The following is a 70865-nucleotide window of genomic DNA, read 5'->3' as shown; positions in this document are numbered from 1 at the left end:
GTACGCGTACCCCTAGGGGTACTTTCGACCCATGAAAAAGAAAATCTGTCATCAAATGTCGTCGGTTTCAGGAGGAATATATTTGAATGGGATTCAGCTCTACATGCTCCGAGCCTCCCCTGGCGTTTGGGTTCTTTTGAGGTGAGGAATTAGCCAGCAGTAGCATGAAGAACAGGCCCAGTATTTGCACCCTTTTAATGTCTACACTGTGAAATAGAACGCAGACATAATTTATGTTTATTAAAAAAGAAATCTCCCAAACATGTTTTGTGCCGGTAATGGGGTACTCAGCTGAAAAAATATCTTAAGAGGGGGTACACTAATAGAAAGAGTTTGAGAACCATTGCTCTAGAGGTGGCCGTTGGAGAAGCCCCATAGCGGTGGTTTGGGTTGAGCGGCTGCAGGTGGAGTTTCTGACCTGGCTGCTGGGCGGGTAGCTGAACAGCTCTCCTTTAGGGTTCTTCATGGTGCAGGAGATGGAGCGGTTCATGAGCCGGGTCACTCTGAGCTCTGGGACGCTCAGTTTGCCCTTCAGCACCGTGTCCTGGATCAGGGGGAAGCTGGGCGACCTGCAGGGAGACGCAGCATAGGGCGATGAGGGTGGGGCAGGTGGTGTTAGGGAAATGGGAGGACAGCTTGGTCAGGGTGGGGCGGGTGGTGTTAGGGAGACGGAGCACAGGGTGAGGGTGGTGTTAAGAAGACGGAGCACAGGGTGAGGGTGGTGTTAGGGAGATGGGGGCACAGCGCGGCCGGGATTGTGCATATGGTGTTATGACGACAGCTTGCCCGGTGCCCTGTCTGCTCCAGAACTATTATCAAAATAACAGAAGTAAACCCTAAATATTTTTTTGGGGAAGAAAAAAGTTTGATTTGGGTCTGACTAAGTCATGGAAGACATTTCTTTGTTACTTTTTGCTAAAATGTTCAGTTATACAGGGAGATTATATCCTTAACACAAGCGTCATGATAGTTCGGACTAAAAACACTTTCCAGAGTGTTTTCTAGTTTGCTTTTGCCTGCCTTGCTCGAATGAGCGTGATGTGTGTTCTAACAACATTTGACAACATCCCGCGAACCAAATCTATTTCTGTTTTAACGAAGGATGTTGCTTTGACGGGTAATCGTGAACAGACTATTTCAATCTGCGCTCGTTAAACTGACCCGTCACTTTAGCGGAGAACTATTTGAGATGATGCATTATACTAAATCTATCTGGAACTCCAAATGGCCGGGCTGCTTCCTCTGAACTTCCTCTGTACTCATTAGGGCGGCACCGTTTGTGACCCCACTCTGTGAGACGTCCCATCACGGACATCTACCGAGCAAATTGGATTTGGAGCCAGAGTCCCCGGATCGCTTTAGCCACAGTCGGACAGGTTTTATTCTTCAAACATTCAGGGTTTCAAATAAGTCCGAACCAAAGTGATGTTTCCGCAGTGAAAATGCCCTCAAACCTTAGAATAAAGATTTACTCACTTTCATCTTATATCTTATTTAATTAGTATTGAAGTACATCTGATCTCGTATAGTATAACCTTAAGGGCATGTCCTTCACCCAGAAATAGAAAGAGATAGAAGAGAGAACAGAAGGAGTGGGCCGAGAGTGAGAGAGAGGGCAAGAGAGAGGGCAAGAGAGAGAGGGGGAGAGCGAGAGAGAGAGGGAGAGAGAGAGGGCGAGAGAGAGAGGAGGAGAGAGCGGGCCGAGAGGAAGAGGGAGAGAGAGAGAGAGAGAGAGAGAGAGAGCGAAAGGGAGTCCTACTTGGGGATGGGGGAGAAGATGCTGAGGCCCGCTCTGAACTTCTTGATGGTTCCTCCAGCTTTGAACCAGCTGTGTCTCTTCTCCTGCTGGGCTTTCAGGAACTCGTTGCTGAGGTGTTTCCACTGCTGGGAGGTGAAGGTGCTCAGGATCCTGGAGAGCAACCCCACCACAAAGTCATCCACAACGAAGAAGACATTCTTCCAAAAATGTACAGAAAAATTAAATATTTTCTGTACCACATACTGATGGCATTGTAAGCATGACATGTGACGACATGTTTCTCCTCACTTAGGGGATAGAATATATGCAACTTAGGGAGAAGCCGTTAAACAATCTTAGTCTTGTATGGTTGAACTGTGAACCTAACAGGTTCGGACAGGAGGAGGAGATGAGCACCCACTTCTTCAGCTGAAGGCCAAGACTGAAGCCCTCTTTGTTTGAGGGCTGGAACACCTCCACAGACGGCTCTGAGAACAAACGTACAAAGTTCATTTGTAATATTCACACACTATTCAGAAGAGCACACGGCAGGTACCTAGAGACGGCTTGTATTTATCTATTTTGCTTCGTATCTATTTATCTTCCTACTCTCGGACAGTATTACACTATCTTTTTACTGTTATCACGACTCATATTATTATCATTATTTACTAGTATTTAGTCATGTAGCTTTTGTTCAGAGCAACTGATGTGACGAGTCAGTATGGAGCAGGTCATCTTGGTCAACGATGCCTACAGGCAGACAGGAAGTCAAATAGCTAAACGAGAGCCTCCTTCCTCCTATCTTTCTCTTGCTGAGGGTTCTGTTCCAGAAGATTGACAGGGTGGTCGACTCACCTGGTCCATCGAGGTACTGAGACAGAGAGAAACGCAGTCTCAGAATAATGGGCTCTGTCCTGATCACCTTCCAGGCTGTAGCTACCTCTTCCTGAGTTTGATGGACACACCCACGCACACACAAACACACACACACACATACACACACACACACACACACAAACACACACAATCAGACAGACAGACGCACAAGCGCACATACACATACAGACGCACACACAAACATACACATAAACACACACACACAAACACAGATGCACACGCGCATGAAAACTCCTTACTTCATTTTTTAAATACATCGTTTGTGTTCCATGTTCGAAACTCTAAAATATATTTACAGGTTTGAGAACTAAAACATAGACATTTGAAGGGATCCAATTTGGTAAATTATGGGTTATTTAACGTTCTAATTATAGACTAAGCATCAAACAGGCACCTGCCACTGAATACTGCAACACAGAGGCAAACGAAAAATCCAAAATATCCACTCACGTCTAAGAAACTGATGTTGATTTGGAGATCAATGTCCACGTCATCGATGGTGCCATACTCCCTGTTAGGACGGTGGAAACACATTCACCATAGATAACAAGACCGCTCAGAAGGCACCGCACCCTGCTGCTTGTGAATCCATCGATCGCCATTCAAGAGGGAGAGATAAATACCCTACTGTTCTCTCTCTCAGGATGGGGGTCTGATTTGGTTTAGATCTGGAAACTATTGTATTAAATGTAACATTTAATCAAAATTTGCTTTCCTCAAAGTGTGCAGCGTGTGTGTTTTGCTGTATGTGTAATACCACTCTGAGAGCAACTTTTGAATCTAACATGGAACCATGTTTTCTTTATTGCATGTGTGCATGTGTGCATGTCTATGTGCGTGCTTGCATGTGTGTATGTGCATGTGTGCACGTATGTGCATGCGTGTGTGCGTTCGTGCGTGCGTGTGTGCATGTGTGTGCTTCTGTGTGTGCATGAATGCGTATGTGTTGTTCCTACCTCACGGAGACAGCACTGTCGGTGTAGATATCTTTCACGGCCTCGATATCGGCATCGAGCTGAGGGTGGCGGTACAGGTCAGCAGCACAGCTCCCCTGGAGACAAAGTCACTGATCACCCAGGGGCCAACATGGGACATCAAGGGGACCTCCAGGAGCCAACACAGTGGCCAAGACAAGGGACATCCAGGGGCCAAACAGGGGACAGACACGCACACACCCAGGGGCCAACAAAGGGGACATCCAGGCATGTGCAGCCTCCCATTTCAACCAGTTAGCGGAACCGAAAAACTGTCTTTATGTCTGTCTTTCTCTATTTCTGTCTTTCTGTCTTTCTGTCTATCTTTCTGTCAGTCTGTCTGTCTGTCTGTCTGTCTGTCTTTTCTGTCTGTCTGTCTGTCTGTCTGTCTGTCTGTCTGTCTGTGTTGTGCTGAACACATACAGAGTCCTATTTCCGCCCTGGCTTTAGATGTGTGTTGTAGGGAGCACATCTAACAAACAGTCTAGTTGTAACTGAAGCTCTTAAGAATGCTGCAGCATTAGCCTCAGCTTGGAGTCTGTTCCTCTGTCACAGTCTCTGATAAGGTGGTCTCATGGGGTGCTATGTGCATGGAGATGAGCTTTAGGGGCAAAACAGGATTTACATCCCCGCCGCAAGATTGGGAAGAGGAGTGTTCGAAACAAGATGAGCGAAAGATTAGCATCTTGTATGGCATCTTGTAGCGCACTGGGGCTGAGGATTTAACCTGATAAGACACGGTGGTTTGAGTGCTGCTTCACTGAGCTACTGTTGCCCGCAGTGATGGAACTGAGAAAGTTCCACCACAAAAGATTACAGCGGAATATGTATGCGACACAGGATAAGGACGATTTTCCATGATATTCCTTCACCTCAGCTCGCATGAAAGCCCCACTAGGGTTTTTAAGTGCAATTAAAAGAAAAAGGGTTAAAAGAATTCAATAGTAATATTAATTTGAATACGTCATAACCAAGACACTCCAATTGTTAAAGTGTATTATTTTATTCGAAGTGTTGAAGCTGTTCTTTTCATTTATTAAATCCATGATACACAGTGGCTAGGTTTAGACAGTGGAGTGTGTGTGTGGTTTAAGGCTGGTTGAAGCGAGCTAGGGGAGGCTGAACACATTTCAAAACACAATAACCCGATGGGAAGTCAAAACAGGAAGTAGAGGAGGAGGTTAAAGGTCACCTGGATTCCGTACAGGAACTGCTCAGACTCGTTCTCCCCGTCAGACTCCTCGTCTGTCCAGCACTGGCCTTTGATATCCTGCCAGGCCATACAAACACACACACACACACACGTACACGCACGTACACACACACAAAAAAATATACGCACACAGACACACACAAACACACATACACACACACAAACCCACAAAAACGTCCACATACACACACGTCCACGCAAACACAAAACACACACACACGAACAGACACACATTCACGTGCACACAAAAACACACACAAAAACAGACACACACACACACACACACAAACACACACAGTGGTCACCCTCATTATGCTGAGATCAGGAGGATACAGGACCCTGTTTTAGTCTCTCTCTTCATCCCGGCCCCTTTCTTTCCTCCATCTGTCCATTTGGCCTCCCATTTCATGGCTTCAGAACTACGCTTTTTATAGCATCAAAAGCACCTGATAGGACCGGGGAGGATAAATACCTGGAGCATTTCCAAATGGACGGCGCGCTATTAAAATTCTATCATGAAGTGGTTTTAAAAAAAATCAATAAACTGGTTGTTGGCTTAAAAAAAAAAAAAGATCAATCATCAATTTCTGAAATTAAAACCGCCATTCAGCCGGTGTATTTTTAGCAAGGCTTCAGGGCTTTAGCAGAATACTATTATATTCAGACAGATCCAGACATCATACAGCCCTGCAAAGCTTGTAGATTATTAGATGGGTAATAATCAGGACAATTTAATCCCATCTTTTGGATGTAGTTAGCTACATTTATTATTGTAATATTAACAGTTTGTATTATTTATTATTAAGTCCATATAACCACAGTTGATGCTGATGATAGCCTGTGGCTAGTGTTGTAGATTCATGGTTAAGCCATCAGCGTGCTCCATCAGACTTGCTGCTGTCTTTGACAAGACGGCCCTAAGCTCCTCTGGCTGCTGAGGACCTGTAGCAAAATCGCGGTATTGATCTGAATAAAACCGGCAATAGACCACTGATTGGGCCACACGAGTAATTACAGATGGGTGAGGAGTAAGAGCACAGAATTTTCCAGTTGTTCCTACCATTTGGTCTGCGGTTCATAGGGCTATCTCAGAACAGGTTCAGCCTCTCCCCACTGTGGTCCATCGTAGCCGAGTGAGTCGAGGGAAGCGAAGAGCAGACAGAAACACACGGCTCTCTCAGGCACTCGTCATCATGCTCCACCAGCCCCCGGGTGAACCTGAATCAAACGTTTTTTTCAAATGTGAACAAAGAAAAGACGATGTGAAGATCATTTCAATAAATATGGGAAAACATTCTCCCTCAGTGCCGTCGTGTGTGTGTTTTTGTCTCTGTGTGTGTGTTTTTTCTTTCGTCTTTTAATCGCCTGCACTCCACCTTGCCATGTATCCTAGCAACAGCCTCCCTGCCTTCTGTCAGAGTGGCATTAATCACTGAGGAGAGAAAGTGTGTGGGAGAGAGGCTTTATGTGCAAGAACACTGGGTAAGCAGCAGCCCTGGTTGAACGGTGGACATTTCAGCACGTATCCGCTCATCTCTGCCTGATCAACTGGTGCTGAGAGGTTAGAGGCGTCTGTGTAGCGCCTTGCTACTGCTAGAGCGTTTCGGACCAGCCTTTCTCCCTAGGTCTGAGCAGGTGTCATTGAACCGCCTCATAATACAGTCCCAGGCTGTCGGCCTTGTGTTGGAATTGAACGTTTTAACGCAATATAACACGTAAAAGGGATGGATATGAATGCCTCAACGGAATCTTAAATATGTGTAGTTTTGTGAAGGGATACTATAGAACATAAGGTATAAATGATGACTTTAGTGTGTTTACTGCAAAATCAAGATCTATAAAGGAAACAGCTGTGAACATTAATAGGGCCTTTATCAGATACCAGCTAATCAACAAATCACATCCCATCCATCCTCAGACTGATTATTATACTCCCAGCAACGTATATATAAATCAAAGCTCTTTTTCATGAATGCAAACAAAGTAGCAGGCATGACCTGATTGTACATTGATATTACAAAGACATTTAATCTTATGTAATGCTTCATGGCTATAAGTGAGGAAGCATCAACCAATGTCCTCAAATCCAATGCAATCCATGCAGTCAGAATTTTAACATTAGTCTTCTATGTATGCCCCAGGTGACAACACGGAGAAAACAATAAACAACCGAAGATCCATCCAGTGTGTGTGCCCCATATAGGTCAACTAAATAATAGTTTATCCACCAAATCTATTATTCATTCCCCCCCTCTGCGACACGGAGACTGCCAAGTTAGTTTCTGCCTAAATGCGAGCCGTTTTCCTGGACCGTATCGGAACCGCGCGTCTCCCACTGCTTCAGCCTGGCTCTCCTGGTGAGGGATGGACATCACACAGGTCCGTACACCGCATTACAACTCAGCACAGCAAGGATCAGATCCCCACCACGACCTGTTCGGCTCTCCCTTGTTCTCCCGCTGTGGTTTGCTAGCACGACCCACCGGAGAACTCCCCCCCCCCCCCCCCCCCCCCCCCACCGTCACCGACACCGACACACACACACGCATCATCCTTCCCCATCCCTCCCCCTCCTCCCGTCTCCATACCCCGCTCGCCTCACATACCATTACAGGGGGGGGGGGGGGGGTACCCTCCATATATTAACAGCCTCGCAGAGATGCGAGCTAGATCAAGACCCCCCCCCCCAAACACACACCCGACCATGCCCCCGTCAGACCTACCGTCATCCGTGATGGAGAGGATGCTGTCCTTGCCTTCCTCCTTATCCTCCTCCTGCGGCTCTACCGACGGCCGCTCTCACACTGAATAACACAATAGAACCAAAACGCTCCCTTTGAAATGCTCATCAAAAAAACAGTATCCACATTCCCCCCTTGATATCTGAGTTTGGTTTAGCCTGTGTTCTGCCGGCCGGTGTGTGTGTGTCCGTGTGTTTATCTATTGCAGATCTCTGCTCCGACCGCTGTCTTATATTCTCCCTGACAACACAGAGGGGAGTGAGCATGCTCAGTGCGAGCAGCCAGCCAGTCATGTGACCCTGCAGCTGACTGCTGCTGCTGCTGCTGCTGACAGGGATGAGAGAAAAACATGGAGGACAATAAATGTGTGTTTATGCCTGTGTATGGGCATGTATGTGTGTGGTGTGCTTGTTTGTGTGTGGGTTGATTTTGTGTGCAGTTGTACTGATGTCTATTGACATTTATGCTTCAAAGGAAAATCAACCTCAAGCAGAATGTGTGTACTTTAGACAAACCTATTTCATATTATATGATAATAACATAATGTATATAGAATGCCTATAAAGTATTGACGTATGGGTTGGGGAGCCTTACAGTCCTAAAGTATTTTTAACTAAAAATGTAATAAAATATATATTTTTATTGCTAATCTCCCTTAATGAGGATTGTTTGATTTTAACAGAATTACAGTGTTAAGACCATTTGACTGATCTTTCTCTATAATTACCTGCACCTTTCAAAGAAGATAACTTTACAATTTCATCTACAAAGTCGTTTGTCTCAGAAGACAATAAACACCTGCAATCTCAAACCAAAATGTAAGATCTCTAGAACTGTATAATTGCCATCACTTATATTCTGTCACTTGACTTGACACCCAACCATGATGTGTAATCAGTGTGCGATGATAAGCTAGGTTAACTGGTGCATAGCCCCCTTCCCACCACCACCTGCTGGGCCAATCAGAGACAAGCTATCTGAGGCCTCCAGGATTGTGTCCTGTTTGTTTTGTTCAGTACCATAACACAACTGGTCCATTTTTAGAAAGAAAAGGTATAAAAGGTTGAAAGTAGAGACAACACTGTACTTGAGATGTGTGGTTTCATCAAAACGACTTCTCAAAGACAAACAATGAAAAAGGGTGTCTTGTCCATGAACTTGCCTGCACTACAATATCTGTTGTGTGTGCTACTGCTTGGCTATTTTTAGATCGAATAGATGTGATGTTATAACACATAAAAACACACACACGCATGCACACGCACCCACCAACACAAACTCACACACACACACACCCACACATCCTCACACTCACTCACTCTAACACATTACTGTCTCATAACATCATTACAGGTGAATGTCTTCCACTGAGGGCTGTACAGTAGGATTAATCTGACGCTTTGCCCAGAGGTCATAATAATCTTAAAGCTGATGGACACCCAAGACGACTGCTTAGCGATGGAGAAGGATTGGCCTGTGGCCGTGTCCTTCACATGGGGCGGGTGTGTGAGTCGGGCTAGGGGAAGCGTAGAGGAACTCAGAGAGAGTGGATCCAGACAGACAGAGGCCGTCAACATCTAGTTGAAGAGCAGCATGGGCAGCGCTAACAGCACCTCATTAAGGTGAGCGCTGGCAGGGGACGTAGGTGAGGGATGGGAGGGCTAGCAGCGAGCTAAGGACACCACCCCTGTTGTTATAAGGTGAGCCGGGGCTGATGGGGGAGATCGCACTGGAGCTAACACCAACACCACTGGTGCATTAAGGTGAGCGCGGGGAGGGGACGGAGGGGGGAGATAGCAGCGAGCTAAAGACACCACCACTGTTGTGGGCAGGGGACTTAGGAGAGAGGTACAGCTAAGGACACCAACCCTGTTGTAATAAGGTGACCGCGGGCACGGGGCTTAGGGGAGGAATAGCAGCGAAGCTCAAGACACCACCACTGTGGTTATGAGGTGGGCAGGGGACGTGGGGGGGGGAAGCAGCAGAGCTTACACCACCACTTGTGCATTAAGGTGAGCGCTTGAGGGGACTGGGGGGGAGATAGCAGTGGAGCTAAGCCAACACTGTTGTAATAAGGTGAGGGCAGGGAGGGTACTCAGGGGGGGACATGCAGGGCACCGAGGGGAGGAGCTCATGCAACCAGTGAACGAAGGCAATGTGGAGACAAAGGAAGGCATGTAGGCACAGGGGGATAAGAGAATGAGAAGTGACAGTTAGGATTATGCCTCTCTTTTGTCCGGCCAGCCTCGGGTCCAGACCTCATTGAGTCACGCAGAGACTGATTTCTCTCTCCACGTTAGTTTTGTGCTGTTTAATCATTTTGAAATTTGCTAATATTTACGTTTGATTGGGCTTTGTCAGAAGTAGGTCTTTGTCAATCTGTGTGAAGGGCTCTTTGTCAGGGACAGAGCTGCTAATAAGATATGTAATCCTCCAGCAGGATTTACAGCAGCGTGTTTCCGTGCACTGCTTCTACTCTCCGACTGTAGCGGACACGTGTTGGGATACATGTGTTCACACATTTTAAAGAAGCAGTCTGCTCCGCAATGTTACTGCATAGTGTAGGGAAATAATAATGAGAAGAGAGGACATGTTTACATGTTGTGTAGTATGACAATCAAGCTAACAGGGTTCAGCATGAAAAAAAATACATTTGGTGTCAATATAGTGAACTGAACTTACCTATTCCTATATATATGCTATAGTAGGGACAGAGAAGTTAATTTCATGTTTAAATATATATATATCGGTTAGTTTAGTTCATTATATGAATATAGTTCAAAATCTCCATGCATTTAGCTTGTTAGAAAGCCAGCTCAGAATAATGACATTATTTAACCGCTAGGGGGCAGTGTTGTTTCGCGAAACATTTTAACTGCGCGTTAACGTTGCAGATCGGGAGGACTACTTCTTAAAACCATGTGCATCGTGGATAACGCGTGGCTGAGAATAACGATATGCTACAGACGTGCCTTGATGTCTATATCAATTAAATGGTGGAATTAACACACTTAATGAATGAACTCATTCAGCACAAATAACTTGTTATTTCATATTAATGTAATGTAGATGTAGCTAATCGAAATTAAGGTAATACAAGGAAGATAAAAGAGGCCATGCGTCAGTAACCATCAGTTAACCTACCAGATACAGCGCAAGTAAAACGATATGAACCCCCGTCATCGACGGTCACGGGTCTGCCCAGAAGATGCGATACCGTCCTGCCTCCCGATTGGTCCCTCATCCACCGACGCATCACCACACCACTCTTGAACGCTTCCGCGTTTACTTACACAATTCACGTTAAAACGCTTCAATACAAATCGGTCGACAATAATCACAACGGATAAGGTTATAAAAAAATAATAATAATAACATCAAAAATCGTCGAGATTTCCCTGGTGCTACGTCACCGCGGAGAGATATCAGCACGCATCTCGGAGAAGTAGTCCCGGGAAGTGAGAGGGATCACCTTGAGCCGCGGAGCTGCAGAGCTTCAGTCTGGCGATCACTCGGCGAGACAAGGTGAGTGTCTTCAGCATCGATACCCCGCAGGGCCGCCGAGTTTCTCTACACTACTCTTTTAGCCTTTCGGTACTTTAACCTCGGTACCGGGAACATGTTTTATTGCTGTTCATGTTGACACTCGAAGATGGCGACATGAACTCCACTTGAGGTCTGAAGGGATTTTGTTTCCGGAGAATTTCGCTCCTTGTGTGGTATTGTATTTGATGTCCAGATGATGATGAGGATGAGGATGATGATGATGGTTGGGTTACATGAACCGGGTTATCACGTTGGTCTGTGACGCACTAACCAACCGTGTGTGTTGGACGACATGTGTACATTAATGGGATGCTTAACGTAAATCCCTTGGATTTCCCCTTTTCAAGCACGTAAACTGGCTCTTCTAACCTAAATCAAATAACCTAAAGCATCTGTAATTAAGCAAATTAAGAGATTAAAGGCGAACTGGCAGCTGGCGCACCGTTGGTACATCGCTTCCTGCTGTCTCCTCGTGTGGGCGTGGTCCAGCCCGGCCTGGCCTCCTATTGGTCAGCCTCATCCTGGCAGGGGAATATGACGCAGGGAACACCACGTGACCTCTGTCGCATCAGTGTCGGTGCGCCTTTCCATTACTTATGAGTATCCTCTTATTTAGATGATGTACTCTTAACTCAAGTGTTAAGCTTTATGTTGTGCTTAGTGAGACATGCTCTCTCGTCGGCTGAGTTCTTTAATGTAAATGTGTGTGTTCAAATAATCACACTCTAGGTGATCAAATATTAATATTGCGCTATCAAAAGCGAATCATAAGAGCATAGTCTACGTGGTGGTGATGGCTATGTTCTTCTTGTTCCTAAAAATGTAGCATGGGTTTGGCCTAGTCTAACTTTTCTGTAAAAGTGAATCTATAGACATTTAATCATCAATCACACTATATATATTTTTTTAAGTTAAAACTAAATAGGTAGAAATACAAGTCCTTGAATGCTGCACAACATTAGGAAAAACACTAAACCGTTAGCAAGTCCTCTAACGTCGAAACGGAAGTCATGAGACTGCTGCAACATTTATGTAACAGCCCGTACATCATCCCTGTGTCAGGGCCCATGAGCAAAATGGAAGCACTTATCTCAGAGGACTTGCCGGTTTGAGGCCAGAGAATCAGTTATCTGTGTGCCTAGATTAAGGATTTACGTTTTCATTGGTCTGGGAAGAAACTAAACACTCATTCTATGGCCTTTCTCTGTGCCATTTTCTGTATTTCCTCATCAGTCGTGCTCTTCAATCAAATATCGCTTTATTATTGCATAGTTCCATAGACCCATGCAAATTCATAAATTCTCTTTCCTCACCATTGGCTGTTCTGTATAATTGTAGCTATGGTTGTTAAATGCGTAGACTGGTTTGGCCTTGGTTTACCAAACAGGCCATGTTGTGAGACCATGATTCAGCAGGGGACACAGAGGCCCACCAGCCTAGAGGACAGTGACTTGGTGTCATATCTACTCCAGCCCTACCTTTTGGAGGGGGCTCACCTTGCAGCTGTTCTAGGTATGGGAGCACTTGGCTCTGCCCCCATGCGGTGCCTCTGCACCATAGCTGCACCGTAACGTGCTGACTAATGCTGGCAGGGTCTGGACCAACAGAGGCAGTGAAGATATTCCTGTGAGAGCAGAGGCCTAGGGCTGACATTTTTTTCCCTAATGCGTATTGTGTCAATACCTGTTTCCATATCGTCTGTCAAAATATCTGCTGTTCTCATGGTGTTTTGGTTTGGACTGTATGGCAATTCAACTATAAGGGTCTTTACGACGCCTTGACCAATGCTGTACTAAGGCTGTGACGTAGTTTTTAGCAAACGGCACACTAGTTGTGTTTACTATACATTGCACGTGTGCTCTTCCTACCAACGTCGTGAGGGTTATTAATAGCCATGGCTCTATATGAGCCTGGGGGCTGTGGTGCCTGAGCCAAGCTGCTGTGCGGTGGTGTGACATGGCTGCGTGGCGATGTACGCCACATCTCTAGTCCTTCGTGACCTTGTGCGTGTCCGCAGCGTTGGGGGGGCACGGCCGTTAGACGGACACCACGGGGGCTCCTGGTCCCTGCTCTTGTCCTCGGGGACAAGACGACCGAATCCGGAGCCCTGCGTTTGCACGCTCGCCGCGTCCTGCTCTTCTGTGGGTGTGAGCGTCGCTGCTAGAGGGGGGGTTGGTCCGCGTAGCGCACTGAGGTTCCTGTGGAGGTCTTTGATTGCGTCAAGCCTCTTTGTTCCCAGGAGGAACCGGAAGATCTACGGGGGGTAAGTGTGGTCGTGTCTGTGTGTGGAACGGTTTCTGTTTTAATTGGGTTGGGATTAGCCGTCATGCTATCCTGCTAGGAGGACGCACTGTCCTCCAAATCGACCTCTAACCAGAAATGAAACGCCGGGAGAGACATAATTTACCGTCGTACTGTTCGGTTAAACAAAGCATGCTTGATCGTGGAGGCTGTCTTCCTCAGGAGAGGCAGGAAGGCTCGGAGGATGTGGCTCGAGAGTGTGTGTTGCATAGGTAAAGGGATTTGGGGGGATTACTAGCAGCAGGTACTAAAGTTAGCATCCCTACTACGTCACTCAGGGCGGATGCTGATCTGGGTTCAGCGCTGTATGTATGCTGAAGATACAAATTCACCCTTTTTGATTGGAAGAATGTATTTGAAATACTCACGCATGCAGCAGCTAAACCGGTTGGTTATAGCTCGTTATCTATCTTAGTGTAGGACTATGCTCATTGGCTCATACTACTTTTTCTCATTTAATACTGCCAGCCAGCTGTGCACGGTGAGACTTTGCTTCGATGATAGTTGGTGTTAGAAGAACCAGCCGTGTGTGTGAGAGATTGTACAAGAGTGGCTTTCAAGGGTTAGTAATTGTCTTCCCAGGCCTCTGCCAGTAGCGGCTATATGTTTACAAAGTCCTATCTCCCGATAGGCTCAGAGAGATAAGCGGTCTGGTTGTGTCAAAGACCAGAGGCATCACTGGATACGGTTCCATAACTCGTATAATGAGGGACTCACAAGGCGTCTTAAATGATGATTTAACCCGGGAAGGACATACTTGGCAGGATGTTTGACTTATGATAAAGGGGAGATGAAGTTGATAAAGCATTGCATCGAAGGGCTTGTTAGTTCAGCTAAACACTAATTTATACTGCAGTGTTTCAGGCATAACCTTTTCAAATGAACAGTCTGAATGTCCAATGTTTGCCTATTATTGTAGTAAAGCATTACCTATAATCATAGATATTTTTGCTGGATCTTAGTTTGGGATTCATCATTTGAAGCATATATGCCAGAATGACTCAAAATTGGGCTTAGGGAAAGGAATGTAGGTCTCGCTTTTAAAATTATGGATAGTGATGGATAGATGATAGTCAACTGTATAAAATGTTTCACCTATTTGAGATTTTCATTGAAGATCTTGTGTGCTGTGAAGTCATATGAGGGGAGCCCCCTCATTGGCTCATATGAGCCAATGAGAGGGCTGCCCCATGTGGGTGGGTGTTGGTGGTGTGTGCTGGTGACTCAGCCAGCCTCAACAGACTGGGATGTGACTGAGCTCACGTACTGTGGATTCAAGAAGCTTTATTTATCCCGAGGAGGAAATTACTGTGCAACAGTTTCAATACAAAGGTGGTAAAGTAAAGTACTACAGAGTTAGAGTAAAATAAGATAACATAACATAAACAAAATAAAATAAAATGAAGTTAACATTAAATAAATCAAACAATTAACTAAATGCAACAAAAGTAAGCACTTACAGGTAACATCGTAGAAAATAAGAAACAAGTAACTAAAAGTAGTCCTAGGGCTCTCTGCCTCCATGTTGCTACGGCGATGGTCTGATGGTGGCCCTGAGGAGGCTGTGGTCTGAGGGGCCTGAGACGCTGGACGGGTTTCTCTGCACGTACGCCTTCTGGGCCCAGGATGTCATGAGCAATACTGAGCAACTGTTATACTGCCACTGAGTTTCGTAACTTTATTCTGTGGTTGTGTCCTTCTGCTGAGGTGGGTGATTGTTCCATGTTCGGAGCATGATTGTGTAGATTCTTGCCTGGAAGTCATGATTATCTGGAAAAATACTAATAAATACTAATACTAAATATCTGAAAAGGCTGCCACTACATCAACTACTTGCACATGATTTCACTGTTGCTGTTTCAGCAATTCAGTGGTGTCCAATTAGATTATTCAGTCCTGTGAAAGTTCAGACTGACAGAAGTAATCATAGTTTTCTTACCACTTCCGTAATGATAATTAATTCAAAATGAGGACATCCAATCTCTCAAGGTTATTTGTCCAGCAGTATGATTCTTCCCCAGTTTTGGCTGTTGCATGTCTTTTATATTTAATTTAGATTGAAACTGCAACATTATCCATGTTGTATTTTGCATCAGGTTTACTTTCTCCTTGCCTAATTGCCCGAAACCACCAGTGAGTCCAGGCCCAGTTTGGAGCGAGAACATGGCCTCGCGTCTCTGTTCTTCTCCCTTGGTGTCTGGCCAGGTCATGTGATGCGGTTGTGTAACCGGAGCCCATCCAATCAGAATGGGCTGAACTTCCTCATTGTAGATTCCTCAGTAGCCATCACAAAAGACCCGGCCTCATGGTTTATTTTTGTAGCCTTTGGTGGGGTGGGGGGGCTGCACACAGGGTAAGATTGGCTCAGGAGGTAAAGCAGGTTGACTTGTGTGAGTGTCGTGTTGTCCTTGAGCAAGACATCTCACCCCCACTGCTCCCGGCTGGCTGTCGCCTTGCATGGTTGACTCTGCATCAGTGTGTAAATGTGTTTAGGAATGGTTGTGAGCCTCTAGTAAATGTAAACGGTGTGGGTGATGGCAGGAGGGGAACATTATGTTCTGACTGTGCTGAAGGCCACACAAGAAAAGGCCATGCTCACTCTGAGTATGTAGGAGAGGAAACAGTATTTCTGATGTGGGCACTACATCATTAAACAATATACTAACATGCTTAAGCAATTTAAACACTGGTTTGCTGTTATGTCCATACATGATTAATTACATTTATTTCTTAAAAGATCTTGCAAAGATATCCTATTTCCAAATAGGGCCCTAATGTTTGACACACCTGTTGGTGAGTGGATAGCTCAATGTGCCATCTCATAAAGTCCTTTTAGAATACCTAAACCTCCCAAATCTTTTGTGTTTTGCTGTTGAGGGCACATACTTATGCCCGTCTATTGTTCAGGGAACCACAGCATGTTTGTTGTCTAAATAATGATTTTATTCAAATGCCTTGTAGTGGAGTTGTAGTCTAAGCACCAAGCTTTAGAATTTCCCTTTCCAGTCCGGCCAGGAAATGCTTGAGCGTTTATTTGTTCAGTAAATCTGTTGTCATGAATGTGGTGGTCTGCTGCAAACAAAGACAGGCCTGTAGTAGTTTGTTACCTACACCACCAAATGAGGTGGTGCTGATTCATTCTAAATGACAGATTCCTATCTTGACAACTTGTGTCACCATTTGCAATCAAAATGTAGGCACTGGTTGCGGCCTACATTTGCAGTCTGTTGACCTCGGCCTTAATCTAATGAAGCACCTTGTTACTAGGATCAGCTGAGCAGAGTGCTACTGGTCTTGTGCTGACAGCAGCAGCTAACCCGATCCCCTCTGCCCTCCGTGTCTCCTGCAGTACCCACCCAGCATCAGGATCCACCATGCCTCAGCAGAAGACCATGGACATGGGCTCGGCCTTCATCCAGACCCAGCAGCTCGGAGCCGCCATGGCGGACACCTTCCTGGAGCACCTGTGTCTGCTGGACATCGACTCGGAGCCCACCACCGCCCGCAACACCGGCATCATCTGCACCATCGGTGGGTCGCCGTGACGATGCCACGTGGCGCACAGTGTAGGGCCCTATGATTTCCCGAGATGCGGATGGAATCGTGGAATCTGGCACTAGAGATGGAATCAACTCTCTAAAGTGGAATATTGCAGAATTTGCAAAAAAAATCGTAATTTCGCTGAAATTGATCAAGAAATATCAAAAGGAGGCCTGATGATTGAAGTCACCTTGCTTTTCTTATTAAATTGTTGAAGTTTTATTAATTAACAAAAGTAGACACTATTTCTGATGATAAAATTAGCACAAATCATAAAAATCAGAATTCTGGAAAAAACTGAATTAGGGAAAGAAATCTAATGGAATTTGGAAAGAAATAGGGCTCATAGGGTTCTATAATGCATCACCTCTATGAGTCAGTGTGAGGCACACCCTCACTGACTCACAGGGTGTCCCAGTTTATTTTTACAGCTCCGGCAATTGGAGGAAAGCCATAAAACCTCAACGTAGCTCACCGGTTTAAGTGCCCTAGCTGCTCAAAAGCGGCACATGCGATGGTGCTTTACTGAAACAACTCAGCCATGGCTTGAGTTTATAATGTCTTCTGTATCAGTGAATCACGCTGGTGTGGAACTCATAAACCAGCCCTAATACTGTTGTCTTTGTTCCTTCTGTAGGGCCAGCCTCCCGCTCTGTGGACATGCTGAAGGAGATGATCAAATCTGGGATGAACGTCGCACGCTTGAACTTCTCCCACGGCAACCACGAGGTAAACAAAGACATGCCCATGCTTCACAGATATGCTTGTGGACTGTGTAAATGCACACTTTACAGTCAGCCCATTGTTCCAAACACGGTTGAGGTTCAGGTTAAAGGTTTCACTTTAGCATGCCTGAGATTTGCTTCATAGACTTAATCTGGTTGTGACAGCTTTTTATGATATTTCTGGTTTGCTGGAAGTATGCTTGCTTTACTCTGTCTCAGTCCTGTGTGTGTGTGTGTGTGTGTGTGTGTGTGTGTGTGTGTGTGTGTGTGTGTGTGTGTGTGATTGGAGCCTTATTCTAAAGTGTGTTCAGAGGATGGTTCCCCTCACTGAAGGAATGTAGTGGGCAAATATATTGCATCAAATCCCTTTTTGTGTTTATTTTTATTTGTTAAATCCTAGGATTGATATGTAAATCCTAAGGTTTGGAAACCAAAGGAATTTCACCCAAAGGTTCTTCTTGTAGTGCGTAGACTTTAATTTCCACTCTAGGACAGCCTGTTTCACAGCTGGTCTTCTCTTGGTTTGCGTTTCTCCAAACATGCGAGCGGGATCAGGGTTGGAGGAGAGCTGTGAGATGAGCACGGACACCTAATCTCTGCTGGCTCGTTGCTATAAATACTTTATCGGTCTGCAGCCAAGCCTTTCTCCTCTCTGCCCCCGTGTAGTGTTGGTGAAAGGCTGCAATGACCTCAACTATATATCTTTATTAAACAATCTTAATCCAAACATTCTGAAGGCTCTGCCATTGGTTCACTTGACCTCTGCTGTACTTTGCAAACATCTAGTGTGTGTCTGGCAATAATGTGCAATTACCTCTTGCAGCAGCTGTAACGTTGTCTAAACCAACTCAATACCACGTTGTCCAAACTAAGTGGCTTATTCATATGATACATTCATATACAAATATATATTATCATTATAATTTGTACTTCAGATATCCGTCTCGCTCCAGGTAAACTACTTGTATATAATTGCATTGTGGAAGCATCAGTTCAATACAGCTTTCGGCAGAGTTCATTTGAATGAAGTTTGAATCCCCAGGTAATGCCCTGCCAGGCGGCTTGGTGATCATGGCACAGTGCCCACGGTACTTGGCCCTGCAGCCAATATCATTGCCGGCCATGTGATTACTGGAACCTTGTATCCAAAGTCCTGATCACAGGTGGCATTAACACGCTTCTAGACTGATCCGATCACAGATGGATTGATCTTAGTACAGCTTTTACTGCACCACGTATTGAGGACTTGGTGTGATCCGAACCGAAAAAGTTAAGAAAAAAAACCTACAGATAATCAAAGCCATCCACTATTTACTACTTCAATGGTTGGTCTACATTCCCAGCAAACGGCAGCAGTATGGATGCCCTAGTATGCAAAGGGTTGGTTGGTTTTCCCCGCTGGCCAAACAAACCAGGTAGAAATGGCCAAAACTTGCCTACCTTGGCACCATCCTCACGGACGGGAATTTGGGTAGAATGCCAAGGAGACTCCTTTTCCTGCCTTTGTCTTTGAACTTCTTTAACACAGCCATCCAGTGCAAGTTGCTTTGCGTTGCATCATGCCATGACAGGTACATGCTTGTCCCCCTCCATTTTGAATCTTTCCATGTTGATCGTATAGATCTGCAAAGCCAGGCTTAGATTCCTGATGAATACAGAATCCTGTTTGGCAGAAACAAAATGAAAGTCGGCAGCTCCTACCAAGACATCGCAGTCAAGAGCGTTTCTGATCAATTAGTTGACTTGGGTCAATAACTTAACGTCCAGCGTGAATCTTACTAATGCTGTCAGGATAATGTGTATTCTGTATATGGCGGGCATTATGTAATACATGGTAACTTTCTTTTAACGTTCGCTTGCTCATTGGCGCCCCCTTGTCATCACAATCCGTAGAGCTGTATAGCTCTTCTCAGAATATACATCTTTTTTTACTAATATGCCTCCCAATACAATGTAGAGGTAGCCAGATTTCTTAAGATGTCTTCTATGTGTTTTTCAGTACCACTCACAGACCATCAAGAATATTCGCGAGGCCTGTGAGAGCTTTGAGCCCGGCAGCATCCACTACCGGCCAGTGGGCATCGCCCTGGACACCAAGGGGCCCGAGATCAGGACCGGACTGATCAAAGGAGTGAGTCCCCCATTCACACCATGAGAGACCACCTCAGGACTCTGAAGACCCCCACCAGGGGAGGACTTCAGGAATGATATAACTGTTTGATGTTTGAATTGTGATTTTTAAAGATTGTCAGAACTCTTTAAAACCACAATTAAAATATTTGATAGTTTAGACTTTTCATCAGATATTTGAATTGTGGTATTAGATATTGTCAGCACCCTTTTTAAAACCACAATTCAAATATTCTATAGGGCTTATTCTATAAGTTTCTAAACCTATTTCCACTGTAGTTGTGCCACTTAGAGACGCCTGTAATAACGTGCAGCCTGCCCTCTGACTTGCAAACGGGCTAATATCCGCCTGGTCATGTTTGGTTCAGGGCTGTGGTGTTTGAGGTCTAGATATGGGGGTCCAACCCTGCAGGACTCGTGCGGTGTCAACAAACTCACTGCATGGTCTGCTTACAGACACAAAGTTTAGTCCACATACATTTGTGACTTAAGTTCTCTTAAGTTCTCCAGGCATTCAGCCCATGTTGATTTGACTGGAGTAAACATGAATCTTGTTCAAACCAAAGGCTAAAACATTGCTCCCCCTCGTGTTTCTGACAGAGCGGGGAGGCGGAGGTGGAGCTGAAGAAGGGCAACGTGATCAAGCTGACCCTGGACGACAGCTTCATGGACAACTGTGATGACACGGTCCTGTGGCTGGACTACAAGAACATCACCAACGTGGTGGAGATCGGCAGCAAGATCTACATCGACGACGGACTCATGTCCCTGCAGGTCAAGGAGATCGGTGGGTACCAATACTTAAGGTTTGTCGTTGAATTGTTTTTTGTCGTTGAAAAGACCCAACTATTCTCTACTGCACCCTGTTGCCCCCCTTCCAGCCCTGTGTGTTAGGGTTGTCTGTCTTACAGACAACCCTTATTGTAACGCCTCTTGGCGTTACATTGGTCTTAGAAAAGTCGTTTTTATCATTAGTATATTACAGTTCCCTAGGCTGTCAAACACTGGCTTAACATGGCCCCGCCTCAGTGAGCGTCGGCCTGATCTCTCTCTCTCCTCCTCCCCCTCATGTCTCCCTCCTCCCCCTCAGGCTCGGACTACCTGATGTGTGAGATCGAAAACGGCGGCACGCTGGGCAGCAAGAAGGGCGTGAACCTGCCGGGCGCGGCCGTGGACCTGCCCGCTGTCTCGGAGAAGGACATCAAGGACCTGCAGTTCGGCCTGGATCAGGGCGTGGACATGGTGTTCGCCTCCTTCATCCGCAAGGCGGCGGACGTGAAGGCGGTGCGCGCTGTCCTGGGGGAGAAGGGAAAGGACATCAAGATCATCAGCAAGCTGGAGAACCACGAGGGTGTCCGCAGGTGGGCCGCACGCTCGACCACCACACACTTAACGCAGACGGCACCGTCTCCATTTGGGGTGGGAATCGAACGGTACCCTAAGATATGAGATTCATGGCCCACTGTACCGATAATATCGCGATTCTGCGAGGATAACTATATTGGACAAAAATCCGGTTACGATACAGCATCATATATGTCTAACTATTAATACAAAATGGCCGTTGAAAGGTAAAGTGCTGGATTTCGGTCTTTATTCATGATCCAAACTGAGTTTTTCAGTTACTCGTCTTTGATAAAATAGGTACAATATTTGGTGCCCCTAGTATCTTCCTCTTCGTCTGACGCGTTGGTTCCTTCTGACGCAGGTTTGACGAGATCATGGACGCCAGCGACGGCATCATGGTTGCCCGCGGCGACCTGGGTATCGAGATCCCCACGGAGAAGGTCTTCCTGGCCCAGAAGATGATGATTGGTCGCTGCAACAGAGCCGGCAAGCCAATCACCTGCGCTACACAGGTTGGTAATCAGGCCTCGACATTAACGGTTGTCCGCTTGCCCGGGGCAACTAAAAGTAATATTTGGGCGAGTTGCGATTGATTTCTGATTGCCCGAACGGGCAAGTGGATTTTGGGTGGATGTTTATATAAAGGCTATTTATTCAAGTGTTTTTAGAAACTGCAGAACAACCTTTTGTTCCGCAAAATCACACAAAATATAAGTATTTGCAATTGATCAGCGCGCTTCTCTTCTTCTCTTCTCTCGGACAGCGTATTAACAGACACGCATCGCTTCAGCGCGAATATAGCCCTGCCTTCTGTCACTCACTCGCAGTGCGGTCTCTGGCAGTGATTCAAAGGTGTTAGCTAAAGGTTAGCCAACACAGCTAGCATCTCAAGTGCAGCGCCTCCGCGAACGGATTAGGTAGAAGGAAAATGGAGTAGTGATGGAGGAGTGCGGTTTGGAAGTACTTTGGATTGAGGCAAATTACCAAGGAAAGTCATATGCAAGAACACTGTTTTGGGTTTCATAACTGCACATGCACAGCAATAGCGATCTTTTTCACGAAATTGGACCCTCACAAACTATAGATTATATGAAAGCTGAGCCTCCACTTATTCCAACAGTCCAAACCATATCATTCTGTGACTAAAACTCGCAAATATCAACTTAAGAAGAAACGTCCCCTTTTCTTTTAACAACCAAAAATGAAGTTTTACCTTTGTGACTTTTTGTACACAAAGTTGATTCTGATCGCATAAAACCACCATGAACAGATAATCCAGTGTCTGGGCCAAATTTTGCAACTTAACATGGTGTTTACAATCAATGATTAAGAGAAGGTTTCTTAAGAAAAAGGTAAATTGCCTTCAATCAGAAAACATGTTCTTCAGCGCAATCTAGTGGCCATATGTGTATTTGCGAGTGTTTGGCTTGGTGCATTCGATTATATTTGCCCTGAACTTTAAATAGAGGTGTCAAGTATCAAAATTGTAAGATATCTACTTTTATTTGTGTCTCATAATAAGACAGCGCTTCTAACTGATAACGACCAACTGATAATTATTTCAGGTGGAAATGTTATCTTCCACTTATGCTGTGTTCCATGGCTTAATTTACTTTAACCAAGTATTATCCCCATTGAATATTTCACTTGCACAACAATCTTTCTTTTGGCACAAAGATGACATTATCGCCCTTGCAGTTGTGGAGATATACTCTAATTACTTTGGGTACGTTCTTTCCTGAAAAAAACTTTTCCCCTGATATCGAAAATGGTATAGAATATCGATATTTTTCCAGTTATAGTATCGAAGTTAGAAAATCCAGTATCGTGACTGACAACACTACTAGAAATGCGATTGTGGTTATTCAGTTAGAGCTTCAAGAAACGTGAAAGTTAAAAAAGACATATCTTTGCTACTACCTCTGACATTTAGTTATGTAAATTTGCATAAAATCATGCAGGTCTACATATAACTGGGCGATAGCTTTAATAGGTTGCAACGGTGGACTGAAATCACTTCATGGCACGATGTGACCATTCGATAAATAAGTAAACAAAGAGAAGTTTGTTGTTTTTTTAACGCAACATGTGTGGAAGCTAACATTCAGCCTCAGTCTGAGCTAGGATGAGTTTTCTGAGCCCCCCAAAACCAGGTCGGGTGCCTGGCAAAAAGAGGCCCGTTCACGATTCTGATTATAGTTTGGGCAAGTGAAAATCACATTCGGGCAAGTTGAACATGACCTGTACTTGTGTGTCAACCCCTGGTAATGTTGAATAGTTTTAAACTAGCTTTGGGAGAATACCCTAACAAAACACAGTGTTGCGTGTACAATGGCCGTTATTAAATGCATTTGTATATATTTGTAAATGTCTTTTCTACACTAATATAACAATTGGTTTGTAAAGACATTTACAAATCAGTGTCGACGTTTGTCTCTTGTTGCAAGTCTGCGGTCTCATGCTGCATATTGCAGGCCTACTCGATGTCCTGACCCTTGACCCGTGACCCCTGACCCTGTGCAGATGTTGGAGAGCATGATCAAGAAGCCCCGCCCAACGCGCGCCGAGGGCAGCGACGTGGCCAACGCCGTGCTGGACGGCGCCGACTGCATCATGCTGAGCGGGGAGACGGCCAAGGGCGACTACCCCCTGGAGGCCGTCCGCACACAGCACATGGTGAGCAGCCCCGCCCACAACAGGGACCAGTACAGCGCACCTTCACCTTACTGGTCCCAGTGAGGAGCTCAGAACAGGAACCTGTACAGCTTACATTCACCTTACTGGTCCCAGTGAGGAGCTCAGAACAGGAACCTGTACAGCTTACGTTCACCTTACTGGTCCAAGTGAGGAGTTCAGAACAGGAACCTGTACAGCTTTCGTTCACCTTACTGGTCCCATTGAGGAGTTCAGAACAGGAACCTGTACAGCCTACGTTCACCTTACTGGTCCCAGTGAGGAGTTCAGAACAGGAACCTGTACAGCTTACGTTCACCTTACTGGTCCCAGTGGAAGTTCAGAATAGGAACCTGTACAGCCTACGTTCACCTTATTGGTCCCATTAAGGAGTTCAGAACAAGAACCACTACATCTTAGTTTTGGCCTCACTGAGAGATCGGTGTTTGCATTTGTTTTTCTGATTTTATATTCGCTACTGGGGTTATTTTCATCCTGAAACCCTGTGCTTAAACCCACTTGACCAGATCTACTGGGAAGGTTTCCCAGTTCAAACCCGGGATCTGGTCAACTGGCCGTTTATCATTCCTATTCATTTACTCTCTTCCATTTCTTTGCTGTTTTCATTTATGAATGGCATCCTCAATGTCAGCCTTATCTTATGTGTGGTGGAGAGTCAACCCTAAGTACCTCAACTCTCCAAACGGGTCATTTATATACCTGGGCTACGAGTCAGAAGGTACCGGATTGGATTCCCCAATGCATGCCCGCCCTGGACCCTACCAGTAGACCACCTTGCCTCACTCCTCCTTCATGCATCTAAGAAAGCCCTTCGAGAAGCAAAGCAGTACGAAATGACTTAATGGAGCGCATCCCTTTGTTCGGCCGTGGTAGGGTGTATAAATAGGATGAGAACGTAGCATTAAAAGGAGTAGCCTGGCGGCTACATGATGGACCACACCCCTGCCTGGCCCCTCCTCCAGATGACCCGGCCCGGTCTCGCTGGCCCTCTGATCCTCGCTCATCACTGCACACTCGGCAGTCCTCCAACACCTGCTTCTTGGTCTGACTGCATGCTGGCCAACTGAACCTAACCCGCCCCCTGCCCAGTAACCCCAGTAACCCAGTCCTTAAACCGATCTAAACGGCACATCAGTAGCATGAATGTTTTACAGTGCATTCATGCTCACTAACCGTGGCTCTATCAAGCTTCATCTTTATCTTTTTCATGCATCTAACTGTTTCCCCTTCCTTCTGACTGAGCCTTCTGTGCACCTGTCCAGTAACTGTCACTTTGTTTTGTACTCGTCCAGCTGGGAACGAATGTGTCAATCAATCCACTCTAACCGAATCAAAGACGAGTGTAGCCTGTGATCTGATTGAGTGTAGCATGACACTGTGTATCCACCCCCTGGGGGATATGATTGCTGTGCATGTTGGGTATGTTTTTACGTGTGTGTTTTAACTTGTGTGGTGTTGTCGTGGGTCTCACTGCACTCACAACCGTCTCCCTCTTGTCCCCTTGTTGTTTCCTCCTTTCCTTCACTCCTCCGCACCCCCTTGTCTCCTTACTCCCCCGCCCCCACTATCCTCCTCATGCATCCTGCCTGGCGTGGCTTTGCCCTTTGACCTTTGCCCCTCCCCCCTTGCACGCGGCCGGCGGCAGATCGCCCGCGAGGCGGAGGCGGCCATGTTCCACCGGCAGGTGTTCGAGGACCTGCGGCGCAGCACCCCGCCCTCCACCGACCCCGCCGAGGCCATCGCCATCGGCTCCGTCGAGGCCTCCTTTAAGATCCTAGCCGCCGCCTTCATTGTGCTCACAAACTCTGGAAGGTAGGCGGGACCCCCGGCCCGGCCCCCATCGCTTCTGGTGGGGACCCCCGGCCCCTCTCGCTCCTGGGGGGTCCCGGTCCGGGGGTCCAGGTCTGGGGGGGGGGGGGGGGGTCAGACGCCGGAGAGGCTGGTTAGGGAGAGCAGTGCAGGGCAAGGCAGGGACCCAGGGACTTGAGAAGCACGGCAGAACGGCCTGGACTCTGGAGCGCTGGCTGGGAGGAGGGTCGTCTGGGCTCAGACCAGTAATGTGGTCGATGGTCAAGCTAGGCTCTCTACTGGCTCTCTGTGCGCCCACATGACCAGAGTTAACAGTTCATCCGACCTAAAATTATACAATCAATATTTAAACAGTAATTTGACCTCAAAAACTAGAATCTCTGCAATGCCCTGCAAGTAGCGGGTATCCCATCGCTATGACGACCCTTCAGACCTCCAGGCAGCAGCTCGGCGGTCGCCAGTGCTTCTCGGGTATCCCTCGTAGCGTGGTGTGTGTGTGTGAATGACCCGAGTGTAACCCCTCCCCCCTGCTGGGTTTGGCGCGCGGGTCAGATTGCGCGGGAGGCAGAGGCGGCCACCTTCCACCGCCAGCTGTTCGAGGAGCTGCGTCGGCATAGCGACCTGACCCGCGACCCCTCGGAGGCGGTCGCCGTGGGCGCCGTGGAGTCCTCCTTCAAGTGCTGCGCCAGCGCCATCATCGTGCTCACCAAGACGGGACGGTAGGTGGGGGGAGGGGGGGGGGGGGAGCGCTGCTGCTGAAGGTAAGGTGCTGGCCGGACGTAGGTCAGAGAGGGAGACGGCGCAAATATGAACAAATAAAACACATGTTTTTTTAAGGACTCAATTTACTAAGTATTTGTCGATTAACCACCACCCACCAAAATAGTATGTTCCCTGTACGGTGCGTGAGGACGATAATAGGGCTGAACAATTAATCGAATTCAAATCGAAATCGCGATGTAATAGAACGTGGTATGCAAATCGCAAAGGCTGCGATTTTAAAAATAAATAAATAAATAAATTGTTACTGTTACTGATTTCCAGTCAGTAACGGTAAAGAGTAATCTTCATTTTTTTAATTTTTATTTTACAATTCAATAGTTAAATAAAGAAGTTTATAATATAAATTAATCTCAACACATCGGCCTGGCCTAAAGGAAAGAGCAGTTTTTATGTTGACTGCTTCCAATGTTGTGTTGGTCATACTAAAGAATGATTTATTTCTTTTTTTAGTGAATAATACACAACATAAGGAACTTAATAAATGATAAAAAATCGCACATTAAATCGCAATCGCAATATTGGTAAAAATAATCGCAATTTGATTATTTCCCCAAATCGTTCAGCCCTAGACGATAAGGTAGTAGTACTTCCCAGTCATTGTACTTCCGAAGTATGGTCTCCGTACTTCCGAAGTTCGGTCTCAGTCACCGTGCTTCTGAAGTTCTGTGGCTTTACACCCCGAACACGATCCACTGATGTCCGACCTAAGAAAGGGAAACTTATCGGAACATACAGAGTGTACCACTAGTCATGTACAGAGGGGGGGACGTTTGAATGGAAAAATAAATAAAGTCACACCAGAACAATAATTTGCACTCGCACAAACGCTCCTAGGTGTATTTGGCCTAGATTAGATGAAGGGAGCAAGAGACAAACGGTTGCTATGTTGATGTTTGTGACCTATTCAGGTAGCATCAGATAACATCATGGTACTAGCAGCTGGTCCTGCTGATACTCTGACAAAGGCCTCCAGTGTTCACTCACACGGGTAGACTGGCTGTTATTGTATTATCACCGTCTGCAATGAACACAATAATTACTGTTGCAGTCATTAATTATTATTGTGCAACACGTTATTTAAGTATAATGGGGTAATACTGGAATGACATGTTGTACAATTATGTCCGCCTGTTGAGGTCAGGTGCTGTTAACTGAATCACCCAGCTCTAACCCCGCCCCTATTCCCCCGAACCCTAGTTTGGCACTCCTTATAGCGGGAGCATGGTCTCGGCTTCTTGAGTGTGTTTGTGAGATGTGCTGGATCGAGTACAACAGACTGTGTGCTGGTTGTTGTGCCTTATCTCATCAGAAAGGGCTACTTGAGCTAGCATGTTGTGCCAGTGAGTCATTTGTTCTGGGGGGTCATTCAGAGTCTGTGTGGAATACGTGCTGCTATGGAAACTGGTAGCGTTGTGTGGATCTCCCAGCTGGTAATTAGTTTGTTTGGATTCCGGTGAAATAAAAATGTATTTTGTTGTCCTGGCTGGCAGTGGCTCAGGTTGCTGGTTCGATCCCTGTGTATGAATGTGTGTATGAATAGGGGAATGTGAGGTTACACAAATGCATATATAATCGTATACTAAGCTTAGCATGAATAATTATGAAATGTTGTGTAGGTTAAAAAAACATTTGGATTTGAAAAAGGAGTGTTGATAGTTGTATTGGTGTAAACTTGCCTTGTAATTCTACTATAGATCAATCAATATTGATGATTAGTGATGTGTAGCTCACCGCAACATGACTGCCCTCCCCAACATGGCGTCCTTCCGTTCTTGTGTCTGTAGGTCCGCCCACCTGATCTCCAGGTACCGCCCCCGCGCCCCCATCATCGCGGTGACGCGTAGCGGGCAGACGGCCCGCCAGGCCCACCTGTACCGCGGCATCTTCCCCGTGCTCTACAACCGGCCCGCCCACAACGTCTGGGCCGAGGACGTCGACCTGCGTGTCAACTTCGCCATGGAGATGGGTGAGGCGTCGCGCCACAGGGGGGGGCGGGGACAAGGGTCCAGGTCCACAGTTTCAGTCTACTGACTATGAGTCGGGGGGGGGCACCATATTCCAGGCCCTAGGGTCCATGGTCTGAGGCGATGGCGTCAAACCATGGACCCTTGGTCCTGGACTATGGTGCTAACACTGACTCCGTCACCTCTAGTCACTTATAGTTATGCCTAGAGCGGGCTGAGTCAGTCTGGACATAGTCCAAGGGTCCATGGTTTGATTCTACATATAGGGTACTATGAGTCAGAGGGGGGGGGCACCATAGTCCAGGCCCAAGGGTCCATGGTTTGAGTCTTCCTAGACGTGCCATCCATGAGAAAGATGCCTAGATCCCAACATTTCCATGGCAATGTGTGAGATCTGATATGACAAGTCAGTGCTGGCGGGGCACCATTGTCCTACTGGTTAGAGGTGCCATCCTTCAAGATGCCTAGCCCCCTACCTGCTCATAATGACCTGTAACTGCAAGTCGCTTTGGATTAAATCCTAAATCATCATTGAGTCAATGCCACTGGCCAGGTTCTATGCTGCATTAGATCTGCAACTTAAGTGGATTGTATGCAAATAAGTTAAGTCTAAATAGTTGAGGGGAAACTGACCTCTCTGAGTTGCTGTTGAAGGGAGCTAGTATTGAATGCCCGTTCCCGTCTCTGCACGTTGTCCCCTGATGACTTAAACCACTTGTGTCTGTGTCTGTCCAGGCAAGGCCAGAGGCTTCTTCAAGGACGGCGACGTGGTGATCGTGCTGACTGGCTGGCGCCCGGGCTCCGGCTACACCAACACCATGAGGGTGGTCATCGTGCCCTAAGGGTCTCCGGTCTCTGGCCTGCTCACCCGCCCCTCCGCCTGCCCTCTGCACACCTTCCGTCTCATTCCTCTGCAACACTCCGCCTTCTCCCCCAGCCCCCCCACGCACCAGTTTAGACATCAGACACACACGATACGGTTCTTAACTCCAACACGCGGCCTGACGGCGGCAGCTTGTCAGACACTGTATACACTCCATCCTTCCTCACGCTGACGTCGATCTGAAACTCTCCAGGACGGCAGCTTGGTACACCCCGACCACGCCCTCCTGTATGTATTCCCTCGTAGTGAGAGGCCAGACGGGTTTAGCACGCAGGTAGCTGGGTTTCATGGAGGGGAGAATCACGAGTTAAACTAAAGGAGGCAGAGCGCTCTCCTCTGCCTTTAACAAAAGACCAGAACAAAGTTGAGGTATCTAGTATCAAAATGGCTGCCTGTGCAGTCCCTCCTTCCCCCACATGGCCCTCCTGTCTGTGTGTATGTATCTAATATGTTTACCCTGAAGCCAGCTGTGACTGTTCAAGTCTCTAAATGTTGCACTCCCAGCCTACTGTCGCCCATTCCACATTCTGTATTAACTTTAGTGTCGTCGGAGGTGAAATGTTTAGGGGCATCCATGACTACTATATTTTGTAACTATAACGATAAGAGATGCTAGCTATGGATGTCCGATACTAGGGTCATTTGAACGCCAGTTACTGTTGTGTTTGTGAGAGAAACTTTAAGCGTTGTTTTGGTTTAAATTATATTGTTATACTGTCGGTTTGTGGTTCAGGAACTTTAAATGTCAACGAGCACTTTCTAGGGTTGTTTTTGCAAGCAAACGGGGGAGGGCAGAAGCCCCATCCCTCCTGAAACCCCACTGCATTGTGGGTAAACTCATCACTTCTCTCCCCTGCTGTCAGCAGTCACTCATTCTTCTGTGTACTGACTATTACTTCAAAATGTGTTTTAACAGTGGCTGTTTGAATCTGGTGTACTGAGCTGTCCTACGTGACTGGATCTGCTTCAATAAAAGATTATAAACAATCGTAATCATCTCGTGGTGTTTTATTTTCATTTTAATTAAAGATAAATCTATTTGGTTAACATGATGGGAAAACAAATCCTCTGCAGTGGTGGATACTAATGTAGGAATTTGAATGGTGATCATTGTGTTAATCACATTATTTAGCAGGAGCTGATGACTGGGCGTGACCACAGAGTGACTCTGTGGTCCTGGCTGTACAACTGATTGAGTGACTCAGTGGAAACTGGATCCTGGTGTTTCAGTAGTGTTCCTGGCTGTACCACTTGGTCCTAGTGGTGTTCCTGGCTGTAGACTGGGTCCTGGTGGTTCAGCGGTGTTCCTGGCTGTAGACTGGGTCCTGGTGGTTCAGTGGTGTTCCTGGCTGTAAACTGGGTCCTGGTGGTTCAGTGGTGGTGCTGGCTGTAGACTGGGTCCTGGTGGTTCAGTGGTGTTCCTGGCTGTAGACTGGGTCCTGGTGGTTCAGTGGTGGTGCTGGCTGTAGACTGGGTCCTGGTGGTTCAGTGGTGGTGCTGGCTGTAGACTGGGTCCTGGTGGTTCAGTGGTGGTCCTGGCTGTACTCCACCCCCACCTGCCTGCGTACTTCGTCCTCCAGCCAGGCCAGGAGCCCGGAGTCTGCGTGGGTCATGCCCGGACTCTCCTTCAGACCTTGGGGAGGGAGAGGCGCTTTTGTTGGATGTTTTTGGATCGTATTTATATTGGACACTACCTGGACGCGTGTTCAAGAACTGGCAACACTTGGATAGTTATACAGAGGAGATTGTAAGCATTTATCATTCTAAAATAATGAGTAAATGAAATGTTAATGTTGTAAAGATAGTTGCATTTGATGTGTAAAAATATAAAGTAAAATTCTAGGTCCTATGTTGAATACTTTATCAGGAGACTTGCTTTATATTCTGTGTGTTTATATAACGGTGTCAACCAAAAATATATGGCCTTTCGGCAATATTTGTCGAAGTGATCAATAACTGAATTGCGTGTAGAAAGCAACCATCAAACAATGGTTAAATGAGTGAGACACATTCTGATGCCCCCTGGTGGCGGCCCCAGTCAAGTGATTCGGTTCATGTTACCTTTGAGCAGACACTGTCGCACCTCCTCCGCCTCGTAGCGCATCCCCACGCTGTTCAGGAAGTTGGTGGGCAGGTAGGGTTCAGGTAGCGGGTACTGGGTCTCTTCTCCATTCACAATCAGGGACGTGGGGCACCACATGTGGGCAGGAACCTCCATTTAAAAAAATATGAAAATATTAAATTCACATTTATCAACAAAAATACTGATTTTCATACATTGTTTTATTAAGAGCTAATACTGGTGCATTAAATATGTCTCATAACAAAACATGACTAAGGTACATGCATCTCAACGTTAGTGTTTGATGACTATGTAGTGAAGCCTCCACCTACCCTGACGGAGCCCTTGGTACCAGTGATCACAGCCTCGTTGGGGAGCGCCACAGCGTTGGAGATCAGGCACACCGCCATCCTGTTCCCAGAGTACTTCATGGTCACCACCATGCACTCATCGACACCTGCACAGAACACGCACACTCAAATGATGTCTCCAGACAGATGCTCACCCCAGGTGTGTACCTGTCTCCAGACAGGTGTTCACCCCAGGTGTGTACCTGTCTCCAGACCGGTCCTTCCCTCAGGTGTGTACCTGTCTCCAGACAGGTCCTTACCTCAGGTGTGTACCTGTCTCCAGACAGGTGTTCACCCCAGGTGTGTACCTGTCTGCAGACAGGTCCTTACCTCAGGTGTGTACCTGTCTCCAGACAGGTGTTCACCCCAGGTGTGTACCTGTCTGCAGACAGGTCCTTACCTCAGGTGTGTACCTGTCTCCAGACAGGTCCTTACCTCAGGTGTGTACCTGTCTGCAGACAGGTGCTAACCCCGGTGTGTACCTGTCTCCAGGCAGCCTCCGCTGGCCTGGACGCTCTCGGGCCGCTCCCCCTGGAACACCATGCAGGTGAACTGCAGGCAGTAGATGCCGATGTCCAGCAGGGCCCCTCCCCCGAGCTCCTTCTCCATCGCCCGGGGGACCCCCAGCAGGGGGGCTCCGAACTCCGCCCTCACCATCTTCAGCTGGCCCAGGGCCCCCTGGGCCAGCAGCCGCTTGATCTCCAGAGATGCCGGGAAGAACCGGGTCCACACGGCCTGGGGACGAGAGCAAGAGGAACACCATGTTCTCTACTCTTTAACACTAGAGAATGTGTTCTCTGGTGTTAAAGATAAGTTTCCCAACTCTTTAACACTAGAGAACAGGTTCTCTAGTGTTGAAGAGGACATCTTCTCTTACTTACTGTCGACATGTACATACATTCCTGTCATCGAGAACTAACCCTTCAATAAGAACAAGTGCTATTATAATGCTAGATTCTGTATCGTATATACTCGGTATCGGCCGATGTTCAGGACTCAGAATCTGTATCGGGAAGGAAAAATTGGTATCGGAACATCTCTAATTTGAAGTGGCTACATAACTCCTGGGCTGTAGTGGAGATCCAAACCTCCATGAGGAAGACGTTGTTGGCTCTGGCGCAGGCCACCATCTCCTCCACCTCCCTGGAGTTCATGGCCAGAGGCTTCTCACACAGCACGTTCTTCTTGGCCGTCATGAAGAGCAGACTCAGGCTCAGGTGACACGGGTGGATGGATCCGAGGTACACAACGTCTGGTGACCACAGGATCATCAAGGTTATTCATGTTCATGGTGATCTCGAGGGTGAGGATCTAGAGCCAATAGAGCATGCTACACGCAATCAGCCACCAATGAGTGAGAAGGCGGACAGACCTACGGAGGGGTCCCTACTGAGCTCCTCGTAGCTGCCGTAGGCTGCAGGGATGCAGTGCTTCTCAGCGAACTTCTGAGCATCTTCTAAGTTCCGGGCGCCCACAGCCACAATCTGAGAACAAACCAAACAGTGATATAAGCTCTATAGGTGAGTCCATTATATTGTAGTCAGCCTATAGGCGTGGCCATGTGCATATGTAACATGACTAGATTAACAAGATTATACGAGTAATAGCACGCACGGCCATATTGGTCTTAAGTGTTAATTTCTTTAAATTTGTTGGATAATTCGCATTATTATTGGCATGAACTTTATACCAAGAATTATGGAACACATAACTTTATACTATGAAGTATGGACACCAGACACAATCTGTTTGTGTGCAAAAAAAAGCAGGTGAGTGAACAATGAGGAACATCTAAAACACTTTAGGAGAGAAAAAAAAAAACTGGATATAAAGAACCAGAGTGCAGGATCGGACCCCTAGATTACCATGTGATCACTGCTGTCTGACAATGACAGTTCAGCGTTTGATGACATAAAACGGCGACTGTTCAATTATTAGAAATACATTTTCAATTGCTGAATAAGTTCTCTTTCGGACACTTTTTTACTGATACCTTGTGATCTGAGTCCGGGAGGGATTTTAAGGCAACAGTGAAGTCGTGGCTGATTTTCCCTGCACTGCATATTCCCCACCTGGTTGCCATATTGGACAGTGTCAGCAGTTCCGTGAGGAGCAGCTTTATATAAGCCGTGTAGTTCCATATTCTGCCTGAAGGGGGCAACAGTGAGTTATATAATCTGTGTAGTTCCATATTATGCCTGAAGGGGGCGACAGAGCGTCAGTGTTGTCTTCGCATGGTCTGGAAATGATGGACGTTAGTCTACCATTGGACATGTTGTATAAAGCACTTAAAGCGGTAAGAAATAAAATTGCTGAGCAGGAAATAATTTTGCCCTACTATAATACACCATTGACCTTTTATGTGTTTGGGGCAAAGAGGACAAGCTATGAAAAGCGGGTGAATATTTCCAACTACAGGGTGCTTGAACGTGAACAAACGAGTGGTTAGATATTTCCTAGGGAAAGAAATTGCACATTATCATGTATTTGCATTATGTTTTGTAGTTTAATGTGTTACATCTTTTGATTAGCTAAAGTAGGCCTATAAACGTCTGCTGATTCAGAGGTAATCATTGGTAAGCAAATGACACAACCTTTTGCTTTTATGTGAACATAAATAATCTGTTAACCTGCTTTTAGGGTCAGACATCACACAGAACTCTTTTATTTAAAAGTGCCTTGACTTCTTTAATGGGGTCTTGCCTTGGGGTCAGGTAGAGAGTTGGAGCGTGAAAAGTGTTAAGAACATAGAGGAGTGCATGTTCAGCGTGTTGGGCTTTGAATAAAGGACTTTGTCTGAAAGACCTGTGTGGTACTAGTGCGAGTAAAAGTTACGTTATAACGTAATGTATTAAGCATTTGGACCATCTTCCGTCATTCCTTTCTAAGGCTGTGATTGGTGGAGAAGCTTTCTTCCTGTAGCCAATGTAGCGTTCTTTTCAGGGTCGATGCTCACATCCTTATTGGTTGGACAACTGGTCAGCGGACGTCTTCTCAACAAAACCACCTGACTTCCCTGTTACTGGACAGTCACCTGTGACAGTCACCTCTCAAGCATCATGGCTGCAAGACCAGAGTGAGTTGACTTGTTTTGTTATCAGGGGGCAATGTAGACTGCCGTCATCCCTTGGTGTATATGAATGTTTATGATTTCAATAATCAGCATATCATAATAGCTGCAAGAGCTTGGTTGTATAATGACTGCAATTGTGAGCCTTAGCTTTCAAATCCTACGTAGGATAGTATTTCATACATAACCGCAGTATTCCACTGTTAACTAGCATTTTTCACTTCCATTACTTCACTATGTTAAACTACTTTAGGATTAAATGACAGTTGCCTCTTTATTTTACATACCAACTTTGCCTCTGAAGGTTCTGTATTAAAAAGATTATGAAGATTAAAGTTTAACAGAAGAACCTCTGCACCCCGGTCCTGTTATCCTATCAGAGGACTGAGAGGCAAAGGGTCGGGTTTTATTGCACCAATCTCTCGGCCTGTGCAGAGACTTCTGTGTTGTTATTGCTCACAGAGTATATAAAAAGCATACTAAAAATACATATTTATCATCGGGCTAACATGAAGTTTAGAAATAATTGAACTCAAAAAGAAGGTATTTAGGGTTGCCTCCAAAGCTTTAGGAAGATCTTTGAAACCAGACGTCAGGATTATCATCCATGCTCTAGTAATGTTCTTGTCCTTGTTCTTCAACCCTCCCATTTGATCCCTGTGTGTCTTTTGCCCGGCAGGCCCACCTTTTGGCTGGGGAAGGACACCCTCAGGGTGTCGGCAAAGCTGTTTGCAGAGAACCGCCGTCGGCTGAGCCAGGCTCTTGGGGCCGCCGGAGCGCCCAGGGGGGCAGTGGTGCTGCTGCAGGGCGGGGAGCAGCAGAGGCGGTATTGCACCGACACGGACCAGCTCTTCAGACAGGTGGGACCCGCCGGGCCCTGCTGAGGGTTGAGGTGTCCCTGACCCTGCAGGGTAATAGCGCTCTGACCCTGACCCTGCAGGGTCAGGGACACAGAGCCGACCATGCAAAGACCTGACCATGCGACTTGTGTCACTGTAACTGTGAAACATGTGAACTTGGCTGCGTGGTTTTCTGAGAAGGCTCTGAAGTCTGGTTCAACGTCAGTAGAATCAGGTTTCACCTGACAGAGACACCTTCTCTCTGCAGGAGTCCTTCTTCCACTGGACTTTCGGCGTCACCGAGTCTGAGTGTTTCGGAGCCATTGAGGTGGAAACAGGAAAGTCTGTCCTCTTCGTCCCCAAACTGCCAGAGCGCTATGCCATCGAGATGGGAGAGTAAGCCATGGTTTTCACATCCAGGGCTTTTATTGTGAAGCTGCTATTATGACCAGCCACTGAAAGCCATTGAAGCCATGGTTTTCATATTGATGGCTTTTATTGCGCAGATGCTATTATAACCAGCCACTGACAGACACTGAAGCCATGGGTCAGGAGTGGATTCAAGGCATAATGTCTCTCCTTCACCAGTCTTCATCTCTCTGTTGACAGGATCTATCCCAAGGAGCACTTCAAAGAGAAATATGCTGTTGATGAGCTGCACTACACCTGTGATGTAAGTCATCACTACTGCTCAATGTTACTTAAAAATAGCATTGTGTAGCATCTTATCTTAGCTATCTTTGTTGTATACGGGTAATTGGTTAACCTAACTATTATAACATATTACTACAACTACATATATCTGCACTAGGATTAGTTCTGTACTTTAGTGATCTGATCTTTATCTCCTGTTATTGAAGTACAGGTTTCTATGTTTTTATTAAGAGGGGCAGCAACAGCCACAGACTCATAAAGGCTGACGGTATTACTTTAATGACACATGACATCAAAGTCCATTTTCTTTCTTTGAAGGTAGTCATTAAATATAATGGTTATTGCTGTGATAAACTCCAGGAAATACTCCTTGTCTGATTTGTTTTAATTATTTTTTAATTAATTATTATTATTATCACAGCTCGTTCTGGCTTTCTGGATATGGAAGGCACTTGGTGTCTATTTTGTTTAAGTTTTTCCTTTCTGTCCTACTGTTTCATTCATTTATCTTCACAAAACTTACCCCAAAAGAATGTGTGTCAATGTCATTTGACATTTAGTTAAACATGTGATTTACATTAAACATGTTCAATTAGGTAATACTTGACTTGAGTTGAGCAATGTTTTCTGATTAATGGGTCAGGCTTTAGCCTTGTTGCCTTTTTGGAAATACATATTTTAGACTGAAGCTGTTTATCTATGTTGTTGTTTTTCGTTTGTTTTTTAGCACTTTGGTCAACTGATGTTGTTTTTTAATTTGCTTTACAAATAAATTTACAATTTACAATTTGCAATCCAAGGTCAAGGCATGGATGCTTTGAAGACAGCTAATATGTGGGATATCACTTCTTAATACTGCATCCTGATCTTTCCAGATCGCAGACACTCTGAAGAGCATGAAGCCAGCCGTCCTGCTCACATTGGTATGTGACCTCCATGCAGACCCCAACTTCTGGTGGAACATTGACCTTTGGAAATGGTTGGAAAGCTCTCAGTTTGAAGGCAATGACGGTTGCCACACATCGGAAGAATTGCGCTCAAATGTCTGCCATTCCATCATGTCGTTTGCCTCTCTATGTTGTGTTTTCTGTTCTTCCGCCTTGTGGTTACGAAGACGTTTATCAGGAGACTATAGTGTCTCTGAGCTGAGGTGTTGCCCTAGTCACCTCTTTGGTTGTGTTTTTCTCTCCCTCCAGCGAGGACTGAACACAGACAGTGGAAGCACCTGCCGCGAGGCCTCGTTTGACGGGATCAGTGGGTAAGCTCTATTGAGCCCAGTTACTCATTAATGTGATCGTGCTTTGTCCAGTAGTCTAGTCGAAATTTCTTGAACCCAGAAATGTTGAGTACCCTAAAGTTTTATTGCAGAAATGTCATCTATAGGCCAAATGGATGGAATTTAAATTGGTTGCTAAAAGTTGCACTTTGGGCAATTTGTATAATTAGCATAATAAGCAAATTAAGGCGAGACACCACAGGTGAATAGGGTAAAAACATTAAATAATAGATATCACCATGAAACTTTCTTAGTTGATTACTTATGTTAAGATGAGAAAAAAATGTATTGCATGTTTTTGGTATTTTAATGTTTAAATATGCAAATGAGGCCATATCTCATACAAAGATGCAAAATAACTATAAACAGCATGCACATACACATAACATACACACAAACCAAAAATAATTATATACAGCAAAAGACAGAACTTTATACAGCATGCACACACACACACACACACGCTGTAAAATAACTATATGTAGTATACACACACACACACACACACACACACGCACACACACACACACACACACACAAACACATATTTACAACAAGAACCACACATCTGACTCAATAGCCTTCACCATCTTCATCATTTGTTTCCTCATTCCCTTCAGTCTCATCTTCTTGGTCTTTTTGGGTATGGACATGTATTGTGAATGGGTGTGAAATGTTGAAGCCCCTGCTTCAGCTTCTTGCAGCATGTAGCTAATGAGGGTGATGTCAGCCTCCTCATGCTTCACAATGCAGTCTGTGTGGTTCACAAATAAGATGTTATTAGTGGTGAGGTAAAATGTGCACAGAAGGCGCGATAACTGGATCTTAGTTGATGTGCTCTTCATCACAGCTTCTCGACAAGGAAGGGGTGTGTTGACTGTCAGCTTATAATCAATTGCACCAATTCCTCCTCACCTTCTCCTTTCATTATCCTTAGCAGTGGGTTCATCATTGTACCAGTCAAAGATGACGAGGGTCTCATTAACTCCAGCTGCAGTATAGACATTGGAGAGGCGTGTATTGATGCTTGAGGCAATGTCCTTAATCGTACCTGCCACTGGCCAAACAATGTGGTAGAGCAACTGACTTCCATCAACTAGAACAACATCGGGAAGTGGAGCATTTTCATCAGGTACTCCCAATCTTTTGACAAGGACAGACTTGTCACCCTTCCTCAGGCAACCAAATTCATCAATGAGTGATGGTGGAACTGGACTGAGCTCATGATCAAAAACATCTTTCAACTCTATGCCACGCTGCTGCCCCACGACTAAGAGTCGAGCAAAGAGGGCCTCCATGTCGTAGATAGGCTTGCCTTTCACAGTCAAAGCTTTCTTCCTCACCTCCATGGTTGTGATTCTCTTACCAATGGGGCTATGGAAGCCTTCAGGAAGAGAATCTGCAAAATCTTTGCTCTGCTGTTCACCAATGTGAAAAGCATTCTGCACGTTCACCGAGTCTGGTGCCACTTGTCCATTCAAGATGTTGTAAAGAATTTCCCATCCCTCTTGGGAAATTCTTGGGATCTTGCAGAAGATCTTGCAGGAGTACAGCCATAAGCATCCGATATGCACGCAGTGCATTTTTCCAGGATTTTCCATTGAGAATGTTGGCGATGCCACCAAATGCCACGGCAAGCAGTTGTTCCATGCCAGAACCCTTCATCAAGAATCCAATGCAGCCATGGAATGGCATCAGAGTGTGCATCATTCCAGGATGGATGGTGACAGACTTCCATCGCATTGGGTCACTCCATTGGATTAGACACGCCACAATGTAGAGCTGCAGGTCCACTGTGATGTGTGCATACTTCATGCCAAAGCTCTTCAGTGATCTCTCAAGGTAGACTAGGGTTGTGAGCACGGTATCCGGGTGTGAAGGTAGAGAATCAATGAGGGGCCCAAACACTACAATAGTTTTAGGCTTGTTGGTAGTTTGTGATTTTCTGTCTTCGTATGCGTTATAGCCAGCCCAGTCCACTGGATTCGAGTGGAAGAAGATCTGTGATAGCCAAGCAGCATCTCTTTTCTTTGCTTGTGTCAAGCTGGCGGCAACCTGGTGCGTTTCTTCTGGACAAAAGAATCGGTGGTTTCAACTTAGGGGGACCAGTGTAGTGCTCCAGTTGTAGAGACTGGTGAGTGAGTCGTAAAGACCTATCTTCAGACCACTTTAGCCTTGGGATCTTCAGCTGCATCACTCCAATGTTTCCGGTCATGATGGTGCCGGTTGCTGGATGTTGTGTAAACTCAGAAACCATGGCATGTGTGCTCTTGGTTCCATTCGGACTTGCGATGTAGAGGTCATAGTTGTCTGCCCAGCTGAATATGGGGCCCAACTCAGTAGTCAGACCAAGATTTTTGTGATAATCAACAGGGTTCTTTGAAACAAACTGAGCTGCAGATTTGCGGAAGCATGGAACTTCATATTTGGTTACAAGGCCATGATTATTGAGGGCCTCGATCAATGTACGGCTACCGTACTTGGTGGAGCTTCACGGCGAGTCCTAGTGTTGTCTGATTGTGTGTGCCAGCGATGTGCTGATGGAAGGATTGTGTCAGGGTGAGTGAAGCCTTAGTCGTTGCTCCCCCAGAAATACGTTTTGACACAAAGCAGAGTAAGGTAGCACTTGTGTCCTTTATGATCTTTGTGAAGCAGAAATCGCTCAGATCATAATCTTTTGGCTAAGGGATGCTGGCCACTTCTGACTTGATCCTCCTGATGAGCTTGTCAACTTCATCTTCATTATCCATCTATGACCGCTTGACCATTTTCATTGTTTTAGCTATGTAATTCTTAAAACCAACTACAGTTTCACAGCCTTCCACATTCAGAACTACAATTTCTTTACCAAAATATTTACATAAATTTGCAAACATTTGCTTCTGAGTCAATGCACCTAGGTTTGTACTGTATATTTCATACAACTCACACATGGTTCACGTCTCCTGCATGTTTCCCTTCATTTCCTCTACTACAAATCATAGAGATTCTTTGATTGCTGGCCAACATGACTCAGAATTGACTGAGTTTTGTGGAATTTTGCGGAAATTGTCATAGCAGCTTTTGTGATACTGAGCATCGCTGGCATGCAAATCTCCTCGTACACCGGCTAATCTTAGAGTCACTGCAGTTGACCAGGCATCTTGCCGCTCATCACATACATTTTTCAACACCTCATTGAATGTTCTGTTTCCTTTCCCCCTATCAACTGTTCGGCACTGGTTCACTTGCTTCCAACGCTCAGGGTGCTTTGGATCCTTAGGAATGCATTCATCTCCACATAATAGAGAGTCTCTTTTAAACTCAAATTGTTGAGTCTGTGACTTGAGTGGCCTATGACCAGGATTATTTGACTCAGACACCTTCCTCTTCTTCACACCACTGTTCCTTGATGTGGACGTATAATTGCAATAACAGTTTTTATGTGCATGAATGGAAACACTGTCTCCCTCAGAAGCAACACAAGATGCTAAGATTGTGTGTAGGTCATCTCCCTTCTCTTTGCTTCGAAAGATAATTGTGTTGATGCCAGAGATTTTGAAAACTTAACGTTGACCTTTACCATTACATGGTGCGAAGAAGCAGTTTCCCGTTTTGCCGCCCATACGGACCCTGAATGAGAAAAAGAAGCAAAAAGGAGTTGTTAATATTGTGTCAGTGTGCTTCTAGGTTATACAAGCAAAAGATGACCTAGCATCAAGGAGTTTAAAGATGTTGCATGAATATGAAGTTATTCATATGCAGGCTATACAATAGGGCTGTGCAATTAATCGAATTTTGATCACGATTTCGATTCTGGGGTCTCCAAATTAATAAAATCGAGTTTGAACGATTATTTTGGAATGTTCCGTTGTCTATGAGATTTTGTGAAAAAAACAAAAAAAAAACGTGTTTTTTTTAAATGCAGAATAAATTGATTTTATTTTCAAACTCAAAAATAATGGTTTGAAGAATCATGATTTCAATCTTGACCAAAAAAATCGTGATTCTCATTTTTTCCAAAATCGAGCAGCCCTACTATACAAGCAAATGATAAGAAACATTAGCTTTCTCTAATGAAACACTTAAAGTATCCACTACATTTAGTAATGCATTCATTAATTTATAGATAACTTTTCTGGGTTCCTTCTCTAATGGCTGTGTTAATGTTGCAATTAAAATGGTTATGGGGATAGCTAGCTAACAAGCAAGCAAACAGAGCAACCAAGTACATTGAAGGATGCTAGCAGTCGTACTCATTTGTCAGATAGCTCATTTAAGATAATGGCAGTTCTTTTTACCAACATACTGTAGATACAGATTCTTAACAGTTACATACCTTTATCCTGCACTCTTTATCCGCATGTAGCTTGTAGTTCAACTCCAGATGGAAATGTCGATGTTAGAGGTATTGTCATTCACAGTGGGAGAGTAGTGATCAAGTGGAGAGTACAATAGCAAGTGACCGTGAAATTCAGTGTCTGGACTAAATAGATGAATGAAAAGTAAAAGCTTCTTATCTAATACCATAGCCTGATCAATAAAACAATAACTCGTATCGTAGAATCGTATCGATTAGAGACTGGACCACCGAATCTAGCAATGGTCTAATGTGTAAATACTGTAAATCCTTACAAGGTTCCTTAAAGGTTTTCACAAACTCAGTCCCCCTTGGAAAAATAATTTTGAGCCTGGCTTTATCACACGATCGTTTTTTGTGTGTATGCAAATTAGAGCATATTTAACGAGATAGGGCCTCATTTGCATATGTAAACATTAAAATACAAACAACATGCAATACATTTCTTTCTCATCTTAATATAGGTAATCAACTCAGAAAGTTTAATGGTGATATCTATTTATTTTATTTTTTTTACCCTATTCACCTATAGTGTCTCGCCTTAATTGCCTATTTATGCTAATTATTCTAATTGCCCAAAGTGCAACTTTTAGCAACCAAGTTGAATTCCATGCACTAGGTCTATAGATGACATTTCTGCATTAAAACTTTAGGGTACTCAACATTTCTGGGTTTACTATTCGGCCTATGGGGATTAGGACTAGACTACAGACAGGGGCTTATTGGAGACTTTGACTATGCATACAGATCGGCAGTGATTACCTGCATTTTGAAAAAGATTTGATTCGACTCATTCATTTTGCCATGCTTTAAGACTCAACAGTGCCATAAATGGCACTGTTTTATACTTGCCAATCTCTGGAATTATTTCTGTAAATGATTAGTGTATTTACATCTTTTCCACGTCAAACAAAATATGCCACAGTAGCTGTCACGTGTGACATGTTTGGATGCGCTAACTGTTTCACCGTCTCTCCAACAGCTTTCAAGTAAACAACTCCATTCTGCATCCAGTCATCGTGGAATGGTGAGGCAACATCTTTTTAAATACGACTGTTTTTCAATTGCCCATTCATTGTTATATGAGGACAATCTGACAGAGGTTTGTGGATATCTAAAGGGCCGATGTGGCCTCATGAATGAGCTCTAAGATCAGATACTGAGAGAGCACAGCTTCTTATCAGTGAGACTGTCTGACCGGCTCACCGAGAATTATAGGCCATAGTACAGGCCATATCTCTTCAAGGTGTAACATTGATAACCCAGTATCATATTATTAGTATCATATCATTAGGGTTTTCTTAGGACATCCCAACAGATTTTTTTCTTTTGGCGGCTCGCTCACCTGTGATTGGTTTGCAGCCGCGTGACCAAGACGGACATGGAGCTGGAAGTCCTGCGCTACACCAACAGGATCTCCAGCGAGGCCCACAAAATGGTGGGATCACCCATACATTCCATTCAATGTTAGACATGCTAATGATTTGGGTTGTACATCCACATTCATAAAACTTTGGCTCATCCTTGTTTCTTTCACTGTAGATAATGAAAAGTGTGAAACCTGGTCAGAAAGAGTACGAAATGGAGAGGTGAGTAGCCATAGCAATGAAAACAAACATCCTTTTCATTTGACTTTAATTGTCTCAATCAATCAATCAACAAATGTTGGGTTTGTTGTCCACATATTTGTCATTTACATTGTGCACTGACTTCTATCGCACATTACTGCACAATGATCATGACCAAACATCCCAGTGCATCCTGCATACAACATCTACAAATATGATGAACGATGGTAACTGGGAACTAAGAGGAACCCATGTGCGCTGGGGTGATCCAGTGTGAGAGCAGATAGTCTGAGTGTGGTTCCTCTGGAATCAGCGGTGTAATATTTAAATAATAATATTTAAATAATGACACTAAATTCAAATATTATTTTTGACTTTTAGTGTAATATAGTCAATACATACAAACGTTATCAAGATTCAAGATAGAAAGACGCACACAATCCTGATCAACACCCTGAACTCAAAGTGGACGCAGGAAGTTCAGTCGTTGAGCGTTTTATTCATATTTCTCCCAGGACAGAATCCCCCCGTTCTAATGTTACTCTCAGTTCCATCCCCCCCCCCAGCGGGCCCTGGGAGAGCTGGTCGAGGGGTCTGTGGTGTTTGGGAAAGACGACCAGGAAGTCTGTTGGGCTTCCTGTGAGCTGTGGAGAGCCACAGAGGACTGTTTGATGTGCTTGACCGATGGTGATCAGGGAACCAACGCTAGACGCTTTCTTGAAAAGCACACGGTCAGAGGAAGGCCATCGCCAGTCGCTCTGCCAATTATCCTCTGCTGTCTGTAATCTAATCTTATTCTGTTAAACCTGACACTACCATTATCGTGTGTGTGTGTGTGTGCGTGTGTGTGTGCGTGTGTGTGTGGGGGGGGGGGGGGGGGCGTCGACATCAGGAGCATGAGGCGACTTGGTGGCTCAAACACCCATCAAGGTTCTCATGTTGTTTGTGTGTCTGTTGTGTTTGATGTTTGTGTTTCCTTGCAGTCTCTTCCAGCACTACTGCTACACCAAAGGAGGCATGCGTCACGCGTCCTACACCTGCATCTGTGGAACGTAGGACATTTCTATACTTCTCTAGTGCCCTTAAGCAAGGGGACCCCATTGTGTCCTAGGGTTTGACGGAATAATCTAGTATTCTCTTATTCGTTCCTGAGGAGGGTAAAACCGACTTTTTACATTTGGACTGTTTAAATGTTTTCCCATTTAAATAAATAAAAATTAACAGAAGGATCTAAAGCTGGTTCTCTAGCACCATCAGTATTATTTTTTTAATCATGCACAAAAACAATATACACTATCCTCAAATATAACTATTAATATACAGTTTGTTATTTGATTATATGAATGTGATCTTGTCTCCACAGGGGGAACAACTCCTCTGTCCTCCACTACGGCCACGCCGCAGCTCCCAATGACAAGACCATCCAGGACGGGGACATGTGGTACGTAGAACCCAACGGTTCTCCTTACTCAAGGAGAACCTTAGCTGAAGACCGAGGAATCAAACCTCCACATGGACACGGACAAACTAGGATTCAGTTTAGTTTAAAATGCATGCTCAATTATTTTTCTAAAAAATCAAAACGCCTCATCATAGTTTTGGAGACATTTAAGCAATGACGTTTAAGATATCTAAAGACAATGTCCAGCTTCCGATCCATACGTTCAGTCAAATTAATAAGAGATGTATTATATAGAATAGAGCAATATAATCTCGATATACTTGGTCCACCGTACGAGCGGGGTGACGAGATGCTGTGGTTTTCGACAGTCTGTTTGACATGGGCGGAGAGTACTACTGCTACGCCTCCGACATCACCTGCTCCTTCCCGGCCAATGGGAAATTCACCAAAGACCAGAGGGACATCTATGAGGCGGTGCTTAAGGCGTCCCGTGCTGTCCTGGCAGCCATTAAACCAGGTAACACAAGCGTGCTGGGATTGGCTGTCAAGATCCTCCCTAATGCAGACCACCTATCATGTAGCTGAAGGTCATTCATGTAGCTGAACACCAAAGGATCCTTAGTGGTTTGACTGATCATCAGACAGGAAGGTTTGATGCTTTAGCCAGTGGTCCCAGACTATCAGAAACAACCTTCTGGGATTCTGTCTCTGGTGTTTACGTTTGAGTGGGAAAACGTTTAACAACCATAGAGGTAGTAGCAGTCTGATGATGGGTGAAAATACTGTGAATGAAAGAGGCCAGAAGAGAACTGATAACAACATCTCTCAAGCAGTCTGTCTTTTGAAGACATGGGGATGTTTCTAAGATCTTCATTCATCGATTTGAAAAGCACGATGAGAATTGACCTAGACATTAATCCATGCAGATTTGTAATTTCTTCGTACATGTCCGAGTGTTTGTTGAGAGTAAAAACGCTTCAATTCACATGTGTGACTATTTTATACATTTCATATTTATTTTGTCTATTTATTGTTACTGCTTTATAAAATAACGTTTTAAAGTGTTTGATGCTATGAAAAGGCGCGCCGCATGAACCAAGTGACCTTTGACCCTTTGTCCAGGTGTGGAGTGGACGGACATGCACTTTCTGGCCAACCGCGTCCACCTGGAGGAGCTGCTGAAGCTGGGCATCGTCAGGGGCAACGTGGACGACATGATGAAGGCCCGCCTGGGCGCCGTCTTCATGCCCCACGGCCTGGGCCACCTGCTGGGCTGCGACGTGCACGACGTCGGGGGCTACCCGGAGGTCAGTGGCTCTGAGAGGATGGAGGTAGAATAGCATAATGCTATGCTATCTTACACACACTAGCTATGGCGCTTTGTCTAGAGACTCAAAGACAATTTATAGATAAAAGTTGAATAAATTATTGCATTTTTTTATAAATGGTAGTGGTTAGCAGATGAAACACAACTTCAAGCGCTAAGCATAACATTAAGTCTGCTAAACCTAAAATTCCAAGCATACAGTGTCTGTTTATTTCTGCTTTCCTCTAACCTTTTCACACAAGACACTACCACTGCTACCACTACAATTCATTTAATTCATAGAATGAAATGCTGAAATGTTTTCCTTTTTCACTGTTGTAATTTTGTCTTCTATAATAACACAAAGAAGTTCACTGCTTCTCAGCCTCATGGTGGTGGGTGGTGTTTCATATCCCAGCGGTCTGCAGCCTCTTTTGTTCTGACTGTATGTCGTTTGCGTGTGTGTGTGTGTGTGTGGGTGTGTCCAGGGCGTTGTGCGAAACACGGAGGTGCCCGGTCTGAGGAACCTGAGGATGGGCCGCCTGGTGCAGGAGAGGATGGTCCTCACGGTGGAGCCAGGGATCTACTTCATCAACAACCTGCTGGACGAGGCGCTGGCCGACCCCACGCAGAGCTGCTTCCTCAACCACCAGGCGCTAGCTCGCTTCCGCGGCTTCGGAGGGGTGAGTTGGGGGAGGGGGGAAGGGGTCAGACTGCGGCCTCATACCTACGGAGGGCTGAGTGAAGGGCTGATTGAGGGGGAGGCGGTGGTGAGTGATCAAGCTCAGACTGCGGCCTCATGCCTGTCATAACCTGGGAGATCAGAACCCCTGGGCTTCACCAGAGCGATGTCATTAGGCCTAACACCAAACATGGGCAGTGCAGTTCTAAAGCCTTCCAAATTCAATCAGCTCTGTGACTTAGTTCGCTTTGCATAATTTAGAATCTATGCAGTAAAAGATAGAGATATAAAATGATTTAAAAGAAATGCGATCTGATCCCCACTGTCTCTGACAATGTTGGTGCAATAGCTGCCATCAGATTAATTAGGCATAAACGATGCATCATGTCTATCTAAAGAGGTTTGCATGTATGGTTGTCTTTGAAGTGTTGCTCAGTGAGTATCAAATGCATGCTGCAGTGCTGCATCCGAAGACCCTCATACATCCTTACGCACAAACACTGAATTCTGAAAATGTTTGAGCTTTTTTCCTCGGGTCAAATGTCAAAGTATTTTTTCATTCATTAATCAATAACTAATCAATCAATAACTAAGTCGCCTCATGTATAAAATATTTCAGTACACGCTTTCGATCAAATGTCACGATCCCTCGCTGGAATTGTGTTCGCATCGAGCGACAAATCCAGAGAGCGACCGGTGACGGATGGTTGTTGTTGTTGTTGTTGATGTGGTTGTTGTTGTGGTCCAGGTGCGCATCGAGGACGACATCGCCGTGACGCGGGACGGCGTGGAGCTCCTGACATGCGTGCCACGTGGCGTGGACGAGATCGAGGCCTTCATGGCGGACTCCGGGAAGACCCTCAGCCCATTGGTCAGCAGCGAGGAGATCTGATGACATCACTCGGAACACTCCAGAAGGAATGTTCCAGAACGTTGAGAGGGAATCACTTCAAGAAGGGAAATCGCTCTATTTTTCTTATCCATCATATAACGTTATATAACGTACAATTAATTCAGATAACACATTATAATCAAATTCATGCTTATCAGCTGCTGAAATAAATGCACTGCTTTTAGACTTTGTTTTTTTATATCACAAGTTGTCGGTAATACCTACTTGTATAAAACTCATCTGAGAAACATATTTTGTAATTCTCCAAACATATTGATTAAAATAATCAACGATTTACATTTCTATATTATGCAATTGAATTTAATCAACTCTATATTTCTTTATGTCTATAGAAATACAATCAGTATATGCAGCATAAAATCGAATTAGCAGTCCGCAATCAAGTGAGTTGCAATACTCCCTTATTCCTCTAGATGGGGTGCTTTCCCCACTAAAGGCAAGAATCTCATTCCAACAGAAAACAATTGATGGGACGGGATAGACAAAAGATAAGGATGAAATCAGCTGTCGTGATCGGTAATTTAAGAAAGTGAAACAATATTGAACATAATTTTCGGTAGCCAGCCTTTGAATATGTTGAATCAGATAGAATACAGACGGTACATTAGATTGAGGAATACTGAGTGATTAACATTGTTTGGCCAGAGGGGAGGCGGCCATGTTGCCTACCTAACGTTTTTCATTATTTTAAATAACGACACACACACATACATATTTACAGTACAGTACTTATGGATCCGAGGTACATGTATGATACGTGGAACATTAGAGACCTTCTAATGTCCTAGTAGCACCACTTAATTATATATTTATTGTCACAAGTGGAAAATGGTGGAACAATAATCTGGTGGAAAAAAACACTGTTGGCTTTTTTTTTTTTACTGAACTTTCGACTTTTTTCTCTCAATATAGAGATGTAACGTTGAACATTTGGACCTAGAATACCAGCATTCCTTTCTGATGCTGTGTTTGGAGGAGAAGCTTTACTCCTGTAGCCAATTGGGGGGGATACACAATAAACCAACCTTCCCTCTGGGGCCCAAACAAAAATAATTGAGAGATTTTTACTCTCGAGTCAGTAAACAATCTTAAAATTGAAATTCCATTAAGCCCACCATTCTTTCCTACTTATACATATTAGTGCGTTGTCATGGTGACACAGACCAAGGAGATTCCATTTTCTGAGTTGGGATGAGGATGATGTCTGTACAGCATGCTGGATGCTGATTGGCAGAGTCAGGGCTTTGATGGAGCCATCATAACGGAGGGTTCATGAACGGCAGAAGATTAAGAAGAAGTTATTCTCCGGAATAATCTTTGGTCAGTCTGTCCATCCGGGAGTTCGTCAGCGTGTGTACCAGAAGAATCAGGAGTGAGGACGTCATACTATGTGGTTAATCGTGACATAAATACGTGAACCGTGACTTAAGGAAGCTTATTAAAATGTGTACACTCGGTACATGAGGACCGGGCCCTGCCGAGCCCCCCAGCTGGGGGGGGGGGGGGGCACAGACAGCAGCGCCTCTACTTCATGGTCTCTGGACAGCTGCGAACCGTGAAACACTAAAAAAAGAAAAGACGTGCTGCTTTTTATTGGACGTGTGCGGGTTACAATCCAGAAAGTCTTTGCAGGCTGCCCAGGCCCGCCCTTTCCTCTCTCCCCCTCTCCCCCCCGGCCCTCCCTCGAGGACCCGTCGAGTCAAAAAAGGTGAACCAAATGTCCGTCACTGTCGCTGCACGACCAACCAAGTGCGCTCTTTTTTCTGAAAATCCTATTTCTGGCACCAAGAAACGAGAGGCGTCCATTTAAGGAAAGAGGCCGGACGCGGCGGAACCCCCCCTCCCCGGTGGACTGCAGTCGACCCAGGGGAGGGAGAGCAGGCCTGGGGGTCCCAGGGGTCTTGGGGCCAGGGCGGCGGGCTAGCTGTGTCCGCGCGGGGCTGAGTGTCGGTGGGCCACCCGTGAGCAGGACGCACAGCAGGTGGTCCGGTAGTAGTCGTACACGCAGAGGCGCGCCTGCACCACCACGTTGCAGTTGAAGTACTTGTCTCGGCACTTCTCGTCTGGAGACAGAGTGAGGAGAAGTCAGTAGTGAGTGAATGTGTATGTGGGGAGGGGGGGGCGGGGACACAATGCTGACAGGTCAGTGGAAACACGTGTGTCTCTGAATACAGGGAGAGTCAGTTATACGTAATATTGCGTATCATCTTATCCAAGCTGTCTCTGTTGTATACGGGGAATGGGGTAGCCTAGCGACTGTTAGTGCTTGGTACTTGGTTCTATGAACATCCTTACCCAGGGAGACAGAGAGAGAGAGACACACACACACACACACACACATACACACACATACACACAGATTGACGAACAGACAGAGTGAGAGAGAGAGGGAGAGAGACACACACACAGGGCAGGGCGGTCCATGGTGTGTGTGAGCAGCGGTGACGGGGGTACCCACCTATATCGGGCGTGCAGGGGTCCGGGTTGCAGGTCTCCCTCTCCGGGGGCCGGTCCTGCTCCTCACAGCCGTCGCTGGGCTGCATGCTGTCGGCCAGGCAGCGCACCTCCCGCAGCCGGAAGCCCTCCTCACACGACTTAGAGCACTGGGACCGTACGCACACACACACACACACACACACACACACACACACACGCACACACACGCACAAACACAGACAGACAGACGGACAGACGCACAGTATGAGGGAGTGTGTGGTGGATCTGAAGCAGTGCGGTGGAGGGTAAATATTGCCTTTTCCTTGCGGCGGGCCGGATTACATGGAAAGGGGTTTAATCTGGGGATCTGATCCCGCGTGTGTTCGTCTCGCTCACCAAACGGGGGTCTCAAAGGGAGGGGAACACTGAACGCTGTGGGGTCATCGTACGCACGGCTTTAATCGATACCTCTGTGTATTGTTTCTGCCCCGTTGCCTCGGTCAGCAGATCTACCCTTAAATAAGCGCTGGGTGGGTTTCCTAAAACAACGGTTAGATAGTCAAATAGTTGTCTAGCATTGACATTTTAGGGAAGGGTAAAATGGTCGAATGAGTAGTTTGGATGGACTCTGTTAATATAACTCCATGGAGTTTGGTGGAAACCTTCATCCAAAACCCTTAGTGCATCCATTCCTAGCATGGGATGCCCCCGGTTGGGATTCAAACCCCCCTAGCAACCGTCACCCATAGCAACCAGAGCACCAGGATCGAACCTGGAATGTGACCGTAGGGGATCAGACTCTAAGGGACCAGAAGACCCTCCAGTGCCAGGTCTTCTAGACCCTCCCGTACCGGGTCCAGAAGACCCTGATCCCCGTGTCCCGCCGCGGGGTACTCACGGCGCTCCAGTCAGTGTGGTACCACTTGGCCCCGCAGGGCCCCAGGTTGCAGCTCTGCTGGCCCAGGGGCCGGTCCAGGGAGGAGCACTCGTAGGGGGGCGCGGCGGCGTAGCCCTCCTCCGCCCTCACCAGGCACACCACCGCCCTCTGCTGGCTGCCCACGCCGCACTCCGCTGAGCACTGGGGGCAATAAAACACACACACACCGTCGGGGAGGGGTCTCGCTGACCACACCGCTATTCAATTCAATGCAATTCAGTTTTATTTGTATAGCCCTTAATCCCAGGTACAGTCTCAAAGGGATTAACAGACCGTATATTTATGACACATATTGCCATCTTGCCATCTTGGTTCTGAACGCGACCTCGTGGTTTCAGTTCCTCCGACCCAGTGAGCATTTCGAACCAAGATGTATGCCAGTCCAATAAGCCCCACAGTGGAGACCCCGTAGGGTCCCCATGCGACACAGACCCCACAAAAAACAACACATAACGAGTGCGAATTGGTGAATGGAGAATGGATACATTTATACAGCGCCTTTCTAACCAGCGGCCGCTCAAATCGCTTGACAATATTGCCCAACATTCACCCAGTCATGCACACATTCACACGCCGACGGCGGAGTCAGCCATGCAAGGCGACAACCAGCTGGTCAGGAACAGGGTCAGGGTGAGGCGTCTCGCTCAGGGACACCTCGACACTCAACAAGCTTGGAGGAGCCGGGGATCGAACCAGCAACTTTCCGATTCCCAGCCTGCCCGGTCTACCTCCTGAGCCCTATGCCACCCCTGAAGACGCTGTAAACTCGTGGGGGTAACCGGGTGCTATTGCTGTCCCCAGAGGGCCCCTACCTGGCTCCATGGGCCGGTGAACCACTCGATGCTGCTCTCACAGGGTCCGTTGTTGCACACCTGGGAGTCGGCCGGCCGCTCGTGGCCACACCCCTCCAGTGGCAGGCTGCTGATCTGATTGGTCAGGCAGAGGACTCCGCGCGTCCGCACGCCCATCCCACACTCGGCGGAGCACTGCATGATGGGTAAAGGGGGGGGGGGGGGGGCACTTGAGTCACAGGTCACATGCGTGGCTCTGATCACGGCCCCAGCAACAGACCTCAGCTCCATCCTCTCTTTCATCTTGTGTTGTTTGAAGGCCAGTGATTGGTCGATTCCCTCGTCTGTTAATAACGCGGTGGTCAGTAGTTTATACCGTAGTCAGTAGGACTGCATTCCTCTCCCTCTTCAGAGGCCAGACCACCGCCCCCATTCCTCACTTAAATATCAATTTCCTCTTGGCATTTCAGCCTCTTTAAAAGGGCTTGACCCTCCGATAATCCACAGCTCTGTACCACACTGTCGGCTCATCCTCTCTCTGGCCTCTCAGAACAGTGTTCTGGAGCACAATGAGAAACATTCCAATAGGAAAACCACTGCAGGATGAATGCAAGAAACAGCTAGAACAAACAGTGCCCTATTCAATATTTGAATGAAACAATAAGTGATGCATTTGTGTATTTGAAACAGGGAGTGAATAAATGTCTGTGTGAAACTGTGACTAAATAGAGTAAGTGTGTGAACGTGTGTGTGTGTGTGTGTGTGTGTGTGTGTGTGTGTGTGTGTATTTGAACCAGGGAGTGAATAAATGTCTGTGTGAAACTTTGACTAAATAGAGTGAGTGTGTGTGTGTGTGTGCATGTGTGTATATCTGTGTGTGTGCGTGCGTGCGCCTCACCGTGGCCCCCCAGTGTGTGTAGAACCAGCTCTTGGCGCAGGCCCCCATGTCGCAGTTCTCCACGGCGCTGGGCTGCAGGTTCATGTTGCACTCCTCGTCCGGCACCAGGTCCCCGATGTTACTGACGCACTGGACGTCCCGGGACCGCTGGCCCAGCCCGCACGGCACAGAGCACTGGGGGGAGGAGCCAACGTTAAAGTACGGAGGGGAGGAGCCAGCGTTACAGCACTGAGGGGAGGAGCCAACGTTACAGCACTGAGGGGAGGAGCCAACGTTAGCATGTAGCCTCTCTATTAGCTTGTAGCCTCTCCGTTAGTAGCATGCAGCCTCTCCGTTAGCATGTAGCCGCTCTGTTAGCATGTAGCCTCTCCGTTGGCATGTAGCCACTCTGTTAGCATGTAGCCTCTCTGTTAGCATGCAGCCTCTCTGTTAGCAGCATGTAGCCGCTCCGATAGCATGTAGCCTCTCCGTTAGCATGTAGCCTCTCCGTTAGCATGTATCCTCTCCATTAGCATGTAGCCTCTCCATGAGCACGTAGCCTCTCCGTGAGCATGTAGCCTCTCTGGTAGCATGTAGCCTCTCTGGTAGCATGTAGCCTCTTTGGTAGCATGTAGCCCCTCTGTTAGCATGTAGCCGCGGGCACCACCCACCACGGTCCACTCGGTACGGATCTGCCACTCGCTGCAGATCTTAAGCTGGCAGGTGCTGGCGGTCTCGGGCCGCTCTAGGTGGCGGCAGCGCCCCGTGTGGACGTTCAGGGTCCGGTTGGCATAGACCTGCCGGCACAGCACCTGGCGGTGCTGCATGCCCAGCCCGCACGTCTTACTGCACTCGGACCACTCGCCGATGTCCCAGCTGGGCGGGGGAGGGCAGAAGGGAGGGGGGGGGAGGGCGTCAGATGGTAGGACCACCGCCACAGGGCCAAAGGGAACCCAAGCAGCAGGGTGGAGAGATGGGTCAGAGTTAGATAGAGAGGCATGGGAGGGGGTCAGGTTAAAGTTCACATGGAGAGAGAGAGAGAGAGAGAGAGAGAGAGAGAGAGAGAGAGAGAGAGAGAGAGAGAGAGGGAGAGAGAGAGGGAGAGAGAGAGCGAGAGAGAGGGAGAGAGAGATGGGACAGACAGACAGACAGACAGCTCCCTCACAATGCTGGGCAGTGTTGCGTGTTGCAGGGCTCCTCCTGCTGGCTCGGTCTGGTACTGCTGTCACACAGAGCGTCTGAGACCTCCTCGTGGTTCTGCCGGTGGACACAGTGGAAGATGGCGTACATATATCCTGGAAAACAAAACGATCTATCAATCTGATGATTTTACAAACACATTACATTACATTTTGTTTTCATGATATCTGGTGAAAGGGCAAAAGATTTCACATCATATTAAGTGGCTTCTGATTTATTTGTCAATCAAACAATCAATGAATTATAATTTAATTGAATCAATAGACATCTGAATCGTCAGTATCATTGAGATATACCAAGCATAAGAAAAACAACCTCAGAGGTATCTGATATACGTTAAAGAGTCGCTCTTCTGAACTATCCGCAAGTCTGTTTGACCGCACTACTCACCTTTACCACAGGAGGCGCTGCACTCGGTGGTCCCGGCCTGCCTCCAGTTGTACTCCCTCTGGCTTCGGGGGGGCTGCACCGCTGGGACCTGGTTGTCAGGGATACTGCTGGGGGGCCGCCCCCCGCCGGCGGGGTCGTAGCCCTCCTGGTGGGTGTTGTCCTGGTGATTATAGCCACCCTGCCCGTTGACTGTGTTTCCTGAAGGAGGGAGGGAGGGAGGGAGAGAGGGAGGGAGCGAATGAGGGAGGTAGGGAGTAGGAGGGGTGAGGGGAGAGAGGGAGGAGGGGGGAAGAGATAGAGGAGGTGGGGGGGAGAGGGACGGAGGGAGGGAGGAGGGATGGAGGAAGTAGGGATTGATGGATGGATTGGTGTTTTGCACTGCAGTTTGAACGTGAGTCAGTAGACATGGATGGATGAATGAATGGAAGAATGACTGGAACGTTGCTGATTATGTGTTCATGAGTAGGTGGATGGATGGTTGAATGCTCTGATGGATGAGTGTGGAGGGAGTATTCAGTGCAGCGAGGGTGGATGTGAGCGCTGGACCCCGTACCATCAGGGTTCTGGTCGGGGTGAGTGGGGTTGGCCGGGCTCTCTGAGGGGAGTATATACTCATAATGGACTCCTGGGTTGGGCTGCTGGTAGATCATCTGGAGGGGACACAAATCAGGCCGTCATCTGTTTAACTTCTTTGCTAAATCCCCCATAAATTAAAACCCAAATGTCCGAGTTGATGTGCATCTGCTGCTGCGCTTGTCTTGTGACGGCGGACAAATTTAGAGGCTGAAAGTAAACGCAACAATTAAAAGATTTGTCTGTTTACCATACTTTCCAACTGGAAAAGTAGCATTCTGCTCAGGAATCTGTGTGTGTGTGTGTGTGTGTGTATGTGTGTGTGTGTGTGTGTGTGTGTGTGTGTGTGTGTGTGTGTGTGTGTGTGTGTGTGGTGTGCGTGTGCGTTTGTGTGCATGCATGCGTGTGTGTCTGTATGTTTTTGGCGTTTGGGTGCGTGCGTGCGTGCATTCGTGCGTGGGTGCATGCATGCGTGTGTGTGTGCATGTGGCTGTGTGTTTGTGTGTGTGTGTCTGCATGAATCAGGCTCTTTATCTCTGCTGTATGGTTCTCAAATCTAAACAGTTGGCTCCTCAATACCAAAGTAAAACCAAAAATGTACAGTGGACATCAGGAGCTCAAAGCGGATTGGTTACTCACAAACACATCGAGGATCTGATTGGTGGGGCCGTCCGCCAGGAAGGACTCCCCAGCGGTGGTGGTGATCTCATTGGGTCTACGGTATGTGAACATGGTGCCCCCGCCCTCGTACCTCCCTGGCCGGTCGATCGCCCAGTTCCCATTGATGATCGATCGGCCGGCTCGATTCCGGAGGGCTGGGAGAGAGAGAGAGAGAGAGAGAAAGATCATCACCACACACACCTCTTAAATAGTGACGCAAAGACTGACACACCCCTTAAAGAGTGACACACCCCTTAAAGAGTGACACACCTCTCAAAGAGTGACACACCGCTCAAAGAGTGACGTACCGCTAAAAGAGTGACACACCACTCAAAGAGAAACATACCGCTCAAAGAGTGAACACACCGCTCAAAGAGTGCGTGTGTGTGTGTGTGTGTGTGTGTGCGTGCTCAAAGAGTGACACACCGCTCAAAGAGTGACACACCCCTTAAAGAGTGACACACCGCTCAAAGAGTGACACACCGCTCAAAGAGTGACACACCGCTCAAAGAGTGGCACACCGGTCAAAGAGTGACACACCGCTCAAAGAGTGACACACCCCTTAAAGAGTGAACACACCGCTCAAAGAGTGACACACCGCTCAAAGAGTGACACACCGCTCAAAGAGTGACACACCGCTCAAAGAGTGACACACCCCTTAAAGAGTGACACACCGCTTAAAGAGTGACACACCGCTCAAAGCCCACAGCTACTACCGTCACACGCGGCGGATCACTGCTGAGTCGGAACACGGTTTAGTCGAGAAAAGCAAAATGTTTCTCTACAGCATCCCCTCTCCACATTACACCACACCAAACACACACACACATGCAGACACATATACATGAACACACACACAAACAGACACAGATGCACACACGCAGACACATGTATGCATCATTAAAAAGCTATTCAATTCAGATGTATAATTGCTGTCCCATGCTGGTTCAAAGGTGCATTTGATCTCCACATCGACTCAGTTTCTCTCATGTCCCACTAAGGAAGGTCAGGTCCATCAAACACAGGTAAGAGTGTGTGATCCCTCCGCTCAACTACCTCAGCTGGACGTCTGGTACCGCCATCGCTAAGAGCAAGCAAAGGTCGATCAGCGAAGTCACAACTTTTCTCTGTTTTGGGACCTCACTGGTGGAACTGGTGAGCTCCAGTGGTGGAGCTCCCTACCGATGTCAGGATCGCAGAGTCGCTCACCAGCTTCCGCAAAAGACTCAAAACTCACCTGTTCAGAGTTCACCTCGACTCTGCATAGAAACCAATGCACAGCCACCATTGAATGTTGTACGTCCTGGCACTTGTACATTGCACTTATTCAAGGTACTTAATTGTGTAGCATCTACAGTAGCGGCTATCATTGCTTTACAAGGGGAATGGGTTAGCCTAGCGATTGTAATACTTGCACTTGGTTCTATGAACATCTTTACTGTACCGACAGCGATATATTGTTTCACTTCTTATGACAAATGTACTTATTGTAACAAATGAACTTATTGTAAGTCACTTTGGATAAAAGCGTCTGCTAAATGCCCTAAATGTAAATGTAAATGTAAGAGTGAGAGGAAGAGAAGAGAGTCTACCGTGGGAGTGCCAACCTCACTCACACATGACCAGGTGAGTATTCATGTGCACGTATGGGAGAGCTTCTTTAAGACGTTACAACAACATGCGGGGAAAGTCAAGCTTAATTGGTCTCAATAAGTATGTAATGGTGTGTAACCTTGTGTGTTTGGATTAATATATGAGGAGTGTTATGATAAAAACCAAGAGACCAAGAGAGAGAGAGATAGAAAGAAAGAAAGAGATTTAAACAGAGAGAGAGCAAGAGAGAGAGATAGAAAGAGAGAAAGAGATTTAAACAGAAAGAGAGAGCGAGAGAGCGAGAGAGAGAGAGAGAGAGAGAGAGAGAGAGAGAGAGAGAGAGAGAGAGAAGAGAGAGAGAGAGAGAGCGAGAGAGAGAGAGAGAGAGAGAGAGAGAGAGAGAGAGAGAGAGAGAGAGAGAGAGAGAGAGAGAGAGAGAGAGAGTGAGGGTGAGGGTGAGGGTGCATGTTTGAGGTGAGAGTGCGAGGGGAACCGTCCCGCCCCGGCTCCCTAACTGCTTCTGTCGGGGAACATTCCGGGCTGTAATGAAAGCGGACGGTGAGCCGCTCCTTTAATGAAACAATGTTTATACAGTTTCCTGGTGGGGGGGCGGGGGGCTGTTTATACAGGTTCCCTGGTGGGGGGGGCGGAGAGCTCTGGAGTCAACAGGCTGCTCAGCCCGCCATCTCAGCCCCCCTCCGCTGCACACACACACACACAGTCACACACACACACCAGGTAACACACATAGTCAGTCACGCATGTACGCACACACACACACACACACACACAGTCACACACACACACACCAGGTAACACACATAGTCAGTCACGCATGTACGCACACACACACACACACACACACAGTCACACACACACACCAGGTAACACACATAGTCAGTCACGCATGTACGCACACACACACACACACACACACACAGTCACGCACACGCATGTACACACACACACACACACACACACACACACACACACACACAATGTACATTTTAATATGCACACACACAAACCCTCACCAAGTAAAACACACATTCACACACACTAACACACACACATGCTCATTAAAACAATGAAGGACAAAACCCTAACCCTAACCCAAGCATTCCAGCAGTCACCTCTAAAACCAACATGTCTACAAGCAAGGTCACCGGGCCTCTAGGAGAGCTTGCTGCCTCTGGAGGACTACGGACCACCGAGGAGGTCTCTGGAGGTGAACATCATTCAGGAGACACCAGCCGCACAGGATCCGCTCTGCTCCTCACAGACCCGGGCTAAAGCCCACCTACAGACCCGGGTTAGAACCCACCTACAGACCCGGGCTAGAACCCACCTACAGACCCGGCTAGAACCCACCTACAGACCCGGGCTAGAACCCACCTACAGACCAGGGCTAGAACCCACCTACAGACCCGGGCTAGAACCCACCTACAGACCCGGCTAGAACCCACCTACAGACCCGGGCTAGAACCCACCTACAGACCCGGGTTAGAACCCACCTACAGACCCGGGCTAGAACCCATCTACAGACCCGGGTTAGAACCCACCTACAGACCCGGGCTAGAACCCACCTACAGACCCGGCTAGAACCCACCTACAGACCCGGCTAGAACCCACCTACAGACCAGGGCTAGAACCCACCTACAGACCCGGGTTAGAACCCACCTACAGACCAGGGCTAGAACCCACCTACAGACCAGGGCTAGAACCCACCTACAGACCCGGGTTAGAACCCACCTACAGACCAGGGCTAGAACCCACCTACAGACCAGGGCTAGAACCCACCTACGGACCAGGGTTAGAACCCACCTACAGACCCGGGCTAAAACCCACCTACAGACCAGGGCTAGAACCCACCTACAGACCCGGCTAGAACCCACCTACAGACCAGGGCTAGAACCCATCTACAGACCAGGGCTAGAACCCACCTACAGACCCGGGTTAGAACCCACCTACAGACCAGGGCTAGAACCCACCTACAGACCAGGGTTAGAACCCACCTACAGACCCGGGCTAAAACCCACCTACAGACCAGGGCTAGAACCCACCTACAGACCCGGGCTAGAACCCACCTAGAGACCCGGTCACAGTCCCGGTCACAGGCCCGGGGCCACAGGCCCGGTCACAGGCCCCGTTCACAGGCCCGGTCACAGGCCCCGGTCACAGGCCTGGTCACAGGCCCCGGTCAGAGCCCCGGTCACAGGCCCCGGTCACAGGCCCCGGTCACAGTCCCGGTCACAGGCCCCGGTCAGAGCCCCGGTCACAGGCCCCGGTCACAGGCCCCGGTCACAGTCCCGGTCACAGCCCCGGTCAGAGCCCCGGTCAGAGCCCCGGTCACAGGCCCCGGTCACAGGCCCGGTCAGAGCCCCGGTCAGAGCCCCGGTCAGAGCCCCGGTCAGAGCCCCGGTCACAGCCCCGGGTCAGAACCCACTCACAGGACCTGGTCTGCTCCTCTCAGAGCCCTAAAAAGGCCCCGGTCCCAGGCCAGAACACACTCACAGACAGATCTGAAGTCAGACCGGGGACTTCTTCAATAATCTTTAAATCCTTTGTGTTTGACACCACTTCAGTCTTCTGTGTTTCTAACGCTCCGAGCTGAGAGACAGAAATATTCTCAACACAGAAGAACCTTATAATTAATACTCAGTCAGGCTGGACAGACCCACAGCTTATGCGGTAAACACATTCTTAGAGGTATTCAGCCCGCGGGCGTGGAACCAACAACTTAAGGAGAAGATGTTTAGGTCAAGGCAGCGAGACCAGATCATCTAAACAGACATCCAGGAGTCCGGCCTTGGACTGGATTCAACCGGTCTCTGCGGAGCCCGTTTATCTTCCTCCTGAGCATCTGGAGGTCGAGGCAGAGCGGCGTTCCTCACCCAGGTAGTTCTTGCTCTTCAGCATCTCCGTCACGTTGATCTTGGTCGCCCCCTGGGGGATCTCCAGGATCTTGTGGTAGCCGACGCGGGTCAGGCTGTGCTGGAACAGCCCTGAGACCAGCCGGCATGCCGAGTTGTCGCCGCCGCACACCCCACACTTATCCACCACCCGGCTTGGGCCCACGAAGTCATCACAGCCCGGGCTCTGGGGGGAGAGAGAGAGAGAGAGAGGGAGGTATAGGGGGGGAGGGAGAAAGGGGGGGGGAGAGAATGAGGGAGAGAGAGAAAGGAATAAAGAGGTAGAGGAAGAAAGAAAGAGAGAGTGAGACAGAGAGCGAGAGAGAGAGAGAGAAAGCAAGGGAGAGGTAGAGAGAGAAAAAGAGAGCAAGAGGGAGAAAGGGGAGACAGAGAGAAATATATATAAATGTATATTTATAGTAATATGTCACTTATTGTTATTCTTTTATCAGAGCCGGCATTGTACTGTTGAACAGGCCACTGTGTAGAAGAATAGCCCTCTTTTCATTACACGTCGCGGCAAATCTGGATTTCATTTAGTGAATGTACTGTGTCAATGTCTACGGTGATTACCAACCATAATACAATAACCAATCAACAATCAATCAGGACTCTTCCTGAATATCATGTTCTTGGCTCGCAGGCCGTCCAGCCGATCCCAGAGTTTCCTGGCGATCGACCCAGGGCTCAGAGCCGTCCCTGTGTAATGGTGGCAATAATGAATGACAGGAAACCCTCGACTCGCTGGAGCCAAGAGCTCCCATCAGCGCTCCATGGACGGAGTGAAACCAGACGTACTGCAAACACTGCTTCTGCTCTACAGCGAACAGGTGGTCTAAAGGCTACCATACTATAGCCAGGGCTAGGCTACCGTACTATAGCTAGAGCTAGGCTACTGTACTCACTATAGCCAGGGCTAGGCTACCGTACTATAGCCAGGGCTAGGCTACCGTACTATATCCAGGGCTAGGCACCTGTACTCACTATAGCCAGGGCTAGGCTACTGTACTCACTATAGCCAGGGCTAGGCTAACATACTCACTATAGCCAGGGCTAGTTAGGCTAGCATACTATAGCCAGGGCTAGGCTACCATACTATGGCCAGGGCTAGTCTACCGTACTATAGCCAGGGCTAGTCTACCGTACTATAGCCAGGGCTAGGCTACCATACTAAAGCCAGGGCTAGGCTACCGTACTCACTATAGCCAGGGCTAGGCTACCGTACTATAGTCAGGGCTGGCTAGGCTACCGTACTCACTATAACCAGGGCTAGGCTACCGTACTCACTATAGCCAGGGCTAGGCTACTGTACTCACCATAGCCAGGGCTAGGCTACGATACTCACTATAGCCAGGGCTATTTACGCTATCGTACTCACTATAACCAGGGCTAGTTAGGCTACCCTATAGTGGACCTGCCGAGTATATACTTTGGCAATATGACAACCAGGGAACGGTGCATTATGAGGAGGGTGGGAGGGGCGATCATAATTAATGGCGCAGGGCTCCACTGTGGTTGGCTGACGGCCAAACCCAGCGCTCTCCGTCTGGTTTGTATTCAGCTCTCCCTGCAGACCAGCAGAGAGCTGCTGCTGGTCCTCAGCTGCTCAGCGGCGGAGCCTCTGCTCACGAGCAGTTAAAGCATCACATGCACTCCGTCTCCTGTCCCAGTGGCCTCACCCTCCCTCACCTCCCTCACCCTGCCTCACCCTCCCCGCTCGGTGGGAGATCCTCCGCTACGCCACTCGACTTTAAAATACACTAAATAAAGAAATGGAATGCTTTATGTAACCGAGGACGGGAGGGAGGGAGGGAGGGAGGAAAAGAGGGGCAGAGGGAAGGAGGGAGGGAGGGAGGAAGGGAGGGAAAGAGAGGCAGAGGGAAGGAGGGAGGGAGGGAGGAAGGGAGGGAAAGAGGGGCAGAGGGAGGGAGGGAGGACAGGGAGAGAGGGAGGGAAGGAGGACAGGGAGGTAGCCGCTTGAATAAGCCGAAGAAATTGTCTCACTTACAATTTGTAAGTGAGAGAGCGATGAGGAGAGGATGAGGACGGACAGAAAGAGAGAGGAAGGGTAGGACGGGTGTGAAGGTTAGGAGGATGAATCGATGGAACGCGAGTGAAACGTTAGAAGGTGAGACGGGAACGAGAAAGGCCGGGCGCCGCTCCGAGAGCCAGGGGGAGAGAGGGAGGGACGGCTACTGAGTGGAGATCTCCCCAGCTAAAAGCTTTTGAGTCCCTAAGCCGTGCCAAACGCAGCGCGGTGCCAAGCCAAACACGGCCGCCCTTCTGAAACACAGACAAAAGGGAGGACAGAAAAGAGCCGAGAACTAAGAGGGCAGGGGGAAAAAAAGACAACATGGAAAATCGACTTTTGTGGCGAAGGCAGCAGCATTGTGATCTGGTTTATATGGCGGATGGAAGCGAGGAGGCCGAGAATGTGGAGGAACACGACAGCAACCAAAACAGAAAACAGCATTGTTTGTTTTAGAGGGCAGATGTGTTACTTACACTAACTACAATGACCACACTGGAAATAGAAGTCTGCTCTCTGTCTGATGGCCACTATAAAAAGAGTTATCAGTTAAATTGAATTGAACTAATCTATACACAAATCTAAATGCAATTTATCTTGCACTTTAGAGAACCATGGCTATTTCTATTCATAAGAAAGAAGCACAATACTGCTTGCAGGTTGTCAGGCCGCCTGCGGTGACGTCTGTCCCTGTGAATGGGGCACATAATAGGCAAGTACACAAGCTGAAGTGCCCCTTGATATCTAACAATCCAGACAGCCGTGCCAAGGGAAACTTGTCAGCTTCTGTAGTCTGGCCTGTGTGAATAAACACAGACACGCTAATCCGTCCCCAAATAACCCAAAAACAGAACCGGCCTCGGGCCTGCTCCCAAACAAACGTGGCATTCACTGTGACCTCCGCGTCAAACCTGGAAGTCAAAGTGTCAGGACTCATGAGTGTCGAGTGTGTCCCGGCCGCGGTCACAGGGTGCTGCTCCACAGTTTCCGTCCCAGAGGAAGCCGTGCCAGCAGAGCCCAGTGGTTCACCGCCGGCTAACAAGGCCCCCCCCGCCGTTTGAAGCCGGAATCCATCAAATATTAAATGCACAGGAGTTTTTGTTGTTGTTTCTGCTCAGAACTTTGATTTGCTCCGTGGGCGGTAAGCGCCATCTGGAGCAGGAGAACAGGAGAACTTTAACAGGAATCTTTAAGAGTGTCACTAAAGCCCGACCTCATCTGGAAGTGGTTAGACGCGGCTCAGCTGGGAAAACTCAGCGCAGCATTCGTCTTACTAGTATACCCTCCACCGGTTTTTCTCAGGTACTGAGTCGGGCTCAACCTGTTGACTTGCAGACGTATCCGGAGGCTAAACTAGACCTGGCTTGTGTCTCCCGTCCTCAGAGTCACGATGCTGACATGTTGGGGGGTGCGACGTGGGGGGCTCAGCGCGGACAGCAGGACGTCTACCGCCCATCAGCTGGGAAGCTGTCTGTCTCCTCTCTCAGCTCAGTGTTGAGAAGAGGAGGAGACAGCGGGAATGTACGAGGGCTCATTCCCAGAACCCTGGGGAGAACATCATTGAGTACGATAAGGAGGATAAAATGATCGGTTGAATATAATTATTAACAGCTTAAAGTGATCGCAGAAATGAGAAATAGAACTCCCACACTTCAGACAGACGTTCATATATGGAAACGACTCAACATCCAAAGACATCTTTATATCAATTACAACATAATTACATGAATGTTTTCCAACTTTCAGTGGCAGTAGCACGTGTTCCAAGAGTTTAAAGCCAGTCAATAACTAAATAACGTAAACACGGCCAAACTTGGAACAAAACCAGCTGAGGAAGGACAGCGAACTGAGCGTTTATATAACGTAGCCCCCCGTCACGGTTAGGCACCACAGCAGCCCCCCTTTCACCAAGTACCCTTCGTCCTGTGTCAAAGTTACAGTTCGATAAAACTGGCCTAATGTGTGGCCCCCCAAGCACAATACAACCGGAGCATTTGGAATGACTTCATGAGGAAATTAACAGCAATGCAAGCTACGGAGAGAAGGCCTTCAACTGTCCCTCACCTACACTAAATTAACTTGGAGATGTGGTGGGAAAAAAAAGTTCCTGGTCCTGGAACTTCTCAGGAGAACTATAGTAGGCGGTGGGGTTTATGTGTGTGCGTGTGTGTGTGTGTGTGTGTGTGTGTGTGTGTGTGTGTGTGTGTGTGTGTGTGTGTGTGTGTGTGTGTATTAATGCGTTTAACATGTTGAAAATGTTCTAGCAATGCACTTCACTTCAGTTGAACTCAAACTCCATAAGACGTTTTTGTTGCATACGTTTGTGTGTGTGCATGTGTGTCTGCATTTGTGTGTTTGCATATTTGTGTGCATACACGCATGTGTGTGTGTATGTGTGTGGGGATTGTGTGTTCCAGATGCACGTGTCAGAGGATGTGTTTCAGGACTTATGGTGCGGTTCCCTTTGCCTTTATGTTATCCGGGAATTAGAGGTATTTTCGTGCCTCATTAGTACAGAGTTCCTTAGTGTTCACATTGGCTCAGCGTCTAAAAACCCTTCACTTTTATAATGACTAGAAGCACTTGGTGTTGGCTGCGTGTGTCCTAGTGTCCGTGCGTTCGTCCGTGCGTGCGTGCGTGCGTGCGTGCGTGCGTGCGTGCGTGCGTGCGTGCGTTCAGACCATACTGTGACATGAAGGCAGACAAGAGACACACCAACACAGGCTGGCACCAAGAATTACCAAACAACTACAAGCGAGTGTCACACACTAGCTGCAGGTCCCCAGATCTCAATGAAAGGAGGATGTGTGGAGGTGGACGCAGGTTAACATCAGAGGATATTACCCAGCATTCCTTCTACGTTCCTCTGACTCACTGTCCCCACCCAGACCTGGAAGAGCCAATGGTTCCTAGACGAGTGTCCCCCGGTGGGACGGAAGGCTTCAGATCATGCCTCTGAGGTCCTGGGGGGGGCGGGGGAGTCAGTGCATAGGTACGCCTTTTTGAGTTGGCAAGCTGAAATGTATTAAGGGCATGACCCATGGGAACCCGGGTACCTGACCAGGAGCGCCTTTATTAGAACACCTCCTCATTCCTGCGCTGGATTGCTTCAGGGTTGTTTTTAGGGAACAAAAACAATATTCACACCACTGCCTATTCAACATCCAGCTCAAAGGAGTTAAAATGGATGTGTTGTTTATAATCACAAGAATACTTTAGTACAGACTTTTCCCGAATGAAGACCAACTTCCTGCCAACACACACAACAACAAACGACCCTAGATCCCTCGGTTCGTTAGTCGAGGTCTGAGGTTGCAGAGGCTTCATGTCTCCCAATTAGAGAAGAGGAAGGCTTCGTTTAGGAACACGCTGGGATCAATTTGTTAGACAGGTTTTTTTTTTTTTTTTCTTCACAAGATGAGAAAATCGCTCTCTATGAAATTCCCAGCAAACGAGAAAGCTTTGTTATGTTGGAATTGTTTTGTTAAACACAAAATGACAGAAATAACAAAAAAATGAGTCTTCACTTGTTATTAGAAGAGTTTAATCCTTCGTCCTTATCAACCCTGTTAATGGGTTCTGTCTCCATCACAGAAAACAAATGCAAAAGTAAATATAAAAGATGCCTCTATTAGCTGTTGAAATCAATCCAAACATGCGACGGAGTGACGTGTGTATAAATAAATGGCAGTTGTTGTCTGAACAAAAAAAGCTGTGTGACTGAATCCTAGTGGAGGGTCAGATCATCTCCTCAAGAGAAATCCTTTCTCTCCGTTTAATGGACGCTCCTAATCTATCTTCCAACTATAAAAACGCTCTTTGAGATGAAAGCGGCGAGCGTTTTGAGGGCAGATTTATGAGGACCCGGTAACAGTCCGTTGTTTGGCGGGGGGGACGCGATGGGAACCTTCTCCGGGCCCCGGGCCCCCGGATGAGTTGGAGGGCCTCCGCTGAGAGCTTCCAGAGCCGTTATCAAAACGCAGCAGACAGACGCATGCCAGCTCATCTGGAAATGTAATGTCTTGATGACTGGGATTCCAGCCTGACAATGCTGAGGCTACATCATCCCAAGAATTTATGATGGAAGTGACCTTAAGACTAAATGGCCTCAGTGTGGAAATGACATTACGGAGATTTTTTTGTTTAAAATGCAAATATCTCCCTATCTAGTCTGAAATCTCAGACGGAGAGGAAAACAAACAGGCCCACCCCCTTGGTGTTCTCTAACGTTCACTAAAACACACTGCTGTTACCGATGAGGTGCGATGCAGTACGTTATTGTTTTGATATGTTGCATCAAATGTCTGGATGATATTGCAGGATTTCCTCCTCTCATGTTATAATCATTGAATCCTATACTCTAAGTACATGAGCAAAAGAGTTCCAGGTTTAAAATGCGCTCTGCTCATAACATAAGGGTTCAACGACTGATCACTCAGAAGTTGGTCTGATGAGTCAGGTGCTTCTAGGCACCTGACTCATTTTCATTTTCAACTAATGATCTTACAAAAACCCAACACCAATTTCCCACTTGAAAAGTTGTTTCACGTACTGGTGTGGTTTGGAGAGAGCAGAACCTTTCATGTACTGGTGTGGTTTGGAGGGACCAGTACTATACATGTACTGGTGTGGTTTGGAGAGACCAGTTTCTTTTTAGTATTGGTGTGTTTGAAGAGATACGTACTTGCGGATTGAGTCAACAATGGTTGTACTCTGCGGTATTGACACATTAAATAAATTCTCTATAAAGTTTAGAAATGAACCACATCAACCGCTCTACCAAAATAGCAAAACAACTTTGAACAAACTTGATTTCCGGCCTCTAATCCTGTCGGTTTGTGTGAATATGTGAATTGATCTGTGTGTGTGTGTGTGTGTTTGTGTTATTTGTTTGCTCTTGGATGTGTGATGATAAACATCTTAAACTTGAGCTGGTGTTTACGATGGTGGTCTGTTAGTCTTATTTTGAAGGTCGTGTCAGTTTCTAGGATTAGAATGTTTGTGTCTGGGTCTTTGAGCAAATTAACATGTGCCTGCAAGACAGTGTGAAGGTTTCTGAATGTGTGAGTGCGTGTGCGTGAGTGCATGAGCATGTGTTTAAGTGTGTGTGTGTGTGCGTGTGCGTGTGTCTGTATTTGTGTGTGTGTGTTCATGTGGGTCTGTGTGTCTGCATCTGTGTATGTGTGTGTCTGCATGTGTGTGTATTTCTGCATGTTTGTGTGAGTCTGCATGTGTTTAAGTTGAATCCCACTAAATGATAATCCACCCCTTTAGCTCATGTTCAGTGTGCATATTAGCTGCTGAAGCCACTAGCATCTGTATTCCACATGGCGCGACGCTATATATCTTAACACAGTTCCATCCCAACTAGCCCGGCTTTTAATGAACACCAGCTAGCGTAAGCCAGATCCTTCAACGGGAAACCCAGATGGAGCTCTACAGGATCACAAGGGTGCGACTGCTGCCAAGAAAGCAGAATATTAACGGCATGTCTGAACCATTCTGATAACGCATTTAATAAAGGTAAGCTGTCCTGTGTTACATTTTGAAATTAATAAATCTGATAACAATAACTTGAACATCTGTCCACAGACCACATACTGCGATGGTTCGAGGGGTGAACTTCCATTGTGGTTGTTAGGACGTTGTATCAGGATAAAGTGTCTGGCTTTGTGTGTTCTGGAGGGAGCCCTTGGCTTGCCACGTTGTCTTTACCCAACTTAGTGTTCTATGGGACAGTGTTGTTAACCTGCAGGACTAAGAATAGAAACACATGGCTGGGGCGGTTTAACAGTCTTTTTTTGTTTGAAGAAACCAAACTGATAGAAGAAAAAGTTAATTTCAAGGGAACTTCAATCTTATTGTAGCGATAACTAAATGGAAAATGCAATAGATAGAAATTGGAGTTTCGATCAAGTCCTTGTGGCAATACATATCGTTCAAATATTCAGATGTACATTTTCCACACTAAAAAATGTGCCATGGGTGTCACAATAAACACTTTCAACGCAAAGTACTACATGTAGAATGGTATACAAAGTAGTTATGATTTGGTTGGACAGAATCTGTAATTAATTGCAAAGTTGGACATTTCAAACTAAACCTATTTGCATTTGTTTGATTTTGATTGAGATCATCAGAGCCATCCTAGATTTGAGGGTTTGAGAAAAGGCAACATAGCAAGACAGTGGAGCAGTATCACGCAGAGAGTCCTTAAACACACCCCAAACCCTGCCGCCTGCCTAGGCCCAAGGGCACTGCCTGCCTCCATAAAAGACTCCAGTGGTTGTAAAGCATTCGGAAATAGCGCAAGGGGTGCCGATTCTGTGGCCATTAAAATGCGTATGGTTTCTGCTTACGTCGCCAATCCCAGTGAGCTGTACTGTTCGGAGAGCAGGATGACATGTCACTCCAGTGTGGTTGTCTGTGGCTTAATGTGTCTTAAATGTTCAGCACACACGTAACCGAGGTTAGAGGGGTCAACTGTCAAACATCTTTTACTCCCACAAATCTTCTGTGGAGGGAAAATAACTGAACAATTGCTTTGCTTTTAGGCAACATTTGCAGGAGCTAGCAATTGTTTGAGAAGTTGGACAGAATTAGCAGTTAAAGAGAGATACCATTCGGAAGATTGCCCTTGAAAACTGAAATATTTGACAGACTACATAAAACATAGAGCAGGCTTAGGATGAGTTGCTAGAGTTAGCAAAACAGAGCAGGCTCAGAACGAGGCGCTAGAGTTAGCAACACAGAGCAGTTTAATAACGAGCAGATAGAGTTAGCAACATGAACCAAGGAATGGGTTAAGGGCGAGCAGCTAGAATGAGCGGTATGCTTTGTTGCGGGGAGATTAAAGGTGACGTAATGGCCCAGCTCTAATGAGAGCAGGGAGCAGGTGTTGAAAGCTCCGCTTCTGCCAAAACCGTTTACTGCTAAGGCTTTCAGGAAGGAAGCCCGGCTCACAGAACTGTCTGAGGAGGTGGTGGTGTCCTCCCAGTAACCCCGCCGACACGCCCACTCCCAGTCAGTCCCCATCCCTCCCCCCCCCACCACCATCACCAGCACGACCCAAATCCACGGCATTTCCTTGCAGGTCACCGATGCACATAAAATGCACTCGTTCAATTACACGCATGAGAGATTACAGATGTTGAAAAAATCGAAAATAAGGCTTCTGTGTCATTATAAAGTCCTTTCAATTCCCCAGAGGTCTCTTTATGGAGACCCCCCCCCCCCTCTACCCCGGCCCGACAGTGACACACTTTGGTGTTTGAGGACTATTCATAAATCAGCAGATGAACTCAGGTGAGCCGTGTGCCGCGAGCAACGACAGGCAAGTTCAGATCACCTTCAGCAACGACACACTCTCTGTATGTATTCCATCTGTGCATTATTATTAGGGGCCGCTGGGGCGAAGAGACACACACACACACACACACACACATACACACCCACAAGGAGAGGGTGAATCCCCTTTTTTTCCCCACAAGTCGCTTGCGAATGCTGGGAAGGGAAAATATGTGTGGTACCGGGAAAGACCTCAGGTATCTGGGATCAAGAGAGAGATCGAGGGCGGGAGGGGCTACGGTATCGTGAATGACTCCGGGCCGAGACTGGAGGATGGATGCTGGAGGCAGCCTGTCGGGTATTGAGGTGATGGTTGTGGGGATGTGTCCCTCTACAAGTCTCTATATGTCTCCACAGAGCGTGCACAGCAGCAACACGTGGAGCAAAATACCTGCGGCGTGGATATAATGACGACGAGGAAGAAGCAGCACAGTTTAGACCGTGTGTAGGAATAAGTCCGCCCTGGAATATTCCCTGTTTAAAGGCGATTAGCTCCCCATCATCACATGACGAGGCACAGCCCACTGGAGCAGCACTGAGACGCACAACAAGTTGAACATTTGAGATTTCACAACTTTGTGTTTTGCCCCGTGACACACAAAACTAACCTGAAACAATTCAGGAAGCATCACGTTTCAGAAACAGATCATAAAAAGTCAAACAACGGAAAAACCTGAGGCTGTTCAGATTAGAAACACGAACATGGCAGCTTGATTACATTTCAAATCAACGGCAAAATGTACTCGCTCAATTATTAAACACGGCCAAACAATAAAAACCATTACAACGTGACACGGCCGGTCGGCTCAACCCTGCTCTGAGTCCTTAGTCAACCCAACACCCCAGCATGAGTCCACCCCCCCCCCCCCCCCCCCGCGGTTACCCAGCACCCCCCAAAACACCCGGCCCCCACCGTCACCTGGTCCCTACCTGTGAGCGCGGCTTCCCCTGAACGCGCACCTGGAGGCAGGCGGACAGCAGCAGCACCACTCCGGGGAGCATTCTCCACCGCACCCGGATATCAAAATCAATCAAACAAAGATGAACCCGGGGCCGGGGGGCCGGCGGGGGGGGGGCAGAGCTCAAGGAGCCACTCAGAGGGGGTCCACGGCGGTCCGAGTATCCGCTGCTGGGCTGTCTGTACGGGGGCAGCTGCTCTCTACTCTCTCCCTCGGAGCACAGTGATCACCGGAGGAACCTCCACCCGCTCCCCTTGTAAGCTGAGCTGGGGGGCGGCGCAGCTGGCGGAGGTGAGGGGAGAGGGGCCAAGGCTAGGAGGGAGAGGGGGGGGAAGGAAGAGGTGGTGCTGGGGGTGGGGGTGGGGTAAGGGGGAGGGCGGGGTTCTTCTGACAGTTAACTGGAAGTCGGACA

General features: G+C 47.1%; 5 protein-coding genes across 6 annotated transcripts in view; 2 read left to right on the top strand and 3 right to left on the bottom strand.

Annotated features, from left to right (window-relative positions):
* LOC307075621 (protein mono-ADP-ribosyltransferase PARP6) overlaps positions 1–4894 on the bottom strand; it is a gene marked incomplete at both ends in the record, with an annotated part of 15881 nt that extends 10987 nt beyond the window's left edge. The window contains 7 exons of the mRNA XM_079736273.1: positions 419–569; positions 1760–1909; positions 2160–2226; positions 2597–2687; positions 3089–3149; positions 3595–3689; positions 4805–4894. Of these exons, the coding sequence (XP_079592399.1) occupies positions 419–569; positions 1760–1909; positions 2160–2226; positions 2597–2687; positions 3089–3149; positions 3595–3689; positions 4805–4894 (705 nt within the window). The remainder of the gene's footprint in view (positions 1–418; positions 570–1759; positions 1910–2159; positions 2227–2596; positions 2688–3088; positions 3150–3594; positions 3690–4804) is intronic.
* A 6072-nt stretch (positions 4895–10966) lies between these two features.
* pkma (pyruvate kinase M1/2a) lies at positions 10967–30277 on the top strand. 2 transcript variants are annotated; one of them, XM_079736252.1, is made up of 11 exons: positions 10967–11091; positions 16763–16944; positions 17591–17682; positions 19678–19809; positions 20409–20595; positions 20899–21169; positions 21517–21667; positions 23679–23831; positions 26211–26377; positions 28226–28407; positions 29141–30277. In XM_079736252.1, exons 2-11 carry the CDS (start codon positions 16788–16790, stop codon positions 29245–29247), a joined length of 1599 nt encoding a protein of 532 aa, XP_079592378.1. In that variant the 5' UTR covers positions 10967–11091; positions 16763–16787; the 3' UTR covers positions 29248–30277. The 2 variants fall into 2 exon arrangements, with proteins under 2 accessions (XP_079592378.1, XP_079592377.1); XM_079736251.1 differs by lacking the exon at positions 26211–26377 and adding an exon at positions 25495–25661.
* A 70-nt stretch (positions 30278–30347) lies between these two features.
* dhdh.2 (dihydrodiol dehydrogenase, tandem duplicate 2) lies at positions 30348–33783 on the bottom strand (the record flags this gene model as incomplete). Its single annotated transcript, XM_079736859.1, has 7 exons — positions 30348–30921; positions 31350–31500; positions 31683–31807; positions 32183–32435; positions 32789–32952; positions 33073–33184; positions 33694–33783. The coding sequence occupies 7 exons, from the start codon at positions 33781–33783 to the stop codon at positions 30812–30814; spliced, it is 1005 nt and encodes a 334-aa protein (XP_079592985.1). The 3' UTR covers positions 30348–30811.
* Positions 33784–34759: 976 nt separating this feature from the next.
* LOC307075455 (xaa-Pro dipeptidase-like) lies at positions 34760–47728 on the top strand (the record flags this gene model as incomplete). The annotated part of the gene is made up of 15 exons (XM_079736041.1): positions 34760–34776; positions 35450–35630; positions 35878–36005; positions 36219–36282; positions 37139–37186; positions 37460–37521; positions 42861–42905; positions 43241–43316; positions 43421–43467; positions 44430–44498; positions 44810–44887; positions 45217–45365; positions 45971–46155; positions 46643–46837; positions 47585–47728. The coding sequence occupies 15 exons, from the start codon at positions 34760–34762 to the stop codon at positions 47726–47728; spliced, it is 1488 nt and encodes a 495-aa protein (XP_079592167.1).
* Positions 47729–49669: 1941 nt separating this feature from the next.
* The window catches only part of thsd4 (thrombospondin type 1 domain containing 4), a gene marked incomplete at both ends in the record, with an annotated part of 47651 nt that continues 26455 nt past the window's right edge, over positions 49670–70865 (bottom strand). Inside the window, 11 exons of the mRNA XM_079736461.1 lie at positions 49670–49812; positions 50208–50352; positions 51084–51263; positions 51935–52108; positions 52812–52985; positions 53462–53666; positions 53956–54085; positions 54381–54578; positions 54934–55030; positions 55593–55768; positions 60101–60305. Of these exons, the coding sequence (XP_079592587.1) occupies positions 49670–49812; positions 50208–50352; positions 51084–51263; positions 51935–52108; positions 52812–52985; positions 53462–53666; positions 53956–54085; positions 54381–54578; positions 54934–55030; positions 55593–55768; positions 60101–60305 (1827 nt within the window). The remainder of the gene's footprint in view (positions 49813–50207; positions 50353–51083; positions 51264–51934; positions 52109–52811; positions 52986–53461; positions 53667–53955; positions 54086–54380; positions 54579–54933; positions 55031–55592; positions 55769–60100; positions 60306–70865) is intronic.

Source organism: Pollachius pollachius (genome assembly GCF_949987615.1).
Source record: "Pollachius pollachius genome assembly, chromosome: 5".
NCBI classification, from domain to species: Eukaryota; Metazoa; Chordata; class Actinopteri; order Gadiformes; family Gadidae; genus Pollachius; species Pollachius pollachius.
This window is presented reverse-complemented; position numbering and strand designations above follow the sequence as displayed.

What these genes read in the sequence shown, in the direction of transcription:
- pkma (XM_079736252.1), top strand. Translation starts at nt 16,788, where the DNA reads ATGCCTCAGCAGAAGACCATGGACATGGGCTCGGCCTTCATCCAGACC. An exon ending in CCTGCAGGTCAAGGAGATCG is followed by an intron (nt 20,596 to 20,898) that starts GTGGGTACCAAT and finishes CCTCCCCCTCAG; the next exon opens with GCTCGGACTACCTGATGTGT. An exon ending in CAACTTCGCCATGGAGATGG is followed by an intron (nt 28,408 to 29,140) that starts GTGAGGCGTCGC and finishes GTGTCTGTCCAG; the next exon opens with GCAAGGCCAGAGGCTTCTTC.